General features: G+C 46.6%; 2 protein-coding genes across 2 annotated transcripts in view; one reads left to right on the top strand and one right to left on the bottom strand.

The window, feature by feature from the left end:
• Positions 1 to 8815: 8815 nt before the first annotated feature.
• tnrc6c2 (trinucleotide repeat containing adaptor 6C2) lies at positions 8816 to 60301 on the top strand (the record flags this gene model as incomplete). The annotated part of the gene is made up of 22 exons (XM_079999791.1): positions 8816 to 8990; positions 22582 to 22670; positions 23074 to 23095; positions 32750 to 33133; positions 42250 to 44745; positions 46098 to 46301; positions 48256 to 48422; positions 48986 to 49063; positions 49182 to 49239; positions 49539 to 49681; positions 50181 to 50321; positions 51274 to 51417; positions 52261 to 52380; positions 52853 to 52936; positions 53631 to 53931; positions 54650 to 54814; positions 55566 to 55757; positions 55920 to 56069; positions 56273 to 56581; positions 59120 to 59193; positions 59323 to 59462; positions 59956 to 60301. Exons 2-22 carry the CDS (start codon positions 22620 to 22622, stop codon positions 60299 to 60301), a joined length of 5769 nt encoding a protein of 1922 aa, XP_079855917.1. The 5' UTR covers positions 8816 to 8990; positions 22582 to 22619.
• A 7065-nt stretch (positions 60302 to 67366) lies between these two features.
• cd7al (cd7 antigen-like) overlaps positions 67367 to 67944 on the bottom strand; it is a gene marked incomplete at its 5' end in the record, with an annotated part of 6480 nt that continues 5902 nt past the window's right edge. Inside the window, one exon of the mRNA XM_079999516.1 lies at positions 67367 to 67944. This exon is cut by the window's right edge and continues 692 nt beyond it.

Below are 67944 nucleotides of genomic sequence, written 5' to 3'. Positions count from 1 at the left end.
GGGAGAGGAGAGATAGCGCGACTATAAATGAGTCGAAGGACAGATGAAGGGGATGGCAGGAGAGGCAAACAGAAAGACAGATGGGGGGAGTTTAAATGAGAGAAAGAGAGAGAGGGGGAGAGAGGGAGTCGGGCAGAGGGATGGAGAGAGTTAAAAGCAAGAGAGATGCTGTGTGTTATACAGCGCTCCCCCGCCCCCACCACCCAGCACCACCTCTGTCTTTGAGTTCCCACTATTCCATGCTGACCTTGGGGGTCAGTCAGAGGAAGGCAGCATTAATCAAACTGACGCCCGGGCTGAGGCGGATGATAGCACGCAGCAACCATCACAACAAACACCCCCCCCCCCCCCCCCCCCCCACACACACACACACACACACACACGCACGCACTACAACTTCCACGAGCACCACCCACCACCCGCCCGCCACTCCATCGCCAGCACACCCGTCTACCTGTCCCCTTATTCCCCCATTTTGTTCTCTCTCTCTCTCTCTCTCTCTCTCTCTCTCTCTCTCTCTCTCTCTCTCTGTATCTCGTTCTCTCTTTCTTTCGCCCTATTCTGTTTGCTTTCACTTCATGTGTTATTATTAATTTGCTCTATTTGTTTCTGTATCTGTCTCTCCCCTTTCCCGCCAACATTCATTCCTCCCCATCTCTCTGAGCATGAGCATGTCATTAGCATAGAATCCCTGCGTAGATCTGTGACTCCAAACAGCGAATAAACCTGTCTCCGCCCCGTGTTAATGGACTCCTAAATGCCAGCCCCGGGTGCAGGACGTGCCACCAACGTCGACACGAGACGGGGGAAATACGCGAGATGCCTCCTGGCCGGACTCGGACGTGTCGCCATCGATTTTCTTGCTTTGCTCCATGCGTCGGTGCATATTTTATGGAAATGTTTTTTCAGCGAGGCGGATAGCGACGTTTGTCTGAATGTACAGCGTGCATGTGATGTACTTATGTTGGGTAGGTATGTAGGGGGGGAAATGTCATTCGGTGCCAGATGTCTCGCACCGGCCTATTCACGGAGGTTTACCGTTGCCCTTTTCCTCTAATGTCAAACATAAATGCAAATGCTGCAGGACATCATTATTTACATGGTGGGGCATGGTGCTGACCTATAACTCAGGTCAACTCGGGTCAGACAGCCTGGCCGCAGCCTGGCCGCTGGGTGACCTGTGAGAAGCCTCATATCACAGGGAACTCACATTTTTAACACTTTGTAGTCGTGGCCTTCACCAGCGTTAACATAAACGTCACGTTTTATTTATTTTTGTGAGTAGCTTCTCGGCTGTAGCATACAAGCTACTGCCGAAAAGTGTCGATTCTAAGCTTGCCAAACAATACAACATTCATCTCTCTGAATCAGTGGTATGCAAACTGTGGGCTGCGCTTCCCTAGTGGGCCGCGGAGGAATTGCAAGAGGGGAGCTGCGAGAAAATGAAAGATAAAAAATATAATAATAATTGGACAAGGAGGAATAATATTGGATGGGGAGGGACGGGGTAGGGGAAGGGGTAGTTATTTTCATTAGTTCATTGAAAATAATACAATTTGTTCATATTTTAATTAGTTTTCTTTTTTTTTCTCATTATTGTAATTCATCATTATTATTAAATCATTATTTGTGCACCTTTCTGCATCCATTAGCATGTGGGAGTAGGCAATAAAAACCACACATAAATGTAACCACTCAACCTGGTTTACCAAATATTTTGTTTGTTTGCATATTTGTACTTTTTGGGAGGGGGGACGTCACGTCCTTGAAATCCTAGGGAGGCGAGCTCGGCAACGAGCTTTGCTGCTCTAAATGGATCGGTCGTGGAGATTCAATCATTTAAATTTGATGACGAATTCTTGCGTGCACAATGTGCGTAAAATTTTGTGATGCCGAAAGAAAAAAAATCTGTTATACATTTTGCCTTAACGTTGTCATTTGTTGACATAAAAACAAATTGAAAAAAGCTACCACTCCAATGTTATCAATAGATTTACTATTGTAAATTCTTTACTATAGAGTTTCTTTTTAAATTCATAAAAAATATAAATCTGACATGATCTAAAAAATTGTTTCATGAATCAAGTCAAGAGTGAATGTCTAGCCAAACGGCAAAAAAAAAGACCCAACACTCCAGAGGGTTAAAAAAATTCTCATTGCCACCTTTTTAAAGGGGTTCTGACCAGGTCCTTGCAGTGCTTGAAGTGCTTGATTTTTGTCCTCAGAAATGAAAGCACTGGGATACCTTGAAAATATCCCCTTTTGTGCTTGAAAAGGTCTTGGGGGAAAAGCACAATCATTGAAAACCTGCGATATTGTATTTTATCAAATCATAACCATATTTACTTTGACAACATAGATTAATCCAAGGAAATGTAAATGTAATCCCGCATGTTTGGAAATAGACACTTATAATAGTAGATGACAATGAGATTAATAACCGAAATAGCATATATATAATAGATATACAAATATAAATAATAGACAGGGATACTAAGATTGTATTATATTTGAATTCAAAGATTTTAAGATTTATAACTAATGTATTATGTTTGTTCTGCACAAAGAAAATTGTGCTTGAAAGTCCTTGAATTTAATTTTATAATGACAAAATAATAACCCAGTTATTAACATGTTGAATTTCTAGTTTAACCATGCGAGTTGGCATATATTTCCTGGCTGTTTGGGGGACTAAACAGCTCTGTCCGGTGGGATACCCCACCCCCCTCCATGCCTGACCCCACCCTTACCATACAAGTCCTCCTCCCGGCAGCCGGTGAAAAATAAAGTCAACAAGCAAGTGTGTACAATTCAATGTTCTGTGTCTGTGTGTATCACTCAGTTGAGACCGGTCGATGCTCCAGGGTCTGCGCTGATGTATCTGTCGTGTGCGTGTGTGTGTGTGTGTGTGTGTATGCGTGTGTACGCGCCCCGCTCCCGTGTTAATCTGCGACCGCTCCGCTGTGTTGATGATAGTATTGATCTGCTGAAGATCATGTGAAGGTCAGGGTGTGTTGTCTCTGTTTGGACGGCCTCTGTATTAATACACTGTCCGTCCCCCTCCGTCCACTTCATCTCTAAAGGACACGTCAGCCAGAGACCGCAACACAGGGAACAAACAACCATCAGGGAAGGGTTTGGTTCACGTGGAAGGACGGTGCAGAAAACGCTAATCCTGAATTACATTTTTTTTTTTTCCCACGTCCCTCCGCGCGGGTCATTCTAATCATTTCCGAATGATGAAACAGAAACTAGGCTTGTTAGCGCTTAATTATTCATTTGAAGCCATAAAGGCAATCAATTAAGCTTAAGTGTGCAATAAATCTGATTAACCAGTCAGTTCCCAAAACACCATCAAATCCATGCAGGTCTTATACCCTGGTAATGAGTTTGCAATGAGGGAGAAGGGGATGGGGCGAAATCCGGGCGGGGTGGCGTAGGGGGGGCTTACGTGCAAATGTACACAAACACATGCACTCGCGCACACATACGCAAACACAAAGACTGGTTCGTAAGCGACTATTGTGCCGGGTGCATTTTTTTTCCCGGGTGATAATTTGACGTGTTAGGTATCGGGAATGATAGATAAGCAGGGCTGAATGTATGCCAATGTTAAGGTCTGCGGCTTGCAACAAAATAAAGCAAGGTCATCAGGAAAATCCCGCCGTGTAATTAATAGAAGAATACATTACATAGAAAAAGCCGTGACGCACTTTGGGAAGGCTCATTAACTCAGAAAAACAGAAATGTTTTAAATGTCTGTGTGTTGACAATGAGAGTTGCTGATATGCAGCCCTGCGCATCAATTGGCCCGAATCTGCTCCCCGAATCTGTTCTCTGCCACCGCTATTTGTATCATTCCTCATTATTCTCTGACACGCTCGCTCTCCCCTGCATCCCTCCCACCCTCCCTCCCTCTCTCCCTCCCTCCCTCCCTCCCTCCCTCCCTCCCTCCATCTTTCACTCTCCCGCTCTCTCGCTGGCCTTTACCTGCTCGGTCGTCTCGGGGGAAATTACCACAGCGTGGAAATGCTGTCCTGCTGCACCGCAGAGTTCCTGTCTGCTCCGCCGCCGCCCATACAGCACACACACACACGCGCGCGCGCACGCACGCACGCACGCACGCACGCACACACACACTGGGTGCATATGCAAACACTACATATATACATATATGAATTCACTCACACAAAAACGTTCACACACACAAACAAAGTCCTGACTGCATCGGCTCACCCCAGCTCTGTCCCTTTACCGCCTGCCTCATACCATGTTTCTTTTTATTACTTCCCTTATACAGAATAATGTCCTCGGCACAGTACACGTGTTGCAATTTTTGTTGCCGTGGTCGGAGGTGCAGCATGCAACGTCGCAAATACACAAATATCCATAATGCGTCCATGCAAATCCACGCCTGCACCTTCCTTCACGGCGCCCCTGTCGTTGTGTGAGTGCGTACGGTGCCCGGACCTCCGCCGCTCGTCCTTGTGGCTGGACCAGAGCGTGCGGCGGCTCTGCATTGAACGGGTTATTACCGGTGTCTGTCTGGTCCACACAGCGCTAATGAGCGCTAATGGAAGGCTTCCATCTTTACACAGACTGTTCAGGTTACACCGCAACACCTCTCTACCTCTCTCTCTCTCTCTCTCTCTCTCTCTCGTCTCTTGTTGTTAGCGCGCAGGGGACCTTGGCTGCGCTGTCACCGCAAAGCTGTCCTTGCTCCCGCCACCCCCACCCCCTCAATCCCCGAGCGGTAGCCTGATAAACGTTGTGAGTTTATTTTTTCGTCCAGAGACTGGGCGGGGTCAGCGACTGAGTCCTTGTGATTTCACCCTCTCGCTTCAGCCTAAACCGATCGCCGAGCGGATGACGCTGCTCTCAAGCGACGCCGCTGTTGTCGTGACGTGTGTTCACCGCAACGCGACAGCCAGACGAGATGCTCCTAACTACCAATGTCGCTCAATGTCGACCATCATTTCGTCTTAAAATACCCGCGTTATCAAAGGGGAAAGTGTAGGATTTTATTTCGCAAACAAATTTATCCGACTTTGAGACGTCAAAATAATTGTCGGACAACATCTAGACCCTGGTAATCATCCTGAATTTCCCTCTTGTTTCACTTCAAAAGCTTTCAATGCAGAAAGTTGTTGCGATTTGAGAGACGATATCAATGGATTTTATTTAATTATTTGCAAAAACAGCTTCCATAACACAATCCAAGATTTTTTCGCTCCCTCATCACATTTTCAAGCCCTGCCCACAAGAACGCTGATCGGCGCGATGCAAACTACCGAGGCCACCGACGCCGGACCCTGAATCGCAGACAGATGTAGAACAGTGGGCGGGGCTGGCCATTCGGGGGCTGGAACCAGGCAACACTAGCGGTGTTATTTCCCAAGATTCTAACCCTTTACCTGCTGTGAGGAGGTTTTATTTATTTCGGTGTCGGGCTCCCTCTTCCCTGTCAGAATTAGCAGGATGACGGTACTTTTGCACATGCCTTTGGAAATGTCACTTTGAGCAGCCGTGGCAGCCGTGGCAGCCATGGCAGCGGCCCTGCCGTCTGCACTCTGATCACTCACATGCATTAAGTCCGGACTGTGGTCGACCGATTGCGTATTCATAATCAATACCGAAATCCCCCCCCTTCGCCCTACCCCACACCGATTCCTTCCACGTACCATTCCTCATTATGCCTCGGACAGAAACCTCTTCTTCCGGAGCCGGCAGCTGTCTGGGAGCGTGGCTTTAAAACCGAGATCTGCTTTTCTAATTTTTTGTTCATTATTTGGCTGACTGGCTGGCTGCTGTTGAGAATTATTTCTATCTCTCTATCTGTCTGTCTGTCTGTCTGTCTATCTGTCTATCAATCTATCTATCTACGTACCTATCTATTGAATACTGTGCACATGTAACAATGTGAACATTGGGGATGTGTGTGTGTGTGTGTGTGTGTGTGTGTGCGTGCGTGCGTGCGTGCGTGCGTGCTTGTCTGGTGGTCTCCAGCGGTGGGTTTGGAAATTAAAGCCTTGCGCGCCGCACGATCAGACCGGAATTGAAACAAAAGGGAAAGAGGGGATCCTCTGAAGAAGACAAAAAAGACAGACAATAAAGGAGAGGGAGGGAGAGGCCGGGGAAGGATGAAGGAGGAGAAGCACATTGTCAGAGGGAGCGAGCGAGCGTGGCGTCTCCCACACCTCTGGGCGGGTTGCTATCAGAATGTCAGGCGGACCTTTCCCATTGGCTCCCCCTCTGTCAGCAGTCTGCCTAAATGTGAAAGCAATTAGGGAAATTGGCCGAGTCAAAGAAGCATCCGCCAGACACCTAAAAGAATAGTGCTGATGAGTTGAGGAGTCGCACGCCCGCACGCCCGCACGCACGCACGCACACACACACACACACACACACACAATCACAGAGTATTTTCCTTCCCCTCATTTACATACATACGCCCCCCCCCCCAACCTCCTCGGCCCTCTTCCCTTTGTTCTCAGAGCTGTCGTTTCATCTTATAGGTGTCAGACGTGCTTTTCGGCACACGGATTTCCATCTCTCTTCCTTCTCTGGTGACATATCGGCGATTAGAGCGACGGATGAGAGGGCTGTATATTTGTGAATCATCGCCGCCCGCGGTTGTGGGTTTTTTTTATGCATTTTTACATTGGCATAGATATTGATTATGAGTTTGGTATTTTTCGGCCACCTCCGATGCGGTTTTAGCCGATCGCCCTCAACCCCGGACTGTTATCGGCTCTAAACTACATTTCCCTTCGAGCATCTCCCAGTGCTCCCATCTCCTCCGCTCACCTCTCTTAACCCCGACTATGGAACATCTGCTTTCTCCGTTCAGTAGGACCGTGCAGTTTTAATAGCTCTGGGCATATTGCCTTGAAAAGGAGGCGGGGGGGTCTCTTTTCCTAGGGCCCCTGGCTTTCTCATTAGCAGTCTCTCCCTGTGATGTACGAGAGCCTGCAGCTCCACTGTGAGGGCTCTCGCTGGTCAGCCTTCCCCTTTGTGGACCACAGCCTTAACCTGTTCCCACAGCAATGAGTGTGTGTGTGTGTGTGTGTGTGTGTGTGTGTGTGCGTGTGCGTGTCTGTGCGCGGGCGTGTACGTATCGGTAATTTCCATGAGAATGGGGCCGGGAGAGAATGGACGGGGGCCGCATTCCCTTCCTCTGAGCCGGCTGAAGACGCGGTTCAGGGGTCAGCGAGGCGACCGCATCCATCACTCGCTGAATAGCCTGGAATTAACACCCCGGGTTTGTGAACATCATGTGATCACAAGATTCTTCCGGAAAAGGTTATCTCGGGTAAAAATAACCTGCCACATTCCCTTAAGACTTCAGTCTGGATGGGTTTTCTGAAATGAATTTTATGATGCGATCCTTCCAAATAGAGGTATTAAATCACACCTTATTTATAGGACTGTATCACTGTGCAGGCACTGTGCTGTTCCGGGTGTCACGTTAGGTTGCTTCATACCATCGGAACTTTTCATAAATCCGACTGCTGCAAACAAATGGACAGAAAACAGTTTGACGAGGAGAGTGAAGCCTCCGAAAGATCTGCTTAAAATCAGCGAGGGCTATTAGCTCCCTGCCTCAGCAATTACGTTGGACATGTGATTTGCCTGCCCGTCACTTCTGGAGACGCAAGACCCGTGAACGATCCGTTCGTAGCGAACGAATATTTTTATTTGACTCAGGAGTCTGGAGTCACACAGGCAAAATAGTGGGCAAGCGAGTGAGTCGTTGAATCCGAAACTGAAAACAGTTAGTGAGGACTAAATGAAAGCCAGAGGCATTTGGCATGATTCATATTGAATGCGACGGACTTACCCTTTCACATATTTTTGTCGTTGACACTCTGTCGCCTCTGCGAACGTAAATCACTTTGAGAGAACTCGGCGAAAAGATCTTCTGCCGTCCACGGTTGGCAATCAACAATTTCGACAAAATCAAATGAGATACTAATTTTTTATTTTCTTCTTTTCTTTGGTGGGGGGGGGGGGGGGGGGGGGGGGGTCCGTGTCCCAACGGGTCGAACCATCTCTTCGAACGAATCTTTTTTTTTCCTTCTTCTTCTTTCCACTTACTGTCTCGCCTCGACCGAATCTGAAAAAAAGAGTCAAACCTTTCATCGCTAAAGTTCTCCGTGTGAGGGCGGGGCTTTGGGGGAGGGGGGGGGGGGGCGGCGCTCTGGGATTCTATTGGTGGGCCGGCTGTCACGTGGGCCAGCTGAACACCCATTGGTCCGTTTCGCGAGCCGCTCGGTCTCCCCCGGAGGAGAGAGAGGCGGTGTTGTCAGTTTGAACAAAATGGCTGCGAGGTCGCTGTCAAACACAGCTCACTGAGCCGCCCGCAATGACCGTCCGCTCCTGCGTTTGGAATTTTCGAGAATGTAATTTCCCCCGGATTGTTTTTTGCAACGCGCGTTATTCGCGGTAGCCGGCGCGTCGCTGGGATGCGGTTGCTGCCCTGCTAGCGACCCGAACCAACCCGTTTCTTTTGCACTTTAAAACTAGTCGGCCAGCTGGCTGACGCAGTCTGCGACTCACTGAAAAAAAAAAATAACAACAACAACAACTATCTTTTAATTTCTGTCATTTGTAAAAAAACAACAAAAAAAACAACCAACTTGCTACGGTTGATGACTTCACGCCAACTAGCTGGCTGACATCATTTTTAGCTGCTTTTTCGAATCAATTATTCCAGTACGTTTTTCTTTTTGTTAGCGGTGCTTCGTTTTCCCTATAATATCGTGTGTTGGTCTAAATCGTCAAGTCATTGCTGTGTCTGCATCTGGCTGTCCAAGCCAACGTTTACCTCGGTATTTGGTCGCCCGTTCGGGTGATCTGCCTCCGCACTAAAAAAAAAAAAAAGACTGATCGTGGTCCATCTCTACGGGTACTGTGAGGAGAAGATGCTTTTCTGCGGGGTTCTCTGCCATACGACCCCGCGTTGAAAGCTGCCAAAGCTGTTGTTCCAGGTGAGTTCGGATTTAAATGCAAATACATGTATACGCTGCTTTGTTTTTCACCGTCTGGTAGCCCGCCACTTGCATTGGCAACCCCTCCACACACACACACACACACACATTTTTCCGTGTCTAATTGATCGAGATGATATTTGACTTGACCCAAAAAATTCCAGTGAATCCCACATCGAAGGTATATGCAGTACAGTAACACAGTAACGTGTCTGATGGACTGCAGAGTATTTACTGGATCTTTTAGTCGATTAATTAATTCACCCACTGTAAATATTCGATTTTTCAATATTTGTTTATTTATCATTGCCATTTGCACACACCTCTTTGGATATTTTGCTTCCCCGTTGCGCGCGTTGTAAATACTGTCTATTACAGATCTGCACGCATGTGAACATTTTTGCCCAAATTGTGATTTGCTTTTCATTTTGATTTGCTTCATGCCCCGTGCCAACTGATAGTCACTGACAACCGGAACTGAATTGAATTCGATTTCATCCTATGTGCAAGCGCACTTGGCCCTTAAAGCCCGATTCCGATTGGAAACGTGCTGGTCGGCGTTATATCACCGCTGCTCTGTGATTGGTCGAGCCACGCCAGATTGGATCCAGTGTGTGAGTAATGTTATGTCGGGCTCCTCAAGTGACTGAGCTCCAAGGTATTCTGGAGATGTTTTGTTTGTGCTCATTGAACGTCAGTGGACCCGGTGTGATCAGTTAGACTGCGCCATTGTAGTGTTGTTTCCTTAAGGCGATGGTAGATGGAGAGTATCCTTTTGAAGTCTTTCCCTTCAGGTTTCCTCGTGTGGTGATCCGACAAGCAAAACAATCAGGATTGGGCAAGATATCGTCTGGGATTTTGGTTGTTGTAATATCGCGAGATAAATGTTGTCTTGGAGGCGGCGTTACAGTATAGGAACTTCATGGACTGTTCTAGCTGCTGTGATAATTGCCTGCTTGGTCATAATATCCTCATTACTCAGGATTGTTTGTCAGATATTTCTCGGCAAAGCACCAATTGTCATCCCCCAAAATATGATCAAATTATTGTTCGTGTCGAGGGTTCGGACCAAAAATATTGTGGTACTTTTTGCAACATCACCGAGCCCAAGAGACAATTTCTTTGCCACATGAATGCATTGTTATCAGGCGTTCAGCTAAAACCCCACTGCACATATCCTGAGAAATTGTAGCTGCATCCACGCCCCCCCACCCCGTATTCTGCGATACAGCCGAGGGGTTGCGATTTGACTGTCGCCTTTGGTTGTAACAGCCCCCTGTCTCCCTTGCCGTATCCTGTCCCCAGGCGCTGGAGTATGGCTTTTAATATCCCAGCAGCGTCTTAATTGAAGAACATAATTTTTCCGTTCACTTTCTTCCCCTCCCTGACATCTCTGTCATCGTCTTATCTCCATCGTCACACACCATGGAGGCAATGAAATTTAAAAAAAAAAAATGCTCCCTGGGAAGTGTGTGTGTGTGTGTGTGTGTGTGTGTGTGTCTGTGTCTGTGTCTGTGTCTGTGTGTGTGTGTGTGTGTGTGTGTGTGTGTGTGTGTGTGTGTGTGTGTGTGTGTGTGTGTGTGTGTGTGTGTGTGTGTGTGTGTGTGGTGTTAGTAGGAGTGTGACTACTACAAAAAATAAGCCACTGTGCAATGGTGTGGAGTGTTTGTTCATATGGAAGCGTCTACAAGGTATAGGTTTTCCTTTTGCTGAATTTACTGGTCACTCCACAGCAGAAAATGCTTAGCAGGCTTTCTGCAGGACAGAGTGACCATTAATGTCAAGCCCAAGGCCCCAGCAGTTGGTTAATGTTCTGCAGTTGTTAATCAGGTCTGGGGCTGCCCCTTGCGCCCCCTAGAAGTCCAGCTGACACACACACACACACACACAGCCTGGTTCTTAGCCAGGGCCATGGTCCAGACCTCAACACACCCATCTTTTCAGCAGGCGAGGTGGGGTGGGGAGGGGGGGGGGGGGGGGGTGGTGGTGGTGTGTGTGTGTGTGTGTGTGTGTGTGTGTGTGTGTGTGTGTGTGTGTGTGTGTGTGTGTGTGTGTGTGTGTGTGTGTGTGTGTGTGTGTGTGTGTGTGTGTGTGTGTGTGTGTGTGTGTGTCTAAGTGAAAAGGGAGATGGTGGATGAGGGTGCCGGCTTTTTCTTGAGTGCCATACGGTCTGCTTTGCCCTTCCCAGACACGGTGCGTTCAGCACCATAGCTACTGGTACCCAAGCAAGTGATTGGATTGGGGGCATAACGGCAAAGTTTGTGTATGATGTATAGGCATTGGGCAACATTTGGGGTCTTGGAGGGGGGGGGGGGGGGTTATAAAGACGTCAGCTTTTCAGCCCATCTTTTTTGATCCTCCTTCCAAATGTTTTAGCCCGGGGGTTAGTATGGAGCCTTACTGCTGCAGAATGTTTGAACTGGATTGTCTTAAATCGTCTGCTAGGACAAGAGGCTAAGACTTGAAATGACATCTTTATTAGCCAATTTTCATTCCACCGCAAGCAAACATATTCTCATGAAACAACATCAATTCTTTTGTCCTAACAAAATGACCCACAAGCACAAGACCCGCAAAGACCTTTTTCACTTTCCCTCCAGACCTAGGGATAAGAAAACAAGGCTGCAGGCTGTTGGCAGTGTGGTGTTTGTTTTCATCATAATGTAATGTAGTTTGCTGCCGTAGCCTGGCAGACATTGGCAAACCTGCATTGCACTAAATAGGAACAACATGGTTGTCCGCGTGAAGGGGAACCTGGAGCTGTCTGACCCTAAACGGACAAAAGCTGAGCACCAACCTAATCCTCAGGTTCCTGTTATTAGCCTTCTTTCCACTGCAGGTTGAACTAGTGACGCACAAGGCCTCACACCCACTCTTCCCGGTACAGCCTATGTTTCAGCTTGTGTTACCACCAAAGCAGAAATTCTTCATGGGGCTGTGTGGTGATATTATTATCTCTGTAAGGGCTATCGTAGTGTAATGAAATTAAGATGTCTGAGTTTGATTTGGACAAACTAGTGACAATGATAGTCTGATATTATACCTGACCTCATACCTTGCCCTAGCCATTATATTGCCATGAACCTCAGCTAGATTCTTTAACTGTTTAAATTATTCCAATTATAATGATACAGATACCATGATGTATGTCAGAATAATACAGCCATCTTGATATGTCCATATTGTGTGAAAGGTTCCCTATAGTTAAGCATAAGAAATGATTCCATATCAGCTAGTTCTAGTTGAGCATCTTTCCATTCTCTATAATAATTTACCTTCTTACCTCAAGGAAAGGCTTTACTTCCAAATAAACTAACCGTTTTTTTGTTTTTTTCATTTTTACTATAACAACTTTTATTATTGTTTTTTTGTTTTTTGTTTTGTTTTGTTTTTAAGTCGCGTGTCCCACACATTTCGAGTTGACTCAGGCTGCGGTGACTCCCACTGAGGTTGTGCTTGGGAAAAGTGGCTTGTGCCATCTATCATGTTTCCCAGTCATTGACCTTTGCCCCGGCCCGGCCACGCGACTTACTAAGCTGTGATTACGAGGCTTTTAAAACAACTGGCACAGTTCTGAAAGATAACACGCTTAATACGTCTGCAGGGTGCTGCTACCCCAGCACAGGGTGTGTGTTTGTGCGTGCATGTGGCTGGGTGGCTGGGTGCTTGTGCGTGCATGGGGGGGTGTTGACAGTGAAATCAACTGGACTCAACAAGAGGCTGTCTGCCAGACCATTACCCTCTCTCTTCTCCTCTCTATAGAGGGCCATGTCTAAGCTAAGCCAGGGTGGGGAGGCTGAATGCTTGTTAGACAGCTGCTGTCTGGTGTGGTCCTAAGTGTATTGTACTTAACAAATTGGTGTTTGTACTAGTGCTGGGTATTTGTACTTAATACCCTTTTAAGGTATTGACCAAAATAACTCAATACCAAGTAGTATCGAAAATTCTCCAGTCAAACGATACCTGCATTCGATCCTTTTTGTAACCAGATCTAGAAACAAAATGACTATTCGTATGGTTTTGCTCGCAGCCAATCGCCGCAAAAGTTTTTCGATTTAATGGGATGTGTGATAGGCTCACTAACGCAGCTTCAACAGTCTGTTAAAGGATAGGTTCAAAATGTTTCAATATCAATAGTGAAAGAGCTTTTCCTCGCTGTAATCATTCCTCCTGTACTTATTTGTTTAAAATTACACTGCCCCAATACGCCATTGTACAGTTTTCCACTGTAATTGAATTAATATTTAAATGATTTCAACACTTAAAAAATGTATTTGTGTAAAAATCATTTGGATGGGGAGGAGTGGTGGCATCTTATGCAACTGAATGCTTCCATTCACATGATGGGTATAGTAGAAGTAAAAAGGTATTGAATGAAGGACTCTATTGGTATCGGTATCACTTTAAGGGTACTGGTATTGTTACTGTTATTGTATTTTTTTTTTTTTTTTAACAATACCCAGCCTAAGTGCGTCGATGTGTGTAATAGACGTGTGTTCCTCTATTAGCAGTTGGACAGCCAGGACGCAAGTGGAACGATCACCCAAAAAGCAAACAGAATAAATTCAGAAAACAGAATATTCCCTTATACTTCCAAGTGCTCAGCAGGACTCTTGACACTCGGGTTTTTTCTCTGTGTGTTGTTTGCGTTTGTAAGAAGGTTCTATAAGTCAAGGAGACAATTGAATACCATGTATCTCCTTCTAGTGGTATATCAATGTCATGAAAGTAAGCTATTGTGATATATTTTAGTTCTATAAATTAATGATGACCCAACGTATGACAATCTTCTCGCAACACAAGGTTTAGAGGTTTCATTTGGGAGAAAAATCAAAAATGTCCAATATTCTGATATATGCAAGAAAAACAAAAATGCTTCATGTTCCATGTTGCACATTGGTCCTGGTATGGTCCGATAGTTCTATCTGGTGTTTTGTGTGCAGCTGTGTGGATGCCCAACACCCCCCCACTCCCCTCTCGATCCAGGGGAGGGCTGGAGAAGAAAAGAGGGGCGGGAAGGAGGAGTGTGGTTGGGGAGGGAGGGGGTGGGGGGTCAGCTCTACAGGGGCCCTAGCAGGGTTAACTCCGTCCAGGGTGGGAGCTCGGAGGTGGGGAGGCGGAGCGAGGTGCTGCCTGTAAGCGTTGGCGGTGGTCCAGGGGAATGTCCAGCACTCCGAGGCCCCTCCATTATGTGTCGCCTAATTGGAGAGGCATGGAGGGAGAGGGAGGGAGGGAGAGAGAGGGCGAGCGAGCGAGGGAGATCTGCTTTATGTAATGGCCCCTTCCCTTGCAGCACCAAAAAAATGGACAAAGGTTTACTTTATAGAAGGAATACCTCAAAGAATGGCCGACCTGCGAGATAAATCAGGCGGAAAGGTTTGCCGAATTGCACCGCAGAATCCCGCCGTGCACTATAAGGTGGGATTCTATCATCAACTGTAATTGTTCTTGATGTATTTTGTGCCGTTACGTAACACAAAACAAGCGGCGGCGATGCTCGCTAAGCCCTTGGTTAGAGCTCTGTAAACAGTGTTTGCCCGCCCCACCTAGTCCTACATCCAGGCCAAGGCTTATACTAGTAAGCACTCCACTTTCTCCACTCGTCGGGTCGGACTCTATTATCATGTGGATGTAACGTGAAGTGAAGTCAGAAGTGTTTATTTTTACTGTGTTTGCTGTGCAGAGTCTTCAGGAGCGCTTTTCAGAGCCCACTGAGATTCGTGTTAGGCATGCTCCAGGACGCTGCTGCTGTCACACTCTTTCTCTCTCTCTCTCTCTCTCTCTTTTATTTTTATTAAATTATATTTTTTGCTTGTTTTGTTTCTGGATTATTGTAGCACAAAAATAGCTGGGCTGTCATTTCACAGCATAGTTGGCTTGACTGGTAGGAAAATGCTTATTAACTTGGGATCAAATAACTTGTCTTGCCGAAATGACGACTGGTCAGTATTTCCTAAACTGGGTAAAATGAATTTAAATGCTGGTGTCTGGACATGGCGGTGAAGGGGCCTTGTTCCAGGTTTTCAAATGTTCAAACCCAGCAAAATATTTGCAACACCCCTTCACCGGCCTCAAACAAGGCTTGCTTAAGGTTTCACCAAATTTCTGACCCCCTCCAAAAATTAAGTGATCCTTTTTTCTCCCTGTTGTCTTTATTTCAACGCTCCTCTGTATTGAGAAGGTATTGAACAGAGAGGCGGACGATCTCTCTGTCTGTCTGTCCGCTTCACCAAGTCTGCTCACTCTCACTCTTCCTCACGCCAGAGCTTCCTCAGTTCCCTCGACTAGTACTAGTTTTTTCCTCTTTAAAGGGCCTAATGTTGTTTTTGCCTCGTCCTGTGTGTGTGTGTGTGTGTGTGTGTGTGTGTGTGTGTGTGTGTGTGTGTGTGTGTGTGTGTGTGTGTGTGTGTGTGTGTGTGTGTGTGTGTGTGTGTGTGTGTGTGTGTGTGTGTGTGAAGGTGATCAATGTCAGAGTAACCTTGAAGGGATGTAACCTCACAACGGGTCTGTTTCCCTCGCCCGTGTGCTTGCGTGCACGCACTTTGCTGCTGTCAGGTCTGTTTAGTTTGGCGTTGCTGCTTTTGATAGTTTGAAGGGCAGCAGCAGTCAAAGGCAGAAAGACTACTCAGGTCTATTGGCTGTGTGTGTGTGTGTGTGTGTGTGGCCTTGAATCTCCCTTTTCTTTTTTTTTTTTTTTTATCAGCCTCTGTTAAACCAGTCTCTTCATCGATCCATCAGTGAATGAGCAAGCGTAAATAAATTTTTTCGGTCCACTTAAAATGATTACCCTGGATCTAGATGTGACCTGTGTGGCCTCCTGCTTGACGAAACCAAAGAAGTTTAGCCTTGTCCAAAGGCCTCTTAGATTTTAATTTTCTCCTTTCTTTATATGAGTGATATCGATGAGATGGTTCACTAAAAAACGACATATATGCATTGAATGCTTAGGAGTGTGTGTGTGTGTGTGTGTGTGTGTGTGTGTGTGTGTGTGTGTGTGTGTGTGTGTGTGTGTGTGTGTGTGTGTGTGTGTGTGTGTGTGTGTGTGTGTGTGTGTGTGTGTGTGTGTGTGTTGTATTACAAATTTTCCTGGTGAAAGTTACAGGAGGATATAAAATATAAACACAATAATCATTGCTAAGTTATCATCATTGACGGTCTTCCATGCTATGTTCAAACTTCTAGAGAAACTTTTCAGTTGCTTCACTTGAGCTTTGCACACGGCACACGAGGGGGATGGACAGTCCATTAAACACATGGGGGATTTCTTCTGTGTGTCTTTTTATTATTATTATTATTATTATTATTATTATTATTTGTAGTTAATTAATTATTTGATCGTACCGTCACAGCCATAGCCAAGACTAACACTACAGTAGCTAACACTTTATTCATCCCTGGGGGGAATTCAGATTTTACAGCAGCAGAGGTTGACAGAACAATGCAAGTTAAGACAAAAGATAACAATGAAGTAAGATGTATTTATGTATTTACATATCTTTAAACAGATTTACAGCACTTGTCAGCGCAATGTGGACAGGTGGCGGTATGCTGAAGTTAAGTGTGTATTCTGTTACATTAACCTAAATATAAATGTGTATACCCTATCCTAAATGCATGTATTTAATATACTTATAATAAGAATTGGACCGATGCCACATTTTTCGGTCCGATGACGAGGCAGATTTTGGAGAGTCAGATTACCGATGTTTTGACTGATATTTTGTCAACTTTTGTCCAAATGTTCCAATCAATTTGAAAAACCTATATTTCATTAAAGTTTCTATATTTGAGAACATTTCCCTTATAAGCAAACAAATAAATAAAAATAACACAAAAAATGTAAAATATTATATGAAATTCTGAAAGTATTTTTTATTTTTTTCCGAGTTACAGTAAATGCATTATCACTTCGGAAACTAATAACTAACTCAGAGTTTCCCGTCACTTCCTGCTGTCTCTCGACCCGATACCGACTTGGAGCACTTTCTAATCCGCCTGAACCGGAGAGCCCTGTCCGCGTCTTCTTACGTGATGCCACTAGTTAAAGCACGAGTGGTATCGCGGACAGCATGGTTCTCTCGGACGGATAACAAAAAATACTAAAATGGGTCGCCAAATATACTTTGGCTGCCGTTAGTATACCTTAACTGCCCACCCAAGTAAAGTCTATGTGGGAAGCACTGTTAAATATACATATATTAGGTAGTTTTATGAGCGGTTTTAATGACTACCAGGGTGAGGGAGGATAATTACTAGAGGCCATTCATTATATTAGTGTTTACTCCATAAGAATTTGGACTTCTTGTCTGAGGTTTACCACACAGCCCTGGAGACATAATACAAACACGCCGTAAAAAATGCGGAGCGCACGCAATCAGGCGCACACAGACACACACCAGCACAAAGCAGCCCCCTAAACAGGCACGCAGACCACGAGACAGTTCCCTAAATTCAATAAGCCTCGGCTCGCTGGCTGGCAGAGTGCGGGCCTGCTTGGCCTTGCGGATTGTGTTGTTTTTCCCTATTTAATGAGCTGCCAACAAGCTCAAGTTTCATATCAACTTGGCAGAGGAAGCCGGCAAAACACTAAGAGCTAATTTTCTGGTGGGGAAACTTCAAAGCCGGTTATTTTTAGCCCCCCGCTATCATTGACGCTCTCTCGCTTGCTCTCCCCATCTCTCTCTCTCTCTCTCTCTCTCTCTCTCTCTCTCTCTCTCTCTCTCTCTCTCTCTCTCTCTCTGACTTCTATGCCCTATCTTGCACACCTCTTATTTTCCCCATCCATCCACCCACTGGGCGTCCGGATTCCTGGATGTGCAGTAATTCCCGATGAGGTGGCGCCGCCCAAAGACAGAGACTTGGCGATTCCCTCTGACTGACGACCATGACTTTGGACGCCAACACACTCTCGCACTCGCTTTTCGTCGCCCTCTTCCTCTGCGATCTTGCACGGTGTGTGTTGTGGGAGCGGCGGGCCATCGAAACACGTGAAGCCTCTCTCTCTCTCTCTCTCTCTCTCTCTCTCTCTCTCTCTCTCTCTGTCTTGGGTTTCAATTGCGCTGCCTCTTGTCACCGAAACCGGCCAATAAAGCCACCTTAACGCTAATTGTCCATAAGTGTTATCGTGCGGCCATGAAATTACGACTATGATGACAACGGAAATCAATTTCCCCTCAGTTTCAGCTCTAGTATCACCGCAAATTTAATGGAAATGAATGATGATCCGGCTGATCACGTCAAAGGGAGTTTTATCAGAGAACTAGTTTCGTTGTTGAGTGACGAACGGCAAAGTGTGCCATTCTGAATTTCTTTTTCTTTAACATTTTTGGGGAAGTTTATTTTATTATTTTGTAGGGAGAGACAGGAAATGGGGGTAGAGATAGGGAGAGACACAGCAAATGACCAGGACACCCCCCATTCTAAATTTCTATATGTATATTGTTTTAATTGTCCCTGTCCTGATAATGATGCCTCCATATCTCCAATATTCCTCCATTGCTCCTGGCTATAATTTGTCATGTTTCTCTCTCTCCGCCTCATCACGCTCTGTTGCACCCCCACCCCCTTTCATCCCCAGGTACTAGCTATCGAGATGCACAGGTTTTTCCACACACACTACACCTCCACTCCTCCCACCCCACCTCCCCCCAAACCCTCCCTCGCTCCCTATCTCCTTGTCTGCCAGCCTGGATAGTGCCGCACTTTGGTTGGTTTCCCTTCTTGTTTTTCTCCTGTAACTCCTCTTCTCTCCAGTGAGGATTTCCCCCCCCCCACCCCCCCCCCCCCCCCCCACCGTGTGCCCCGGCTGCCTCTCCGGTTGCTGTCGTTCTTAATTGGTGTTGCGCTGCCTTTGCTTTCATCCTCCTCTTTTCTTTTTTTCCTCCCTCTATTCCCGCCCCGTCTCTCCTCCTCCTCCTTCTACCCCTTTCTCGCTATCCCTGGCGGAAGATGACAGGCATCAGACTGCGTCCACATCAAACTGCTGTGTGTGTGTGTGTGTGTGTGTGTGTGTGTGTGTGTGTGTGTGTGTGTGTGTGTGTGTGTGTGTGTGTGTGTGTGTGTGTGTGTGTGTGTGTGTGTGTGTGTGTGTGTGTGTGTGTGTGTGTGTGTGTGTGTGTGTGTTGTCCCAGCCTCTCTCTCTCCGTTGCTGTAAAATAATCTGTGATTCTTCCTCTGGTGTGGCTCAGCAGGGAGCTGAGCCACACCAGAGGATTCAGAAAGAGCGCCGTCCTCCTGCACCATGTGTTCGATATCACAGAGAGAGAGAGACTCGGGCCATTGTTAATGTTATCACCAGGCTGCTGCTGCTGCTATTAACAGAAGTGTTAGTGTTCACCATAAATACAGATATTGGTATCGGTCTAAAAATGATATCTGTACTTCGCTGGGAAAGTAATGGATCAGATCATGTGGTGAACAATGTTTTTTGTTTTTTGTTTTTTTGTGCATTTCAAGTTAATTCAGTCCATTCCTATTTACTTATGTTGTTTGGGGGAATGGTGTGGGGGTGCCCCCAAATGTAATTCCTTCTAGTTGTCTATTTTGTTAATGTTGGCCTTGGCCTTCACCAGTCCCAGCACTGTATTTGAATTGCACTGTCTTTTGCAAATTATTGAGAATTATAGCTTTTTATGCCATGGGGCCTCTATGTAGGGTACGAGTCTATTACTAGCCTAAAAAAACAGGATTACTTACCTGGTGGAGGTATCACATTGGCTTCTGAGTGGGACACTTGTTGCAAGTAGTTGGAGAGCCAGGAAACATTTGAGAAAGATCTTGTGTGAATCATAATGGGACACACACACACCAGCCTTTAACCAGTCATTTTGAAGAATTTTCCTCTCGTAATGCTAAAAAACTAAACTGATTTTTAGACTAGAACTAAAACATAAATTATTAGAATGTTTATGACCAAATACCTTGAAATGGTGGTTTTATTTCTGTCTGTCTATCTAGAGCAAAAGCCTGTTGAATAAATAGGATGGTGGTGGTGCAACTGGGGTTGAAAAACTGTATATATTTTTTCCATTTTCCTCAGTGTGCTCTTGACCCTTTCTCTTCTCGCTTGCTACCATGCCCCAGCCCAAACCCCTCAATCCCTATATTCAGCGAACCCTGTCCTCCCCCCCCACTCCTCCTCTTCCTCTGCCCTTCTTGGTTTGGAACCCATCCAAAGAAGTTGTGGGTGGGTTGGTTGGATTAGCGGCGGCGGTGTGAAATGTGAGCATAGGTTGAGGCAGTGAGAGGTATGAGCTGACGGTCTTGTTAACACCGCACAGGAGACCTAAGGAGCGAGGAAGTGACTGTGCGCCGCTTCATGGGCACATCTCCGAGAGAAGAGAACCACCACGGACAGGTCCACATCCAGCCTACACATCCATAGTACTCCTGCCTTTTCTGTTGTAAGAAACACCCCCCCTCAGACAGACAAAATGAGCTCCAATTTGTTTCCGGAGGGCTGCTCTCTCTAGTTGCTGAGGAGGCATTATGACATTATGAATAATAGGATTCCTTGTGTGTACGTGGGAGAGAGAGAGAGAGAGAGAGAGAGGGAGGGAGAAATAAATAAGAAGTTGAGAGGAACCTTGAGCGATGACTGCTGTCTTTCATTATAAGCGCAGAAATGGCCGCCGGTCTGGCGTACCTCCTCGGGTCCAGTTGCCGTTGATAGGAACTGCTCCACGTCATGCTAACTCTCTGCCTCCTTCCCTCCTTCCTTCCTTTTTTTTTTTATTTTTTTTTTCCTCTTCTTCTCTCTCCTGAGCCTTCCTCTCAGTCTCCTGCTCCCACTGTTCTCTCACTGTGAGAAAAGAGAAACAAACACACTTTCAGTCGCTCCCCCCGCCGCAAAGGCTTTGCCCGGCTATCATTCATCCTCGGCTCGGCCGGCCATGGTGTCTGTTTCATTGACAGCTCCCTCCCCCTACCGATGGGCACCTCAGTGGGGGGGCGGGCTTTTCATTAATCTCCTGTTATGAGTGTGGGGATTCATTCATGTATTCAGATTACATTCAGGTCCAGGCCTTCCAATCCCCTATGGACGCTGCCTGCTAGTCGTCTGCCTGTTCGGATATCTGTCTGTCTCTAATTATGTCCCTCCGTCTACCTGTATCTCTGCCATCCCGTCTCTATTGTTAGTTAATAACAGGCGTGCAGCGATGACACTTGTCACTACCGAAAGGTTCTCATACTGCTGGATACGTGTTTTAAATGGTACAGTAAAGTGTTTGGGCTGTGACCAATTTGAGGGCCATCAGTTAGAATCCCTTGCCTATGATCCATTTTTCTCCAACATAGACAACCAGCACACACATCTAACATGCTTCCATGCATCAAAACATCTGAAAATGAAGTTGCTTTTCATAGTTGGGATCATCACCATGGTATTTTCTTCCTGGTATTATTTTTAGCAGCATTCTTTCTATCTAACCCATCCCTCTGATTCGTGTGCGTGTGCGTGTGCGTGTGCGTGTGCGTGTGTGTGTGTGTGTGTGTGTGTGCGCGCGACAAGAACGTGCATGTGCCTCACTCAACGTGCTCCGAGCTATGGCCACGTCCTTCCAGTGGAGGACGGGGCACAAAGGCTTATTGTGCAAGGCAGCCCTGTGTGTGTGTGCGTGCATGCCTGTGTGTTGTCCTTTACAAAATGGCTAGCAGGGACCGTTGGTTTAGGTTGATATGGAGATGATTGACTGGCTTTGAGTGAACCTTAGAGAAAGACTTAATTGATTTGATATGACATACTACTGTACTATTGATCTGTATCATTTACAATTGCACACACACACACACACACACACACACACACACACACACACACACACGTACAGTCTCTCTGGCCCTGCTCATGCCTCTAATAGTTTCCAGGAGCTGTCACTGTAGCCGAGCCAAAGGAAATAGAGGCAGAAACAAAGCACTTAGTTTCCCTGGCGCTGAGGTCGGCTAGTGAGCGGCTCTGGGCCTCCAACGAGGCCCCAGGCCCCCTGCCCACTGGAAACAGATTTTGGGAAATGGCCTCCACTCCTGCGCTTGTCCGCCTGGCTGTCTTTGCTTTACATTATACACCCCCCCTCCTTCATTTTTTTCATTTTCCTTGGGTTTTCTTCTCACCCGGCTCTCTTTCCAACCTCTTTTCGCCAGTCTGCGCTCTGGCCGCTCGCCTCCCTCCCTTGTGCACGTTCCTCCTGCCTCCCATTCTGAGTTTCATCTTCTGTCTGCCTTGTGCTCCTGCTGTTCCTTCTAATGTTTTGGAACGACTGAAGTTGGAAGTCCAGGTTCGATTACGAAGGGCAGATTGTGAATGGAGAAGTTTGGAGTTTTTTTTTGTTTTTTTTCCCCCTGAAACTTGGTGTGCATATTGGCTCAGATTTGTCCATTGATGACCAACAGATGGTGTGTGTGGGTGTGTGTTGCAGTGCGTGGGTGTGCGGGTGTGTGTTGCAGTGCACGTGTGTCACGGAAAATCTGCTTGGATGTCACGCACATGCGATGGGCGAAAAAGTGATGAGAATCTACCGGCTTTCCTCATTCCAGTTCCCTAAAATCATTCTTCTTTTCTTTTCTTTCCTTTTCTTCCTCTGTGTGTCCGCAGCTGAGAGAATCTAGCGACAGAAGAAAGAGAACCATTTGATGGAAGAAAAGAGAAAGGAAAAGACAAAGAAGGACGCCGCTCAGAAAAAGGTGAGACTGAGTAATCACACACATAGTGTGTGTGTGTGTGTGTGTGTGTGTGTGTGTGTGTGTGTGTGTGTGTGTGTGTGTGTTTGGACCAGACAGTTGACTGTAAGTGTTCATTAGTTCCATTTCTTGCTCGTTCATACCTCATTTAATTAATTCTAACAGCTTTGGCTGTGCACTGCACTGCCTGTGTGTTGTGATTTTTACTGTTTGATACCGGCTTCCATTCGACACACTCCAGATACAGTGAGAATGGGATGTCGTCAGTCTGGGCACTATCGCTACTCCCATTTCCTGTGAATTAAACAATTGCTTAACTCTGTTCATTAGAATTGCATGATACACACATTTTAACTGTAACACGCAGAGTATATTCTTATCATCTCTATCTCTCTTGCTCTCTCAGGCTGCTGATCAGAAAACCAAAGGTGAGTTTGAATTTATGCAATATTCAATACAATGGATACAGCTCTAAAGACATGCACACACCTCCAGTTGACAAACATAATATCTACTGCACACAAAGGTGTGCGCGTTCATTCCCAAATGTACTACACACACACATACACACGCACGCACGCACGCACGCACGCACGCACACACACGCACGGCAGAAGCAGTCCACTGGAGGCTAATTCAGAGTGACACACAATGCAGAGAGCCAGCAGTACCAGGCAGCGGAGCGTGAGGACAGCCAGACAGCTACTGCATTCAGCACTAGCGTGGATGGGTGAGGATGTAGGCGTGAGGGGTGGGGGGCGGAATAAAGGGAGGACATCGAGTTCAAATGTTGGAGTGTTGCTGGAGCAGGGCAGGGAAACCCGGGTAACGGTGGTGTATTAAAAAAGCACTAGAAGGCTTTTTTTTTTTTTTTTTTAAGTATTTTTTTGTGTTTTCAATAGCAAAAACACAGTTTGTGCGTGTGGTGGTTGTCTTCGGTGTTTAGTGTGTGACCATCCCAGGTGTGAACATCAGGGCATCAAAAGAAGTTGTTTTGCCTTGAGCCCTGCCATGGTTATTCTCCTTCACATATGTCACTGCCCTGTCTGTGAGCTTGGCCAGCTAGCCCGGTTCCTAGACTTGTTGGGGCCTGAAGACGATGACATAGCCAACAGAAGTACAGACTTTTAAGTCCAGTGTTGGGATTTTGTATGATTTTCAATTCATTTAAAATGATTTCATATTTTATTTACTTGGCTTTTTCGAGAGTGGGGAAAATTCCGTTAGTTCAAGGTGTTTTGATAGGATTGATTGATTGAAGAGTCACTTCCGACAAACCTGTTCTCAAGTGATTAACACCAAAACCAGGAACGCATGACAGTTACTAGTGAGCACAAATGTGATTTTTTTTTTTTTTTTTTTTTTTTTTTTCTTTCCAGTGTCACTTTAGAATGTCCTTTGAGACTGGTGCTTTGAGTCTATTGTTCAAGCTGAGTGCAGCAGGTCGGTTATGAGCGTCGCTGGTGTTCCAAGGGACCGCGGGGTCCAGAGCGGTATGCCCCACATGTCAGGCCGCATAAAAACACGTCATCCGAACACAGTTAATGTCAAGCATACATGGTTTGTGACATCTTGTCTATTTATAGACGCCTTGGCATGCTTGATGAAAGTCAAGGCGTAGTTGTCGGGAAAGGTCCATTAATGACCAATCCCCTGTTGATGTTGAAAATGTATGTGGAGGCGAAGTTGCTTGACCCGGGGAAGGCCTCATGAGCCGGACAAAATGAAGAAGAAAGTAACAAAGCGAGGAGCACTTGAGACGCTATTGCTGGGCAGGACTAATGACACGGCAATTATATCATATGTTCACTGCGAGAGAGGGACATAAAGAGCTAGAGCAACAAGAGACTGTGTGTGTCTGTGTTTGTGTGTCTGTGTGTCCGTGTGTGTGTCTGCAGAGTGAGATTAAGAAAGAAGGTGAAAAGGAGACTAGTTTGTAGTCAAATCATTTAGCCGACCATCCAGACTTCTGTGCGTTTGCCTATAACCTCCCATGTGCTGTCGAGGCAGGCAGAGACTGGAATGAACTGAGTTTTCATCCGTGACACTAAATAATAGAGGTGTGTGTGTGTGTGGAGAGAGCAAATCAGTATGCAGCTGTGATTTGTGTCTTTCCATCCATATGAGTGAATTCTGCCTCCCTTATACACTCACACACACACACACACACAAATCAACCCCCCTCCCCCACCGACGCAGGCCGCCTCGGTCCCGGGCATTTCAATTTGTTTGCGGTAATCGATCTGCGCCCGGCACGTTCATATGTATGAAAATGAGATAAAGCACTGGCGCGGTGGAATTAACTTCTCTGCCCCCCATTAGGCCGGTAGCTTCAGAGAACCAGGAGCCCAGCAAGCTCCACCATACACACACACACACACACACACACACACACACACACACACACACACACACGTGCAGCCCTGGGTCTTGGTGGAAGGGCCTGCAGCCTCCCCATCCCTGGTCTCCATTAGTGCAGAGGGCAGAGAGGGACTGATTATTCCCAGCACCAGCTTTCCATCTCTGGCTTCACTACTGTCACAGTCAGCCCAACCATTGGGCGGGCACACACACAGACATACACACAAACCTATATTTATTAACCTCAGCAATAATTCAGCCCACGGAACAGCACCACTGAAACACATACGCCTAAAGAATGCTCACATGGTATGACAAGCACGCACCCGCTTACTTTGAAAAATGTCCGTCTAGTGTAAACACATGTTCTTAGATGAGCACAAATGCATAATGCATGTACGCACACATGCTGTCATGTTAACCCCCAAATGCGCGCGCGCGCACACACACACACACACACACACACACACACACACACACACACACACACACACACACACAGAGAGCTCCCCCACCAGGGACACACAGCCTCTCAATCCATTCTGTGTGAGTGAAGAAACTGCTTAGATCATGGAAAACAGCCAAGGCAATAATAACTTTGCCATGACTGCTGTCTACACACACACACACACACACACACACACACACACACACACACACACACACACACACACACACACACACACACACACGTATGCATTCTCACAAAGAGAGTGGGGGGGAAACAAGATTCAGATAGTTATGAGCGAGCACGCCCTGAGCCAGGATTGACACAAATGAAATTCATGAAGGGGGGGCAGGGGGTGCGGGGGTAGAAAGCCTTGGTAACACCACACCGATCGCCTGTCACATTCCCACACCGTGGCAATCAGAATATCAGCACGGTGCCACCATCTCTACTGCCCACACACTTTCCGCAGAGGCCACCGAATGAAATGTACGTCCATCTCTCCTCCTACGGTTTTCTACATGCTTAGCTGCCGGTTTTCATTTATTATGCCTACGTTCTGTTCCCCTTCGCTCTGTGCGCGATGATAAGGTCGGTGCGCTGAAGGTGGAGGCGGAGGGCGGCGTTGTGTCCACACAGGAGGTGACGTTGGCCTTAATGCTGTTAATTGTTTATCTCAAAAGCGGCCGTATTGCGCACATAAACACGGGCCGTCGTAAAAGTGGGCATTGTATTAATTTAGCAATTTCACATGTTATTAATTGTGTCAACACTTTGGAAAAGGGAATTTCATGAATTGCAACCTAATTAGGAGCTAATTTACTTTGAGCGCATGGCCACTTTTCTCTTCTGTTAACCACATTTATAAATACTCAGTGAATTAACAGTGAATGGACGCCAAATTATGTCTGTTGGATTTATGACCACAGAGCGTAATTGTTTTTCAACCCCCACCCCAACTGGCTGCCAGCTCTGCTTGCATAGCGAGTCATGGGGGAGGGAGGGAGAGAGAGAGAGAGAGAGAGGGGGAGCAAGAAGCGAGCGAGGTAGATAGGGTGGCGAACGAGAAGGTAAACAAGATGGCTCCCCAACAACTGCATGAAATGATACGTTTCTCTGTGTGTGTGTGTTCCCGTTGTGTGATCAATCCAACACTGCTGACGTGAGTGACTATTTAGAGCCTCCTCTTTCTTTACCTTCTTACCCCCAACCCCCTACACACACACACACACACACACACACACACATACATCCATCTTCTCCTGATCCTCCCCCATTGTTGGGTAGCCTCACATCAAATTCTGACTAGATTAATTGGATGCAGTCCAACAAATATGAATGGAGGTTTATTCTGGGCTCTGTATGCAAGGTGTTCGCATTGGGCACATTTTTTTTTAAGGTGCAGAGACTGCTGGCTATGCCTGCACAGGGAGAGCTTCTCCATCTTCCTACACAGATAGGACTCAAGCTTTAAATGTGTGGATTTATAAGATGTACAAACATTGTCCTACCTCCTATGGAATTCTCCTAATGTTTGGGACATTTTCACCCATGTATTCAGACAACCTCTGCGATTGAAACCTGAAGTACTGACCCTGTTACCCTGGGTGTCAGCACATTAGTGCACACAGTTTCCAGTGTGTCCCCAGACGATGAGAGGCGGTGTGCACTAATGTGCTGACACCCAGGGTGAAAGACGGCACATTTCAGAACATCGTCTCGGGCTTGACAAGTGTTTGGAAAACATATCCTTAGGCAGTTGTTGCCCTCAGGCAGAGACCTGGGATGGAGGCATAGTGGGAAAACCATTCAATGCTATTATATGTTAGCATTTCTTGAATACTGAGAACATACTGTATGTCAGCTGTATAATATTTATAGCTAATGTTAGGGTTATGCAATAGCCATATTGTTAAGAAAACATGTTTTTTCCCAAAATGATTCAGCCCTAAATGCCCTAAACCCAATCCTGATTTGCAGAATCCTGCTTTGCCTACCATCCAATCAGTCCTACTCATTTCCCACTAGCCCCTAATTTCCCCCCCAAAGTGTATCTTCACCTTTAGGTGTGGAGACGCAAAGTGCCTCCTCAGGGGAACCTTGTCATAATCCTGACAGATGCGAGGGGTTCAGCTGATATTAACTGGGAGACTCATTAGTGTGTGTGTGTGTGTGTGTGTGTGTGTGTGTGTGTGTGTGTGTGTGTGTGTGTGTGTGTGTGTGTGTGTGTGTGTGTGTGTGTGTGTGTGTGTGTGTGTGTGTGTGTGTGTGTGTGTGTGTGTGTGTACGTACGTTTTCATGAGAAAACCCAGGGTCGCAGGGGGCAAACTGAGGTGCATTAGGCAACTGTCATGTCGCCATAGTAACAGCCTGCCATGGGAAGTGTGTGTGTACTACTACTGACAGATGGCACCTTAAAAGGCACACCCACTTGACCTTCCGTGAGCTAACACATAATCACATATAACGTACACACATTTCCCTGTGACACTCCAAGCGGCCTTTACCTACTATAGTACGATAGTAAAATATATGGTATTCTATAATCGAATACTTTAATCTCGAAAAACTCGGTGGAATGTAGAAAAATCTGGCAATAGTTCAAATAATTATACAATGCAGTAGTAACGCTCTAATAAGGGATTTTCTTCTTGTGGTAGATTTAAGAAGATTTTAGAACTTATTTTATCACAGAGTCAGTCTAGTGAAACATCACTTAAACCCCCTTGTTTATTTCTACCACCCGACCTCCTTGTAGGCGTGAACCTCGAGCTTAAATGAGGAAACGCATGTTTCCTGTGGTAATGAAACGACTACAACAGTCTTTTTTTTTTTTTTTTTTATTTCCCTCGAAAGGCTTAGGTTATATAAAAGCGATGCACGGCCATGTAAAATAGTTTTATAGGCCCCGGCTCACATCCCGAATTTGTCCCGCCGGGCTTTTTCAGAGGGTTAATAATAAAAGGAGGCATGTGTGAGACGTGCAGCCCCCCAAGCGTGAGGTCATTCCCTCCCCCACCATAAGCAGCGCTGCATATTAACACGCTCCCGCAGACAATAGACGGAGGGAATGTGGGAACCTGCTCTCCCTGGCACTGGGCCACCCGGCAGCCAATCACAGCGTGCCTCACCACAACAGGCCCCGCCCATTATCCCCATCCTGTGCGCCTCTTTTTCTCTTTCTTTTTTCTTTCGCCCTTGCGCTCTCATCGTCTCTCAGTGTCTGTGTGTCTGTCTCTCTCTCTTTCTCTCTCTCCATCTCTCGCTCTCTCTCCCTCCATATTCTGCATCCCGCAGCTCTCTGTGGTTTGGTTGCGTTCAGCATGTTCCCCCTCGGACTCTGGAGCTTCTTCATTCCTTTCTTCTCCCACCTCACTTTCCAAACCTAGGTGGTCTCCACCCCATCCCCGCCCTCCCCTCAATTACTTAATTATTTTTTCTTCTCGTCACTTTTCCGTGGCCCCTCTTTCACCCCGTTATGGGCTCAGGGGTGGCGTTTGCAGTGTCGAACGCAGCCTTCCAGGTCGAGAGGGCTCTTCTCTCTAGCCATCAGATGTGCCGGTGAAGTGAAAGACAAGACCCCCCCCCCCCCAAACACACACACACACACACACACACACACACACACACACACACACACACACGCACACACTCAAGATCACTGCGGGGAAATTGGAGGAGATGATTAACATGGGGGATACACTGGAAGAGACCTATATTCTAGGCCTATCCTTGGCCTTTGGAGAGGTCTGGGTGGTCGTAATAACAGCAGTTTACTTTCCCACTCGACGGGGAGGGGGAAAAAAGCCCCTAATTCAAACATTTGTTTCTATTACAGGAAATACGAGCTGTTTATTAATCTTCCTTTTTTCAGGGCTTATCAGGTAAAAAGAAAAAATCCACCAGGCGGTCAGGAAATAAGAAGAGAGATAACTGCTGCATTAGAGTCTAATAAAGTGGGGAAAACCCTGCAATACTCGGGCAGAGCTCCTAGGCAACCAATTGAGATCCCAGGCAATAAATCTTCTACCTGCTACTAATTTACTTTCCCTCGGAACTGGAGGAAAAACGGAATTCTCTTAACTGACTCATTGCATCTTTCATAGATTCGCTCTCTCTCCTCCCTCTTAGGGATTACCCCTCTTCTTTTCTCTGCTTCTCTCTCTCTCTCTCTTTCTTTAAATCCTCCCTCAAAGCGCTTTAACACCTATTATGGATTAAGAGAAGACCCCCCCTCCCTTAAAAAACAAGACACTATTTCACTAAATGTGTTTATGTTTGTTCAGGGCAAAGGTATGGGTGTGGGTCTTTCTCTCACACACACACGTACACACAGTCACACTAACTTTTAGGCTACATCATTCTCATTGTCATGTCTCTGTCTGTTTATCTCTACTGCTACACCTGATTTAGCTACAGATCAAATCATGGATGGCTGCATACGTCCCAGCAAAACAATCATAAGTGGACAACGGAGTTGATCAGCTTGTCCCTGTAATTGTTTATGTAATTGCAATGTTTTTTAACAGCACACTTGAACCTTTCTACACGATACACCGATAGAAAGGGAGTGTCGTCTTTAATTTAGGTTTAGTATCAAAAAGATTGTAAAGTAATCAAACTTTGTTATCAAGGTGTGCATATGTCTGGGATGCATGCAACCACTTCCTCAACTTGCCGTGATTTGAGTTTGGTAGCTTCGATTGCGCTCTATGGTCACGTCAACATGAGCTTGGAATGGCCCTAAAGCTATGTTGAACTTTTGTATTCCATTTGACTGCTCCTTACCAAATGCCCCACACACACACACACACACGCACGCACGCGCGCACGTGCGCTGTTTGGAGAAATACATTTTTCCACACTCCCATTCACTTCTCTTGTAGCCTGGGAACCGGACAAATCTGCAGATCATGTTTCATTTGCCCGGCAGCATACGTCTGGCCACCCTCCCATTCAAACAGATGCTCCAGCCGACCTTGCCAGGGTCGGGCCAATCACAACCGTTTATCTAATATGGAGCGGATTTGATACAATGGTGATGCAGATGATGATATGGTTCCAAACACAACTCAGTTTGGAACCATAGCAAAGTTTCGAGTCGAATCATTGGGAGCCATTGAATAGTTTCCTGCGATGGCTGCATAATTACCCTGAGAGACGGGATCCTCTTTGGCATTCAGAAGGTAATGTAATGTAAATAGGAAGCTCAAATTGCCACATTTGCATAGGACGTTTTGACCTGCATCCATATTTTATCAAGAAGTATGTCTGTGCGACTCGCTGTGCGATCGATGTGGAGGTAAGAAACTGATAGTCAAATCTTTTTATCTTGTTTTAGGACCTGCATTTCATTTGAGGATGCTTGAGGATAGTGTCCGGATGGAGTCAAAAGATCAACGATGGGTTGATCACGAAAAGAATGACGAGATGGAGCGAGTGGAAGGAAAGAGAGGAAGCTGACTGGGAGAAAGCGAGCTGAGACGGGGGTCTGGTTGGATGGAAGCAAGGAGGGAGGGAGAGGAGGAGAGGGGGCAGGGTGCTGTGTAACCAGTGTCCCGCGCTGTGATTGGTCGAGGCAGTGTCAGCGAGGCTGAGCTGAATTTAATCAGGGACGTGCGTCACCAGCTGCAGCTCCAAGCCATCAACAAAGCTGTGTGTTTTGTCTGTCAAAGGTAACATGTTATTTGTATGGTTATTTTTGTAGGATTGTGCATCTTTATAAGATGGGACATACAGGGAGGGAAGATTGTCTTTGTGAGAAATAAACCCCTATTTGAGTGGGGTGCACAACAAAGTGCTGTGCTTTTGTCTTTGGCGCTGACTGCGTGCATTGCGCAAAAGTGCCTTTTTTTTTTTTTGTGTGTGTCTGTGTGTGTTTGTGCAGGTACCACCATCTGGATTAGCGCTCTGTTAGCTGAATAGGCCTCTGTGTTTACAGCAGCGCTGCTGGATGAGATTTTGGCAGCACCGCAAATACCTCCAAGCTATGATTTGACTTACTCAAATCCGTGTGTGTGTGTGTGTGTGTGTGTGTGTGTACTGATATATTTAGGCTTGTGTGCACATAAGAGACAGTTTGTGCCCATGTGCTGTGCATGCACGCCTGTTTCCAGTCCTTCAAGACAGAATTGTCTGCAATGGACCTTCATTGTCTCGCCAATTACACTGAAGTTTTAATTGAATCGGCAAGGAGAGTGCAATGCTGTGTTTTGCCCCCCCATACACACACACACATTTCTCATCCCTTCTCGCTCGCGCTCTCTCTCTCTCTCTCATTTGTCTGCCTTTACTTGCATTGGCAGACTCAGCTGTAAGCAGTGTCAGCAGCCAGTGGCCCACCTACCCAGGGACTTTAAGAACAATATCATCAACTATTCATGTGTTTATATACAGAGCAAAAAAAATGCAATTTGCTGCAACTCTTTGGGGTTATCAGCTGTTGAAAATGCAGTTTATTTACTGCAGGGAGAGCGAGCGTGCACACGCACTCCACATGCATCCTTTCTGGAAATGCACACCGCTGGGCCCATGTATTCTTCATCTTCTCTGTATTTGCTGTATTTGTCTTTATAGATGTAAGGTGATTGTTTTGCAGAGAGGCTAGGCTAGCCCTGCTAATCTGTCAGGTTATATGGATAATAGGAGCTCTAAGGCAAGCGGTGCATTTGACGGCTGGCTGATCACTGGAACCGCAGGAGACGGGTCAGGTAAAGGCCAAGTGCGGGGAAAGAGTGCATGTGTTTCCGTGTTGCACTCATGCGTGCATGTGTAGTCGGCAGGGAAACGGTGCCCTTTTTGTGCTGTCTAGGTAGCATATGTTGACCCCCGGGCTAGAGGGCGGGGGGCAATAAAACATGGTTAAAAATAAGAAATAAAATAAATCCAGAAACAGGAGAATCCATTACACTTCATGACCTACATGCTATTCTGCACTCCCTGGAAGAATGCCACTTCAAACCCTCTGTGTACTCCTCCACAATAAATACTACATGCATATTTTTGCTATTCCCTTCTTGAGCATAAAACATTTTTTCTGTTAAGCATAAACCTCCAACTCAGTTGAATCGACTTGAATCTTACTGTGGCCACGTCCTTTTAACGGAAACATAGGTGTGGATTTTAGTTAGTTTGCTCGTCACTGTTATGATGTGGCAGTCATGAAAAGTGAGTTTCTTTTATCGACCATTGTCAGCAAGGTTAGGGACTAAAAAGGACCTTCTGATGCGCCAATGCTGACATTAATACTGTGCTGTTGCTTCCCTCCCTACAGTGCCAGAGCCTGCTCCCACTAAGCCCAGTCCCGGCCCACCCCACCACTACCACCTCCACCCTGCCAGCCCCACTCTGTCCCTCCCTACCTCTTCCACCTCCTCTTGCGCTTCTTCCGGCAATGGCAAGCGCGCCCCCGCCACTGGCCAGCTGTCCAATCCAACCCCCCCTCAACAACAACAACATCCGCAGCAGCACCAGTGCCCGTCGTCCTCTGCCAGCGCCCGCTACCCGCCCAGAGAGGTGCCTCCACGTTTCCGCCAGCAGGAGCACAAGCAGCTGCTGAAGAGAGGCCAGCCGCTCCCGGCGGGAACCCTCGGAGTCCTCACCCTCTCACCCTCCACAGCAGGGGGCAACTCTCCAATCTCTGCCAAGCGCCAACCAGGTGGGTGCTGACATTCACCTGTCTTTCACTTAAAACCATCCAAATTTAGTTAGCCATCCCTCATCCGGCCAGATATTATTATCTGCACTTTCCTGATCTCAGCCTCACATTTTTCCAAAGGGCTTTACTCCTGTGTTTTGTGTTTGAATGGAATTCAAAGCGCATACAGATGTAACGGCGACATGCGCCATGCGTCCACTTGCATGAGCATCTGTTTATCTCTTGTTTCTCACATCTCTTTCTCTCATCCATTCCTGATTTACCCCCCCCCCCACATTCTATCTCTCCTCTGCTCTCTGCTGCCTTTCATTACTGGTTCACATGTTTACTTTGAGCGCAACAGCCACTGCGTAAACACAGCAGCTGCGGTGTAAGCCTGGCTAACTAACTAGCTAGCATCTGCCTTGGGCAGCGCATTACACAGCCAAATGGTCCTTGTCTTTGTACTCTGCCTAGTCGTTGTCCCTGTACCCTGGCCTGCGCCGCGATTCACGGCGCGTGTCGGAAACCAAACAGCCCTCTTCCTGCGGTTCCTCTGTCGGCCCGGCACGTCAATATTCTGCTTCATTTAACAAAGCATGTATGCATTTATGTCATCTCATTTACTTTCTTCTTTTTCTCATGTAACCCTTCAAAACGTTATCAAATCAACATTTCAAATGTGGAGATGTTGATCATCAAGATTGTAGATTTCAACATGTCCATCTTGTGTCTTGGTTTGGCTGGTTTCTGCATGACTGCCCCAAATCCCTCGTCTAACCCTAACCCCAGTAATGCTCCCGTTGAGCCGTCTAATTCCGGCTTTCAATCACTAAATGCACCGGACAATATGTCAACACTTTGCGTGTCTCCTTTAAGAGCCCATGCTTTGGTGTATTAACCTCTCATGTCCTACAGTGACCTTATTTTTGTGAGTGGTTGTCTACCTCACCTTTGTTGGTCCCAAGGGTCTCTCTGGACAACACTGCCCACAGCAAATTAGCCCCAGGCTGGGTGTATGCCCACACACTACCACCCCGTCCACCTCTCTGCCTCTGCTCTCAGGGGCTCCCCCATCCAAACCCGGTTCCCTCCCTGTCTGGCCACTTAATAGCCCTAGGCTGCCGGCCCTTTTGTTATAATGGCGCTGACATCAATAATTCATGGTGTGCACGATTTAGTCTCAATAATTGCCATTCAGTTGAGGATATGTCTTTCATCTGGTCAATTCCTACGCAACTTGTGTCACAGAGTGCAAGAAAATGTATTTAAGTTGACCTTGTTCACTTAGTTTGAATGTGATGCAACTGTCTTTGGCAGTTTTAACTTCCGCTTCGCACTTTGTTCTAAAACCTTGTTGCTGCAAAGTGCTTCATCCAAGAAGGATGGACCAAGCTGCTGATTAACAACAAATTCAATCCAGTAAGCTTGAATGAAGCACTCCATGTAGATTAAACAAAAGTGTCAAAGAGACCACATGTATAAAATGTATACAGTTGAAAGAAAATGCAATAAAGACAAAGTGTTGTTACCCGACATTTAGCTTTGAGCGTTGGGTCTGACATTTTTTAAGGACAACTCTTTGACCCCCTGAGTGAGTTTACTGCGGCACCCGTGGATTTGTGATGACACAAACACTTCCCACTTTCTCTCTTTGAGGCCACTTTCATTTGTGTGTGCGGCCTTGCGCGCGCGCGCACACACACACACACACACACACACACACACACACACACACACACACACACTGATTGCGGCGGTCAGAACACACTGGGCTGACCTAGTTGTGTCCTTTTAGATCTGTGTCTGCCCTGCAGCCCAGCTGGCTCAGACTTCATCAGGAAAACACACACACAAGGACATACTTCTCATAATTCGACTTGAGTCTGTATGTAAACACATGTCTATGCACACATACTGTATTTGCACATGCATACGTACGTACGTACATACATACATTCATACATAAACAATTAGTGGTTGCCTTGCTCTCCACTGCACATAAACATCTCAGCTAAATGTCTATTCTATGATGAGCATCAATCTAAGTTAATGTTATTATGTTTATATTTTGGAGATGGACATAATTCCAGCAGACTACAAACACACAGCTACGGGTCTTTAAGTCTTTAAGGCAAATCCTTCCCCCAACCTACACACACACACACACATACACACACACGGAGCACTTCACCAAGTGTTCTCAAGTGTGTTCACACCATTCCCATGTGACCGCTGATCTCTCAGTGCCTTATAATTGCCTCAAACTCCAGACCCAGACAGAGGCCCCCCTGTCCTATCCACCAACACACACACACACACACACACACACACACACACACACACACACACACACCTCCTTTCCACCCCTTGCCCAGACTATCCAGCTGACTGGGACCATTGAGTGGTCTGCAGCAGCCAGTCAGTCAGCCGGCATGCCAGCAGCCGTAGCAAGCTGGCCCATCAGTAGCAGGTGCTGTAGTGGCTGTGGGTTGGTGGAGGAGGTTGGTGGGGGGCCTCTTTAAGAGATGCAGATTGTGGGAACTGCAGTCCAACAGATGTTTGCTGCTCACCCAGACAGAGTGTTTCGTCATAAGGCACTGGGGAGAGGGCGTTAACACAAGGGGGGCCCACTCATTTGGCCTCAATTCATTTGCAGGTAAGGGGGGTGGAGCAAGAGATGTGTTTTACAGCTAGATCATTACGGGTTTTTATGATGATTGAAACATAATTGCAACTTTTATAAGTGAGACGCTAATGTTATGCTCAAACTAACTACGCCGCCTGACATCAAATTAGCTGCGACCATTTGCCACTTCAAAAGTGACATTCCAAACATAGTTTAATTTAGCAAATTCATTGTTTCCAGTGCCAGATATTCATATTTTGAAAGTGGCAATTTCACTGATATATATCATAGACCTGCTTTTGGTCTATGATATAAAATTATATCACTCCATTTTCTTCTTTCTGCCCTTGTTAACCTCAGACCTTGTGCTATGAATCTGACTGAAACCCAGTGGAGAAAGGGCTACGGCAGGCTCAAAAATACTAACTTACTTTGGGGCTGGCAGAACATGTATTGTCTGTGAAAGTGATTTACTTCAGGGCAGCAGCTGTGATGGTAACTACGCCGTGGCACATAAAAAAACCCCCAAAAAATAGACTTTCCGTCCATCATGCATTGCAACAGCTGGGCTTGTAGTACAATGTATCGGTGCAAAAGCAAGCAGCCAATTAAAATGGGTGACTGTGCCTTTCAAAATGTCTTCAAAGCGTCATTTTAAAGGCCCAGGCCTGTTCTCTTCCCAGTCTTGTCTTTTGGCCTTCGCTGAAACGCTGTCCTGTGAAGCTGTGATCTCAGCACAGCCTCAGATCCGGCTTATTTGTATTGTTCTAAACCTCAGATCATCACAACGGCAATGTGCCCTATAATGACAGAAGGGAGACATTCTTGGAAACAAGTAAATGTTGTCCCACGAGCTCCGGGTGAGACGAGCGCGTAAGCAGACACACACACACACACACACACACACACACACACACACAGTAAGCACTGTAAGCCAACCCCCTTGTGGCTTCATTAGCTCCTATTTTGCCAGGGAAACTAGAGAAGCCACCAGTCTTTTTTTCCCCCTTCTATTCTCTCTCTCTTTCCTCTGCGGAGGAAAACAGACATGAAGGATGAGGTTTTAAATCTCTCCCCGTGACCGTTTCTCCACTTTCTTTCTTTCGCTCTCTCTGTACTTTCAGTAACAACAAAATAACACAAGTACCCGACGTCTTTGATCGCGACGGCCACGCGGAAGTCTCCCCTGAAGAGGGATGGAGAGAATCTGTCAGGGGACAAAAGTGGAAATGAAACGTTGAATCTGGGGCCATGTCAAACCCGGGAGTTTGGCGTCGGCTAATGTCTCGCCGCTGGATAGTGGAGTAAGGGCGCCGGGGGATGGTTTAGAGCGTCTCGCCAAGCAGAGACGATTCACCCACCAAAGGAAAGCGAAAGAGGGACGCCATTTTTTAGCGCACCACACTCCGTCGCTCCCTCTGCACATTATCCCTCCTCTCTCTGGTCATCAGCCTGCTTCCTTATTCTTCACCAGTGCTGTGGTGTAGCAAATTCTTGGCTCACTGCCCATCTCCATAATGCCAGCTAGTCTCATTATCAGCAGCTCATCTCGTGCCTATTTCTGCCTCAGCTCAGGCTGGCTGGCATCACACGGCTTCCCTTGCTTTGGTTGTTGTCGTCGTCAGTGTTAGATGTCGCCTTTTATAGGATAAGCCGCGCTGCTCCGTCTCTTTTTAGTTATTATTCAGCTTCGGTCTAGGTAACAGACGAGGCTTCCTGGCAATCCAGAGAAGGCTGTTTATGTTTTCCTTACCGCGTTTGCGAAAGCACAATCGGGAGGCTACCCTCGTAATTGCGACCAGAATAGGAGAGGTCCTGCATTACGGAGGCTGAAAATAATGGCTCCCTTCTTCTTTGCTTTTCATGTTCTGTTTGCTGCACAGCCGCCGCCCCCCCCCCCCCCATACACCTACACCATCCCCCAGATATCACTTCTTTGTGTGTGTGTGTGTGTGTGTGTGTGTGTGTGTGTGTGTGTGTGTGTGTGTGTGTGTGTGTGTGTGTGTGTGTGTGTGTGTGTGTGTGTGTGTGTGTGTGTGTGTGTGTGTGTGTGTGTGTGTGTGTGTGTTGGAGGGGACAAGTGACACATGTTGAGGTGAAAGAACAGAGCTTTGTCTTTTGTTTTATCTGTTTTGCATCAACTTGCATGCTCACACAATATACGCATTGTATTCGCATTTACATGTATGTGTCTATGTACTCACATGCATGCATACACGTCTGCATGCATGCATGCATCACAGGAACATGAAGCTACATTTGGGTATACATGTGCATATGCACACAGTGGGCAATTGCATGTTGCACGGTCCCACGTTCTACGTCCCAGACGTCACGTGCACTCTGAGCTAACGTGCACGGCCAAGCCAGCCAGCAGCAGGGCCTTGGCAGAGTGTAGGCTTTCTGTGGTGGGGTGGTGTAGCTGCATCTGTAGCTGATCTCTTTAAGCCCCTCTCAGGATGGAGCTTGTGGTCCCCTCTTGAGGTATTTTTCCACACACACACACACACACACACACACACACACACACTCTTCCCCACCGACTGCTGTCTCTCTCTTTTTGTTTGTGTTCAGTTTCTCCCTGTAGAGGAGGCCGCTTTCCAGAGTATGATTAATTTATCATGCAGCCTATTGTACACTTCAGGGAAAAAAAACAAACAAAAACAAAAAAAATAAATAGAGTGAAAGTGGGAGTTGGGGGGGAGGTGAGAGCCTCGGAGCTTCTTGGCAGCAATTCACAGCTGATAAAATGGCGCCCCTCGTCAGCTAGCATCGACAGAGGAAGAGAGGGGGAATCTGAATCGCTGCGTTGTCACATCTTGATGCTGCAGTTGTTTGAATCTGGGCTTTTTGAGGTCACCCTCTTCTCTTCCGACAGGGTGGCAGAAGGGCATGCGCCTGAACAATAGACCTGAAATGTTGCCAGACCACGAGCACAAACATTTACATTCGAGCCCACGGACACATGCAGACACGTGGCTTTGACGCCAAACTCGTACTCAGTGCAGTGAGTCTTGGCATTTTCTCTTATCATTAGCATTTGCAGTGTTGTAGTCGTAAGGCGATTGCATTAAATCATTGTGGCTGACTTAGCTGTTAGATGATGCCGTTGACCTTTCAGTGTCACTCACAGAATAAATTAAGCTCTATGTATTCTTCTGGGTAAGGGACTAAAACAAAACTATTTGCCATGGATGAAGCCCCTTGGTCCTCAGCAGCCGTAACAAGGTGAGAAGCTGATTAATCTGTGTTTCAAGAACGCCATTAAGATTCTTCTTCAAAGTGAGGAACTGGACTTCGCCCTTAAGTATTCATTACTGTCTCACCTAACTTGAGAAAGATTTCTCTCACATTGACTGCCCCGTCTGATGTTGGCTGGTAATGCTGTAGTATGCAGGATTCTGTGTCGGATGTCGTTTTGTTCTTTCAACCTGATGTGTACAAAAACCGAATGTCCAACACAAAGTCCAACTCCCTCTAATTGTGTTCGATAATCTTAACGGTTAAGCGGTTGCTGAATGGAGTAAGATATAGTCTTCAAGCATCAGAAATAATGTTTTTCCAAGTCTTTGGCTCATTATGGGAAACATATCTAATCATAGTTAAATCAGACCTGGTAAAGCTATAATGCCAGATGCTTGTCGAGTTCATAAATGTCTTCTTTCACGATAGAGTTTCAAGGAGTTTTCAGTCTCTACTTGATTGTATAGGGAACTTGTGAACAGATTCAACTTAAGAATGGATTGAGCGTTCAGTTTTACCTGCCAACATAAGAACATGGTCGAAAAACGTCACATTCAAGTAATATCAGATATTTGAAGTTTAATTGACTTCCAAACTTTTCCCTGCTTGTTGTAGTGTGTCTTTTTCACTTTACCGCCTTAGGTGGGGGGGGGGGGGGGGTGTGTGTGTGTGTGTGTGTGTGTGTGTGTGTGTGTGTGTGTGTGTGTGTGTGTGTGTGTGTGTGTGTGTGTGTGTGTGTGTGTGTGTGTGTGTGTGTGTGTGTGTGTGTGTGTGTGTGTGTGTGTGTGACTACGACGACTTAATGCAATAAAGCCGCCTGGGGATGAGAGATAAGTGCGCTGTGGACAAAATAGCTACAGAGGACCAGACTGGGCTATGCTGTGCAGTATCTTAAAGCCAGTGTACGCGCTTGTGTCAGGGTGAGCGTGCCTGCCTGAGCACCTCAAACAAATAGGCTTTCCCTTCTTATAATGGGATTGTTTTGACCACCGGGGTCTTTATCTCGTGATGGATAACTTCGAGCAATTATGTAAATCACTGCAACGATCTGATGGAAACTAATAGCGGCTTAATAGAAGGTAAGGAAGCTAAATTGCCAAAGCAGGCTAATATTTAACCAACGCACACCACAGGCCGAGTAATTAAAGGTTATTGATTCACACAGATACTGGAGCTGCTGGGGAGGTTAGACTGAAACGTCTGAAGGGGTTGTTTTTTTTTGTTTGTTTTTCAAGAAGGACAATGTCCTGTGGAACATAGCTTGCGGTTTCCTATTAGACACCATGTGTTGATTGGCATGTGGACATGAACCTTATCTCATGGACTGAGATGGATAAGCACGGAGAGATATTGTGGTGGACACTCTATCACTATCAAAGCACTGAGACTTCTGGAAAATGAAATTCTGGAAAATAATCGCATACAGATAGCATCTAATTTCCGTGTACAATTACCCGCGGAGCTCCTTAGCTTCTCCCTGAGTTAGTGGATGAATTTTGTTCTCCCATTCGCCTGTGTGGGTCCTGGGAACGGTGTGTAGCGTGGGTGATAAACCCTCATTGGTTTTCTGGTCCATTGCATGAGCCAGGCCTTGTGGGCAGAGTGTTTGCATGCTGAATCGATATACTCTCTTCTCGAACCCCCACTAGCATTAATAAGAACATTGATTAGCTGCCACCCACTGATTGATTACCCCCTTATAGCATCCGATCAGTCTATTATTAGTTCCCTCATTGATTGGCTGGTTGTGCGGGTAATGAGATTGCTTGTGTGCGATACCTCATCGTGTGGGGAATTGTTAAAGCTTGTATTTAGTATCTTTCGGTTAAGGATTTTTAAGTTCAGTGTTTTCACAAGGGCCAGTTTGCAGGCACTGCATCAAGTGTATGCATTTTGCCTATGAGCTCCATTTTGAATTAGTCCAGTTTAACTAACCTGAGCTGATAATGTGAACGGGAATGGAAAAGAAATCCCACCAAAAGTTTTGTTGGGGGGTTTTCAGACGTTTGTGTGGCGGTAGATTTATAGGCATTGTCTGTAGATAAAAGACAAAAGGGAAACGAAGTCCTGAGTTTTCTGCTGCCTTACGATTGCCAATTCTTGGCAGTGTCAAAGCAACGGCGCACACACAATTATAAGTATGCAGGTGGCTAGACCCTTTTGAGCACACACGCAGAGATACGGTCCATTGCCCCTCCTGCACTGAGTGAGGAATAGGCTTGTGCTTCCATGGTGTGGTGCGGTCAGAGGAGGAGCGGGCCCATCGAAGCGCAAGGAGTGATGGATGAGGAGCCGTTCCTGTTTCATTCCAATAAATGAGCAACGTTCCACTTGGTCTTCCCTTCACAGCCTCAGTCAGGGGGGTGGGTGGGTGGCGGGGCACAATGGAGACGGATGGGCCTCTCACTATGGGCCATAGAGTAGAGAAAGCGAGAGATGGGGGGGGGGGGTGGCATGAGGAAAGAAGCATTAGCAAAGGGTGGAAGGGTAGAGAGGGAAAAATGAAGGGGAGGAGAAAGGAATACCCGCAAAGTAAGAAAGGAGGACATGAAGGGGAGAGAGAGGGGAGAAAATGGGTGAGGAGGAGAAGAAGTGCAATACAGGGTAAAAAAATATTTGGTGAGAGGAATAAGAAGGGGGTGACATCAGCTGTAGATGGATGGAAAGAAGGACAGACAGCTGAGGAGGAGGAATAAAATTATAAAGGGCCTTGTGGAGGAAAGACTGAGAGGTGTTTGTTGGGGGTGGGGGCGTTGTAGGCTATGGACGAGAGAAAGCAAAAGCTGTAGAAAAACAGTTAAATCAAGAGTGAGGAAGAGAGGAGAAATGGGATGGATAAGGAAAATAGAGGGGAGGGTGAGGCTTCACCTCCCCCTGTTTCCATCTGGCTGCCTGCGCCGACGCGAGGATATATGGATGTGTCATAGCTGATATGACATGTGGCACGCTCGGCTGTGCATTCTGATTATGTGTGAGATTGGGGAGAGCGCAATAGTGTGACCATCACTTCCTGCCAAGGGTTGATCGCCAGCAGTAACCAACCAAGGAGATGGAATTGGTCCTGGGACCTAAAGGGGAGTGTAATACACCATGTTCCTTAGTCTAACCTAATGTCCTTCTTTTTTCTTCCCTCCACCCTCCCATCTCTCTTTTGTTCCCTCTCTTCACTCTGTTTCCCCTAATGGCTGTCCCCACCCTCCCCATACTCCTTTCTTTGTCATTCTCTTTACTCGCCCCGTCTTTCTCCCTTGAATCCCCTCTCCAGACTTGTCTCTCCAGGGTGCTCCTGGTGTCCAGCATGAGACGCCCCATTGGGGAGCTTCTTTTCCAAACGACTCCTCTTCTGGAACCAGCAGCTGGGACAAAGTGACTACTGACAGCAGCAACGCAGACACCTGGCCCTCAATAAACCGCCCTGCAGCATCAGGATGCCCACGAGGCTCGGCTAATTCCATCCTAGATACCACCGCTGTAACTACCGTCAGTAGTAGTAATAATAATAATAATAGCAGTGGTATGAGTATGGCCACAGGGGCCACAGGCCAGCAGGCCCACTACTCCTCCCTCAAAGTGAATGCCAACATGATGACAGGGCCCGGGGCACCCAACGCCATAGCAAGCAACCGAGGCTGGGGTTCTGAGGGCAAACAGGATATTATGAATGGTGGTCGAACAGGGGCGCCTAACAGCTGGGGCTCTCCCAACTTTAACTTGAACCTGAACCCTAACGCCAACCCATCAGCCTGGCCCGTTCTGGGCCACGAGGGCAATGGCATGGGACCCAATGGGTTGTCCAATTCTTCTTCCCTCCCACCGGGTATGAACGGCAATGGAAACATGTCAAACGGAGCCCTTGGAGGAGGGGACTCTGGGAAGGGAGGGTGGGGAGGCATGATGAACCAAGACAAGAATGACCAGCAGCGCACTTCCATCACGAATGTGTCTTTCAGTATGGAACCTGCTAAACTCAACACTGACGGACCAAACCACACTAAACAGAAGCAGCAGCAAGCCCCAGAGCCCATGAGCCCCATCCATGGGCTGCCCGGCTGGGGCGGCCAGTCACCCACCGAGTCCTCCCAGCTCAACGGTGACCTAACAGGCAGCTCTGTGTGGGGAAGTGGGGACCCCAAAGCAGCTGACTCTTCTAAGGACTCAGGCTGGGACTCCAACCCCACTGGAGGCCACTCAGCCTGGGGCCGCCAAGGCAGCGGCGGGGGGAGCAGCGGAAGTGGCGGCTGGGGTGAATGGGGGAAAGCGTCCGGTGGCGGTGACGGCTCCAAAGGCTGGGATTCAGGCGACGCCGGCAGCTCTGGGTCAGGGCACGAGCAGCAGCAGCAGCTCAGCTCCTGGGGACAGCAGCCCGGAACGGCCCCAGCCAGCGAGGGCAGTGGGGACAGCAGTGAGGGCCTTTCCCACCGCAGAGACAGGTCCTCCAGCGTCGATGATCCTCCCATACTACCCCGCCAAGACTTGGACCCCAGGGTTTTGTCTAACACGGGCTGGGGGCAGACACCTGTCCGACAGCACACTGTCTGGGAAATGGAGGAGGTGAGTTCTGACGGAGGGAAGAGCGACAGTGGCTCAGACACCTGGGGGGGCTCCTGCTCCAGTGGGGGAACCTCCAGCACCAATGGCGGCACCGTCCACGCCAACATGGGCAGTGTCCAGAGGCCTGGCTCTGGAGGGATGAGTGACAGCTCTGGTGGATCGTCCTCTGGCTGGGGAGCCCCTCCATCACAGCCTGTGCAGCCTGGATCAGGATGGCGGGAGCCTCAGCAGACGGTAACCAAAGCCCCGAACAGCAACAGCGGTTGGGGGGAGCCCATGCCTGCCAACGGACCCAAGAGTGGGGGCCCACAATCCTGGGGATCTGAGGAGAAGTCACCCAGCTGGGAAGAAGGCCCCTCTAAGAGCCAGGCAACTAACTGGGGAGAGGCCCCCAAGAGCTCCCATGGCTGGGGAAATAGCAGCGGAGGCTCCAATGGCTCCAGCACAGGGGACTGGGGAGAGCCGGAGGTAAAAAAGAATGGCACCTCCAGCAGCTTGTGGGAAGGAGAAGGTGGGAATGGAGGTGGAGGAGGAGGAGGTGGTGGATGGAAGGATAATTCAAGAGGAGGAACTGGATCCGGAGGCTGGGGCAAACCTACCCCAGCTTTGAGCGGCAACGGCTGGGGGGAGACCCCGCGTGCCAATGGCTCAGCACAGGGCGGCTGGGGCTCCGGCTCCTCCAGGCCCCAGGAAAGCAGTACTAACAGCACAGGCAGTGGAGGGGGCGGCAGCATGGGGTCCTGGGGTGGTCCTGGTTCTGTGAAGCAAAGCAGCTCTGGCTGGGCAGGCAGTAATGCCAGTAAGCAGGACCAGGGAATGGAACCCACAGGCTGGGAAGAGCCCTCTCCTCCCTCCATCCGCAGGAAAATGGAGATCGATGACGGCACATCCACCTGGGGCGACCCTAACGCCTATAATAAGACTGTCAACATGTGGGACCGCAACAACCCCGGCGGTAACCAGGGTAACGGCAGCCCACCACCAAACAAGAACGGTGGGATGACGATGCCCAACAACATTAACAATACTCACCCTGTTGGCCCCGGCAACAACAATCACCACCACCCTGCCCATCACATGCACCATCACCCAAACCACGGCCAGCCCCCGGTTAACCCACAGCACCACGGCAACAACAACGGATCACCCAACACACCCACCCCACTCCAAAGTGGGGGACACCAGGGTAGACCCCCCCTTGCCAACCCAGGTAAGAGATCAGAGCATGAGCTGGGAGTGACGTACTAGAGGAGTGTTGTCTACTGACAACCTAACGTTGCATTCCTTACAAGGTGTCTGTTTATTTAGTATTTACTACTATTATTTCATTACCTTGAAAACTCTGTTTTTGTTAGTGTGCTTCCCTACATACCTAATGTGAGACAGAGAAATTAATGCAAAGGCGCTAAACACAAGTCACTACTGAGTCCTTTGTCATTGAAAGGCATCAGGATTATGCCCCAGTCCCAATATCAAAAAGAATGAGGGGGGGGGGGGGGGGCAAGCGCTGATTTTGTTTTATTTTCTGCTAGACAATAGATAGACTAGCTTTTAAAACATCACACACGATGTTTTAAAAGCTATGTCTCCAAGTAAAGCTCTTTGATGCATGGATTATTCCATTAGAGCATCTTCTACGATCATTATTAAGCAGAAGTATCATGAGGGGTTCTTTTAATGGTCCTGCATGCATAATAAAGACCCTATATCGCAGGCATGAGAGGCCAGTTCAAACAAGACACTCTACAGACAAAGGCTATACATATAGACATGGCAGAGCCTTAAAGCTCGACACTGCATGCCGCTCTCATTATGCGTTGATGGTTCTGAATGAGAACACTACCCCCTGCAGGTCAGACTATGCACTGCACGTTCTAGAGTGCCTGTCTTTCAGCTCCCGAGACACACACACACACACACACACACACAAAGCCGCACTGCGCAGCAGCCAAGAAAAAGGGAGAAATTTGAGATGCAGTAAGAGGTTGCTGGGTTCAGCGGGATGGAGTGAGAGAGAAAAAAGCAAAGCGAGATTGATAAGTGAGGAGATGAGAGAGCGAGAGAGGAAGGGAGAGAGCACAAGGGGGCTGGAAGCAAGCCAGCAGTTAAACTGGCATGCACCGGCTGGCACGAGTTATTGCTTTCATCCCCCTCCTACACACACACACACACACACACACACACACACACACACACACACACACACACACACACACACACACACACACACACACACAGAGTGCCTGGCGGGCCAGACTGTGCCTGTGGAGGGTCTGTTGCTGTCAAAGGAGGAAGCAGCAATGAAAGGCCTCTATATATAGACAACATGGCACTGCTTCAGCTGACTGGTCGACTGATGAGCATGTTACTGCAGCTCATCACCGAGGAGCATGTTTTAGGAAAGGATAAATATCTGGATAAACCTTAATTGTCTATCTATACGGCTTCAATATAAGAATTACATATTTTTATTTACTTTCACCATTATTAAATTGATGTTACAGATTTGTCCTCCTCCTTCAACCATGGCTATTCTTATTATTTACACCTGCTCTCCGTCAGGTTGGGGAGAGCTGCCCAGTGTTCAGCCCAAGTCTGAGCCCGCCTGGGGGGAGCCCGCCGCCCCGTCATCAGCCGTGGACAATGGCACGTCCGCCTGGGGGAAGCCCACCACTGGCATGGGAGCGTGGGGAGACGGGGGCCACGAACCATCCGGACCCTATGGCAGGCCCAATGGGCCTGCGAGCTCTGCACCCTGCAAGCCAGGTAACGCCTACAAATGTAAGAGGCTCATGCATTGACCGTTGATTCTGTTCTATCTTCGCCTTGCCGATAGAGGTTAACTCGACATTTGCCAGGGAGGGAGTGATTACAACATGCTGTCATGGAAATATAGCCATCATCTTCTTGTCGCAATCTCACGCGGTGCCTCCGTCTGGAATCAAACTCACTAAAAGTCTATTTATTGTTACGTTGAATCTGATCTACATATCAATGGTGTCAGCAATATCTACTAAATTGTCAATGCATTCTTTTGGCTGTCTTAGCAAATGTCTTCCTCAAAGTGATTATAGTCCTAATCCTACTTCAACCAGACCGCCTGTTTTCTGTCCAATGCTCTTGAACCTCAATTTTGCATCCAGCTAGTTCCATGCTACCAAGCTACAGTACCTATCAATGGGTTTTTATGCTAGTACCACACCCAGTATGTGTGTATGCGCGCGCACAAAATACATTCAGTTAAGTGAACAAGAACAGGATGTTTCTTCCGAACAGTTTCCATTTGTGCTGATTCTGAAATCTTTTGTTAGTTCTGCTGGAGCTGTTCCCGGGACTAAAGCAATTCCACGCTTCAGTTGGTGCTGGTTATTTGTGCTGTCGCTCTGAAATGTTGTTATGGAGAGGGAACGCATGAAAAAAAAAAAAAAGAACGGTGTGTGACGAATACCAACACTGACCCCAAGTGGTCAGTTTGAGAATAACACACACCCTCCCACTTGCCGTTGTGCTTAACCCTGTACTGTGTCATTTCTTCAGCTCATTCATTTGAATATAAACACAACGTCCCGTCACAAAGTTACATAATGCACTCACATAACTTCATTCATTAATACCTCGTCCCACCTAGTCTTCCTGAGTCGGGACAATGTTGTTTTGAACATTTGTGGGGGTCCCCCTGGTCTCACCGGGGCTCTGCGTTTGGTTGGGTGCCCGGTGGCTGTGGGGACATCCGTGGCGCATATTCTTGCGGTCGTGGGGGGGTCCCGGGGCGCCACCGCTCTTGTCCCTGGGTTGGGCGGGTCGATGGTCGACGGGTCGGCACGCCACTGGGGTTGCCCGGGGTGGGGTGGTTGGGCTTGTGTGTCTTTCTGCGTTCCGTGCCGGGGCTGGTTAGACATTTTGTCTGGTCCTGTGACCCGGGGGCCTGAACCTGGTCGGGTGTGCCCGGCGCGGGACTCCCTAAATGCTCTCCTTCGGTGGGGGGCGGATTTGCCAACATACATACAGGCAGTCTCATCACAGGCACACACACGCCACCAACACCTGCTTTGAACACAACCAAACACCCTCCTGGTTGCATCCCTCTACTTTTACTGCCATAACTATGACGGGAAGAGGCCACGTGCCCAATTGCTCTCCCAGTTTTACTGGACTTAATTAACTTAATTAATTTAACTCTGTTGTCGTCCAATGCTTGTTTTTTCATCTACATGTTGTTTAGTTCTATGTTTATTTGTCTCACCCATGGTGATTTTCCCCCTCTTGGAGTAGTGATTAGTTGTTAATAGACCCAAACCTAGTCAAATAGTTCACCAAAGAGGGGGATTGGTGGCGGTTCAGTAGGTCAAAAAACTGTGCTCTTGTCATCCCACAGGTCGTCCACAGGACAGCAGCAGTTTTGATGATTTAAGAATGAATAAATAGTTGCATTTCACGTTTAGAAGTTGAACTCCACTTGCAGACTAACTCTGTCCTATATGCAATAGCATACAAATCGTGCAGCTTTAAGCAATTTAACAGTGCTTGAGGTACTCACAAACCTTTGAATAGCTGAAGTAATGTCACCGTTTGTCTGTGGTAGGCTTTACGGTTTGTTTCGTTGTTTTTATGGTTTATATATCAAGTATCAAGTATATTTTCACTCACTTATCTCACTAATTCTACTAAGTTCACTAATCCTTTACACCCATGTCCTTATCTCCCCGTCTCGCTCTCTCAGGCCCCAAACCTATGCAAGATGGCTGGGGAGGCTCCGGGGAAGAAATGGGCATGTCCACCAACCAATGGGACGCCGAGGATGGCGACATGTGGAACAGCCCCACCTCGCAGGAGAGCAGCTCCTCCTGCAACTCCTGGGGCAACGGCCTCAAGAAAGTCCTGAGCAAGGTGAGATTTCTAGCCTCAAATACTGGATAGAAGATTTCTACAGACTTTAGGGTTCCCACTCTCTTCCAGAAATTCATTTTCCAGGACATTTCTAGAACACATGCATTGATATTCAAGCCCTTGTCCACTCACATGGGTCTTTATTTTATTTAACTTATTTTGTATTCCACTGTCCTGTACCTTAAGTTTCTGACCTCGGAAAGTTGCAGTGACGCTCTGGCCAGACTAATCGGCCCAAACGCATGAGGGGAAGAAAGTTAATTATTTTTTATAAATAAATATTATATACAAATAAGTATTGTATAGATATTCGTTCTAAAATATTTTGTTGCACAATGATAAATTTTTTCCAGGGCAGCTTTTTTTTTTTTTATCCAGGACAATTTTTCCATATTCCATAACTTTTCCATGTCTGGAAAAATACATTAGAAAGTTCCAGGTTTGCCAGGATGTGTGGGAACCCTGTTAACTTGTAATATCCTCATGGGAAAAATCACATCCATATAGCAGGTGACGTCACTCAAATACATTTAAACGTGATTATCGTTGTGTGTTATCTTTAGGGGAAGATGGGCAACAAGCCAGACGAAGCCTGGATCATGAACCGTTTGATCAAACAGCTCACCGACATGGGCTTCCCGGTGAGAGACGCAGCTCTCCTTCTAGATTGAAGAACTTTGAATTGAATCGCCAATGTCAATAGTTTATTATTATTATTATTATTATTATTATTCATGTCTTTATATGCACGTGTTACAGAGAGATCCTGCTGAGGAAGCTCTGAAGAGCAACAATATGAACCTGGACCAGGCCATGAGTAAGTCTCTCCTACTGTGTGTTTGAGACGCTTGGTAAGCCTCGGCATCGATTTACAGCCGCACTTTTACTTTTTCATTAGTGACAGTGCGGCTCTTCTGCAACAAAAGGCAACAGGGCTCGTGGGCAAGGCAGTCTACCCCAATTTCATTGTATTTTCAAAGCAAACATCATACGTATTTGTTGTGTCCATCCTGGGTATTGATTAAATGATTCATCTAGTTAAAGTGGGCCTTGGTGATACAAATACACACACACAGACACACACGGTTCATCTACTGTATCTGTGTCGTCTCCCAGGCGCCCTGCTGGAGAAGAAGACTGAGCTGGACAAGCGGGGCATGGGCATGTCTGACTACAGCAACGGCATGAGCAAACCCATGGTTTGCCGGCCGCCCGCCCTCTCCAAAGACCCCTCTGATCGCCACCCCTTCCTTGACAAGGTACCAGTTGCCCCAACGCCCCCCTGCTGGTACAAAATGAACCCTCTCCGAGCTCTCAGTAGGACCGGGAAGCATGTTAAAATGTCCTAAATCTGAGTATGTAAATGGAGGACCTTTTTGAAGTCAATCTTGAACAAAGTGGAGTTGGAGGCAGCTGCCCACCGAATGGGGAATTTCAAGTGCAATTCCTGGACATATCCACCCAACACAGATAGTCTTATGTATTTCCACTTTAATATTCTACCACAGAAATAACCACATGTCACTTTAAATGTAAAAAGTTTCAGAAATCTCATGTCTAACTTACTGAAAATGGCAGATGCACTTGAATTCAAAGCAGTGGGAGACATAGTGGGAGGAAACCCACACAGCTTAATTGGCGGTTGTCATGTAAATCCATAGGGGCTGACTCAGTCTAAATGTCAGCGGAAAGTCTCTATCCGTCGCTATTATTGCCCACAATTCACTCTGTCATTAATTTCTCCCTCCCTCTCACCAGGACGGCGTTCTGTCTGACGACGCCCCCCCATCACCGTTTCTGCCTTCCCCCGGCCTGAAGCTCCCCCTGGCCAACAGCAGCCTGCCCGGGCTGGGACAGGGCAGCCCGGGGCTGGCCATGCAAAACTTGAACAACAGACAGGTATGTCACACACTATGCATTGTGGACGAACTTATGATCAGTGAGGAAATTTAAATGATAGATAAATAGATGGATAGATACTTCATTCATCCCTGAAGGGAAATTGCAATGTCCCAGCAGCTCAGATAAATAAACAATAGGCAGTAATACTTACTAATTCTGACAAAAATATTTATGATAACATATTTTATTTATAGTATAAAACTGAAAAACGTAATTGTCTCGGAGAAAATGTGAAATATACGATAAACCTCACAGTTAATTGTACACAATACCATATGTCAGGATAATGGAAAATAAACCAGAAATTATTATAATAACAAAATAATTTAAGTTATTTGTGAATTTCACAATGTTTGCTTGTAAACTCAAAAATCCGACATTAAAGACTCCAGCTGAGGGTCTTCATTTTGGCCGTGTGGAATCAGCCTAAAACTCTAGTTTTTAACTAGGCCTGACTAGACGCTGAATGGAAACCAAGCCGTCTTTCGTCAGTCATCGTTTTCTTGACCAATTCTGACCTAATCGCGGTAATCGCCGCTAAACCCAACATCCCTCTCTCACTCATTCAGCACTTAATACTTGGGGGGAAGCCTTCTAGAGGGCTTAAAAATAATGTACGCCAATGCCATTCAGAAAGTCTTCACTGTCAATACTTTTGTCAGTGCTTGAGAGGTCAGAGAAGTGTGTTATTTGGTGAACTAGAAAGGTGGATGTGGCTCTAGGCTCCTTGCAAGTACATATTTTTGTGGGTTTTCTCTTTTTTTAAAGAGAGATTTTGCCGATTTCTCTCTCTCTCTCTCTCTGTCTGTGTGTGTGTGTGTGTGTGTGTGTGTGTGTGTGTGTGTGTGTGTGTGTGTGTGTGTGTGTGTGTGTGTGTGTGTGTGTGTGTGTGTGTGTGTGTGTGTGTGTGTGTGTGTGTGTGTGTGTGTGTGTGTGTGTGTGTGTGTAGATGCCCAGTGGAATGTTTAGCAGCAGTGGAGCAGCACAAGCCAGGGCCTTGCAGCAGCAGCAGTCTCCTCAGCCACCAGTGCCGTCTCTCAGCTCCTCCCAGCCTAGTCCACGCGCTCAAGTGCCTCAGTTTCTCTCCCCTCAGGTAGGCAAACAAATATTCAACAGAATTGGAAAAACTGAGACTTATTTAGAGTGTGAGTATTGTTGTACACAATTGACTGCCTTCATGTAGGTTGACACATAGTTAATTGTAATGTCTAATTCAGTTTTTTAACATTCAGCTCTCTTCAGGCATCGGTGTAATCAAATTACTGAGGCCTTCTCTAAATGTACACACACACACAAATCCCCCGGCCAGATATAAATATATACTGTATATTGTTCACACACACTTCAAAATTTGAGCATGCAAGGAACATGAGCATGATGCATGCATGAATGCAGTCAAGGCATCCTGTGTCTTTATTTTCCACACCTTCTCATGCAGCTGAGAGTCACACCTCTCAACCCCCCACCCCTCTGACTGAGAACTGTCATAAATGTCTTATGGTGGGCATACTGTTTCATCCGAGGGTGCTGCTTTATTTATTTTTTTTGTCAAAGTTCATCCACATTGACAGTTTGCTGACCGCAAACAGCTTTGCCGGTTTGACATATTCACCGTGGCTGCCTATCACTTCTTGTCTGTGGCCGATCAGAGCATCCTTGCTGGGAAAGGCGGACCCCGCCACCAACAATGGAAACAGAGATTGCTCATCCATAATGCAAACACGATGAATGGCAGTTTCTTATGCACTGCCAGCTAAAATGCATATGGTCTAAATATTAAAAACATTATCATTATTTTTACTAAATGATTTTGGCGTATTACCACTTAAATCACAAGATCACGCTATCTTATGCCACTGAAAGCCGATAAGTTAAATCCTCAGCTTTTCATTGTGGATTGCCTTGTCATAGTCTCTCTCCCTCCCTCTCTCCACAGGTCCAAGCACAGCTCTTGCAGTTTGCAGCAAAAAACATTGGTCTGAACCCCGCACTTTTAACCTCGCCAATAAACCCTCAACAAATGACCCTGTTGTACCAACTTCAGCAACTGCAGATGGTGAGTCCGTGGGCCCCAGTCAGACTTCACTACGCTGTGTGTCTAAAAAATAAACTAAGTCTGCGCTCAAGCACAATTCACGGCAAATACGTAGTTTTTCTGCTTTTTAAAATGTTTTTAATTTAGGTTTTTGCTCCACTGCATTGATCCCAGTACTATTTATTTTACTGAAAGGGTTTTTCATGCAAGTGATTCAGTGGATTCGCAGGCGAAAACAGTAAATCGTAAATTATTAGACATCCAAAACTGGACCATCAGTACCTTTCACATAAACAGGTCAATGGGTTTAGGATGGAACGTGCCTTTGTAATGAAATATAAGGTCATGGGGTCGAAAATGTACTTTGACAGTTGATGCTCTAGTCCATTTAATATCAAAATGCTTCAATAGTACTGCTAGAGTAAACTTTTCAATGGAGGAAGTCCTACGATTTGCAGCCTCTTCAATTCTCTATGCATGTGTTTTGTTCCAGGCGTACCAGCGTTTACAGATCCAGCAGCAGATGATGCAGGCACAGCGAAACATTTCCGGTCCCATCAGGCAACAAGAGCAGCAAGTCAGTCCCCACACACACACACACACACACACACACACACACACACACACACACACACACACAGACACAGACACACATAGACAAACTGAAACAGCCACAGTGACAGATACGTAAGCAACACCCTTGGTATAGAGTATAAAGAGTATAAAAGTTAAAAGGTAGTATAAAAAATAAACAATTACTTGCCTAACAGAAAAGTCTTTCAGGGGAAGTGAGTAAGCATTTATGGTTCTTCTGTGGCCACGTTAGCCTCGTGCCCAAGGAGCTTTCTTCCCCATTCTCCTAAAATCTTGTTTTTATGAGTGACTCTGCAAACATCAGTTTCCTTTTCTGTAGTCATCTGCTCGTCCACGTTCGTGTTCATCATTCTTGTTTTCTATTGCATCCATCCGCCGATCCTCCTGTTTCCACTGCCTCTGTTTTTATCTCCTGCTCCTCTTTCCATCTCCCCTGCATCGTTCTCTGCTCGCCCCCGCTGCCCCTATCTCTCCCTCTCTCACTTCCTCCCTTTCCCAGTCTTTAGCTTTGCGAGGTTGGCAAAAACTGCTTGGGGTACAATGTTTGCCACGGAGATTATTCCGTAAATAGGATAAATTGTTTTTGTTTGTTTTTTCAGCATGGTTAGGTTAAAAGTCACCTTATTCTCAGTTACACACACACACTAATCCCCCCCCCCCCCCCCCCCACCCCGCAGGTCGCACGTACAATCACCAACATGCAGCAGCAGATCCAGCAGCACCAGCGTCAGCTCTACCAGGCTCTGCTGATGAAGCAGCAGCAGCCTCCCGCTCACACCTCCTCCTCTTCCTCATCCTCGTCCTCCTCCTCTGCCGGCCTGCACCCGCCCGGCGGCCACCATGGAGCTCCAGGCGGTCCCCACGGTAAATCAGTCCTGGACCCCTTCCCGGGGCCGCACCAGAACCAGGGCCTCTCGGACACACTGCACACCAAAGAGCCGCCGCCCTCGTCCGGCGCCTACAGCACCTACTCTCTCTGTAAGTCCTAATGTTCGTGTTTCGGAGTGTTTTGTCTTTCAAGGAAAACTTGAAAAAAAATTTGGATGGAAAGAATAAAAAATAAACCCAACATTTACAATAATACAGGCAAAAAAATCAACTCACAACTCACAACTGCATAACAATAAGTTCCGATATTGTATCGAGGTGTGGAAGTCTCTCTTGGCCTTTTTAGGCAAACCACAGTGTCGTATGCTGCATTTTAATTAAAGTTCCAGTTCCAGTTCCCTGCCAAACTATTTAAATATCATTTAATATTCAAATTTTGACATTCTTTTGGATATTGTCATTTTCAGACCTTAAATTTAACCCACAGCTATTCCTTACGGAAGTGTTATTCAAACTGTGGGGCACGGCCTGCTAATGGGTCATGGAGGATTTGCGCGAAAATGGAAGATGTAAAAAATATATATATTTTAAGCAATAATTTGACGTGACAGTTTCAATTTCATGAAATGTTTATTTAAAGTTTCTAAATCTAATAGTGTAATAGTTTATTAATTGAAAAATAATATACAAAATATACAATTTGTTATATTTTAATGTATTTTCATTATTAGTTTTTTTATGTGTCATTAGTTTTTGCCCTTGTTTTCTATAAACTACGTTAGTTTGCATATGACACATTTTTATAACCATCTTTCCCTGGCACACAACAAAATTTGAGTTTGAAAGCGCTTGTGTGTTTGCCGTGCAGCCGGACTGAATCCAAACATGAATGTAAACTGCATGGAGGTGGGCGGCCTCTCGCTGAAGGAGCCCCACCAACCCCAGTCTCGTCTGTCCCAGTGGACGCACCCTAACTCCATAGACAACCTCTCTGCCAACTCCACACACATGGAGAACAACCTCAATAAGCACGGTAAGCTGGATAACCACACCGCACGCTATAGAGATGATGCAAAAGTCAATTTCAATTTCTATTTAAGTACACTTAAGAAGTGTACTTAAATAGAAATTGAACAACTTGTACTAGTCCTCAAATGTTTATAGACAAAAAGGGTTAAACTTTTAGGTGTGAGGCGTCCTTCAGTAAGGAGATCATTAAGGGCACCAAGACTGGCACATCAACATCAGGTCAACAAATGAATGTTGAGAAAATGGGAGGTCATGATTTTTTTTGAAGTATTTTTGATATTTGAGGATGTTTACTGTCAAGTACTTATTTCGACTTGCGCACGAGAATATCGAGAACATACAACTACCACTGCTCTCTATGTTTATGTTCGCTGTGTTTCCCTCACATTTCCCCGCTGAAATAAATTGTCTAAAACAAGCCCTAGATCTTTCCGTCCTGTATTGTGTTGCTTTCTACATTTTAGCAAACAACAAACTCGTAAATTGACACATGCATTTTTTTCTACCACCCCTTGAGATCTCACCAGATCATTGTGGGGACGTCTCTCTGCAACAAATTCATTCTGCAAGCTCTGACTAACAAGCCAACGCAGCCGTAGCCACAGACAAAAAAGGTGTCTTTAACTAGGCTTTATCACTCTAAGAAGCATGGGCTTGTAAAGAGTGAAGTCTGTTCCCACAGCGGACAGTGCTGATCATGTAGGGGAAAAAAATAAACACTAAAGAAAAAGTCTGTCCTCCCCCCCGTGTCACAGGTGCCATTTCTGCTGCCTCTTCCCTTGGCCCCCCTGGGAAGCCCCCCCAGCTTGAGGACTCGTACAGCCCCTACAATCTGATGTCCAGGTCCGAGTCCCCCACCAGCCCACTGGTGCCCCCAGACAGCTGGGGCCAGGGCAAGAGTCCCAACGAGAAGATCTCCAACGGGACCAACATCAACTGGCCCCCGGGTAAGGGTGGAAATGGGAAAAAATAATAATAATAAAAATGTCCATGTGAGAAACTGTTCTCGGTACTAAAAAAAAACGCGTAAATAAGCATCCTTGTTGGATTTAGGATTCCATCTTGGCTTCTTTTACGCGTTCTCGCTCTCACTTCCTTTGCCTCCCCAGAGTTCTGCCCCGGTGTGCCATGGAAGGGCCTGCAGAACATCGACCCTGAGAACGACCCCAACATGACCCCCGGCAGCGTCCCCAGTGGGCCGACCATCAACACCAACATCCACGACGTCAACAGATACCTGCTGCGCGACCGGAGTGGAGGTACAGGCCAATAGAAAACATATTCTGCCTCTCGCTTCCGTGCTTATACCATGGTCACGTCAATGACGCTGACACCCGTGTCTTCACATGCTTCTCCTGCGCTGGCACCGTGGGCACCATAGCCTCCCCCTGTCTCTCACACCTCAGGGTGTGAGAGAGCTCTGTTTGATTGTATTATACAATCTTAAGCCCTGAAACCACAGATCTCAATCTAGTTCCTTCTGAAACCAGCGATGCGTCGATGCACCTCCTTAACCCTCCTCCTCCTCCATTTCTCTCCCCCTTTCCACGCAAAGGCAAACTGTCCGACATGAAGTCCACCTGGTCCCCTGGTCCCATCTCCCACAGCCAGGCATCTCTCTCCCACGAGCTGTGGAAGGTTCCCCAGGGGCCCCGCAGCACCACGACCCCGTCCCGGCCCCCGCCCGGCCTCACCAACAACAAGTCCTCCACCACCTGGGGGAGCAACTCCCTGGGCCTGGCGCAAGGCTGGAGCAGCTCCTACTCCTCAGGTCGGTATCTCTAGATATTATTAGGGATCCAGCTCCAGCTAGGACCCCTAATAATTATCTTTAGAAATTAGTGAAATACTGTCGTAATTTATTAGTTTCAGGAGCGGACTGTTTTGTGACATCATCGTCCAAATTTATATAAATCCAAGCTTCGTCTCTCAAAAAGTCAATTCTCTCTTGTGAGTACATCTAGAGAGATATCTTGAGCCGGGGCTGCGTTTAAAGGAAACTCTGAAAACTGTAACTCGGGCTGCAATTCACAAACACCGGAAACTGTAATGGTTCAAAGAAGACGTTTTGGCACCGCAGGAAGTTCTAAGAACCATTGGAGGAGCCAACCTTTTCTTTCGTGTCCGCACTGCGTCATCCAGGAACGATCGTAATTCTTGTCCCGGAACACTGTACTTCAGAGATAAAACTGAACTCAAGAAGAGCAACGTGCAGTGACGCAAGTGCACGTTGATTGGTCCAGACGCAAGTCCACACAAACTGTAGGAGTCGAAAACAGTCAAAAACATATTGTGTGTGACACTTTTGTGTCCTCACACGTGGGGTTCGCTTGGAACTCCAGAGCAACGGGTACGAATCATGTTTGTTTTATTTTCACCCAATAGTTAAAAAAGTTGATGAAATGTCTCTGAGGGACATGCAGTGTTCAGTCCGTTTGGAAACCGCACGAGGGATTTCTTTCCACAGAGACACCGTAAGGCAGGACTCTGTGGACTACAGGTAGCCACGTTCTTTTTAAAAAAAAAATTTATTTAATAAAAAAAAATATATATATATTTTTTTTTTTTGCATATAGTCATAACACGCAACACCTGTGTCACAGTGACTCAGAAAACTCGTGTCACAGAGTCATTACGTCAGCTGATGCTGCATTCAAGGGAAACTCAGAAAATTGTAATTCGTTTTAGTAGTAATTCTGATGTAAAGACGAGCGGCAGCACGAACTGGTGATACGTTCCATGGGAACTGGAAAATTTGGAATTGATGTCGATAAGAAGTGATGGTGTGTTTTTCCGGAACTCGGAAAACTGTAATTCGGATCTAACACGACTAAGCTGAGCTCTGTATTGTGGACTGCTGACTGTGTATTGCTGCCTGCAGCTATATTGCTAAGATAATACTATTGGTCCCGGATATAGCTAGATGGATAAAAACTTTGTTCATCCCCAGGGGGAAATTGCATTGTCCCAGCTGCTCACATAAATAAACAATAGGCAGCAATAATATAAACAGTAGAATAAAAGCATAAAATAGTGTCTATCTGGGGATAACGTTAAATATACAATCCGCTAATAGCAGAGTTCTTATCAGGTGCTTGAAGTGTGTGAACTTTGTCCTCAGAAATGTAAGTACTGGAAAACCTTGAAAAAAGCCCCTTTTGTGATGGGGTGTCTTTGAAAAAAACATGATCATTGACAAACAGTGCTACTCCCCCTGGTTTTGTTATGCAAATTGTAACGTAATAAAACATTTCCAGAATCAATTTTCTGACATAGATTCTGCCAGAGAAATGTAAATTGAATCCAGTTTGGTATAAATGGAAAAGACACTTCTATTAGTATACGACAATGAGATTTATAATAGATATAATGGAAAATGAGATTATATTTTAATTAATAAAGATCACATTGAAAATGGATTATATTTGTTTTGTGTGAAGTCCTTGAAAATGGAAGAAATAGCGCTATAAAAGAAGTACTTGAAAGTGCTTGAGTTTCATTTTGTAATGCCAGACTGAGCCCTGAGTGAACCTCAGATAACTGTACATAACAAAATATGGCAGGATAATGCGAATGTTTGAACATTTCAAGCAATATAGACCTGAAAAATGTTGGAAGCAGGAAAAATGGGCAAGCTTTAGGATCTGAGCGACTTAGACAAGCGACAGACTGTGATGGCTGTGATGGCTGTGATGGCTGTGATGGCGACGGATGTGATGTGGTCAGAGGTCTTATGGAGTCCATCCTTCAACGGGTCAGAGCTGTTTTGGCGGCTGTGTGTGTGTGTGTGTGTGTGTGTGTGTGTGTGTGTGTGTGTGTGTGTGTGTGTGTGTGTGTGTGTGTGTGTGTGTGTGTGTGTGTGTGTGTGTGTGTGTGTGTGTGTGTTCAGCCAGTTATCTATTATAATTGCTCAGTTATGAATTTTGTTTAAATAATAAATCTCCCATCTCAGAGCACTGAACTGTGTCAGGCGTGGTGTTTCGTTCACAACTTCGACCTCAATCTGGGGTGAAATCCGCGCAGTGCGGGCACGCCCTGTCGAGCTTTAGTTTTCCTTTCAAATTGACATTTTGAGGTTTGCCGCCGCCACCAAAAAAAACTAAAGTCAAAGATACAGTGCAGGCAATGTTTTTGTCGCACCTAAAGGAGTCTCAGTCAGAGGAGCTTGAGTTCACTTATAAGAAATATAGAACGATCATGCAGATAAGAACCAAGACTCTGTAATATACAATAGTGTAATATACATGGAATGTGGCGTTTATACAGTGTTGTACTCTGGTTTGACTCTGTCTCCTTGCTCCTGTCTCAGAGGGCACCACCTGGAGCACCGACAGCTCCAACAGGACCAGCAGCTGGCTGGTGCTGAGGAATCTCACCCCTCAGGTAGGCCCCCCCCCCCTATGTGACAAATAAGAACTTGAATAGAAACCCAGTGGGTATTTACAGAGCGAGGATCAGATCTTTTACTCTTATGTTCCTTCATTCGCTGACGTGTGTGCGTGCACTTTCCAGATTGACGGCTCGACTCTGCGGACCCTGTGCATGCAGCACGGCCCCCTGATCACATTCCACCTCAACCTGACCCAGGGCAACGCCGTGGTGCGCTACAGCTCCAAGGACGAGGCCGCCAAGGCCCAGAAGTCCCTTCACATGTAAACTTTGCCATTATTTCATTTACAAGATATTGCGCCAGTAGAATGTAGAATAGCAATAATTAGTGTAAATATGTAATATAATAGGAGAGATGAGAGTTACATTGGGGGAAGGACGCTGAGGATGGAGCTGCCAGGCAAGAGGAAAAGAGGAAGGCCGAAGAGTAGGTTTATGGATGTGGTGAGGGAGGACATGCAGGCGGTTGGTGTAGGGGAGGAAGATGCGCAGAACAGAAGGTGTCGGAGGCAGATGATCCGCTGTGGTGACCCCTAACGGGAGCAGCCGAGAGGGAGAAGAAGAAGAGAATAAGGCTGTTTTGATCCTAGATTCACGGTTATCTCCCTCGCCATAGTATAAACGGGTGTGGACGTTTGAACTAAATCCTATCTAACAGTAAAGATTTCATCATTTGAGACTGTGGTACCAGATATAAATGGCATGAATATAATTTAGACTTGGGCCTAATTTGTTTGTTTCTCCCTCCTGTCCAAGGTGCGTGCTGGGAAACACCACCATCTTGGCCGAGTTCGCCGGCGAAGAAGAGGTGAACCGCTTCTTTGCACAAGGCCAGTCGCTCGGGGCAAGCACCACTAGCTGGCAGGCCAACCCGGGAAGCAATCAGTCCCGGATGGGCGGGACCACACAGTCCCACCCCATTGGCCAGTGGAGCAGCGGCGGAGGGTCCAAGGCCGGTGGAGGGGACCTGCTGTGGGGTGGCGTCCCCCAGTACGCCAGCCTGTGGGGGCCGCCAGGCGGGGAGGACGCCCGCGTGATCGGAAGCCCCACTCCCATCAACACCCTGCTGCCTGGAGACCTGCTGAGCGGGGAGTCCATGTAGGACCGCTCCGCCCTACACCAAACAAGCCCCCCCTACCCACCCCCACCAATACGTCTCACTGCTGGAGCCCCCTGGTGGACGGAAGAGAGGGGAAACAAAAGAAAACAGTTTGTAGAATTTCAATATGAACAGGAGCAAAACCCAAGCAAATCATGTGGCGATAATCAGTATCAACTCAAGCTGTTCTGAACTGTGAACGGTGAATCAGAAGACTGGGGTCCTGACTGCAGACTCCACTTCCTGTTTCACCTCCTACTTGTCTGTTTTCATTTGTAATTGTTTTTTTGGGTTTCCCCCCCCCCGCCCTTCGTTGATTTTGTTTACATTTTTGATCTCGAAAGAGAAAAGACAAACAATTGAAGCTGAACTGAAGACACGACGCAAAGAAACCTAAGTGTTACCTGTTTTCCTTTTGCTTCGGTTGATCCCATACTTATACCTGACATTCTTTGTGGAGTGTTTTTTTAGAAGCAATCAAAGCTGCCATTTGAAACTTTCCTTTTCCCCCTTAACCCCTCCAAAAAAAAAAATTAAGACAAAAACAACACCCCCCCCCCCAACCACTCCTAAAACTGAAGACTGAAAAATGACCATTCCCAGCTTGTCCATGGCCAATGATGTGGTTCAAAGACCTTTCATTTTTGTCGTCGTCGTTGTTGTTTTTAAACGTTGGCGTTACGTTCTCAGCACTAATATTAGCCTTAAGTGCTCTCTGGCCCAGGTCCTTCCCAAGCCAACCCTGTTTTTAGTTTGTCTCTGAAACTGAAGAAGTAGCCGAATACTTGCACAGTTCCACGCTCTGAGCCAGCGAGTGGCGCTTGGGCGACGACGGGTGACCGGCGGCGTTTCCCGGGCGACAGAAATGGACTGCCCTTGCCAGCCGCCTCCCCCCCCCCCCCCCCCCCCGGCCAATCACCAGTTTGAACTCTTTTCATCACTCGTGTTCTCAAAGGGGGGGGGGGGGGGGGGGCGTCCACACTGCTGTTGTTGGGGTTTTTTAATTTTTGTGTTATTTGTAACTCGTAGGCCTATATCCAAGCGCATTCTCGATATCTATCGCAACATATAAGCTGAGAGGAGTGTATTCGCCGACCTAGCGGAGCGTTAGAATGTGAATGGGAGTGTGTCTGTGTGTGTGGGTGTGTGTGTGTGTGTGTGTGGGAGTGAGTGTGTGTGTGTGTGTGTGTGCGCACGCCTGGCAGTCGCCTAATCATCGACGCTGCCGCTTGGAGCGACGTCCACAGCTGAAGAAGCGGTCGCCTACAGGTGCTTCGACCGTTTGGCCGCTCCCCTCCCCGGGGGACGGGGGGGGGTTTCCCGGAGGGAACGCCCGCAGAGGGTCCCCCCCCCCCCCCCCCCTTTTTTTTTTTTTTTTTTTTTTTTTTTTTCCTCACCTCGGATGTGACGACGACATTGTGCAATACACACCGCAGACTCCTCTTCCTACTGGTCCGTCCGTCCGCTGGTCTCACGCTGTCGTCGTTGATGTTGACTTTCGACCGAAACCTTACAACCCTCCCCCCCCCCCCCCAGCCCCACTCAACCAAATCCCTTGACCCTGTCGGGCCAACTTTGCAAAAGAGGAAGCAGCGGCCGCCCCGACAGCCCTTTGGAGCCCGGCGATCGAGCCCGAACCTGCTAAGTACATTTAAAATGCACACCTCCTCTCCGCGTGCTACACACACCCCGACCCCGGCAGTGGGAGCGGACAGTTCTGGGTATCTGGCACAATACCAAATAAAACATTTTGGGGTGGGGGGGGAGGGGGGTGTTCTCCTAATGCAGTAGATCTATTTGAGTGTTCCTTGCACTTGGTACTGTACAAACAGAAGAGACTGAGACTTTTATACGTTCAAAAGGGTTTTATCATAGCACTTACGAAGAAGAGCAAATCGCTTCAACTGCAATCCAATAAATCCAAGAGAAAATAAAAGAGCAGCAGCGGAGGAGGAGGCGGAGGAGGGCCAAAAAAAAAAAAAAAAAAAAAAACGTGGACAAAAACAAGACAAAAGATTTAAAAATCCTCCGCCGCTCCCTTAATGTACTGTATCTGTTCCTGGACGCACGTCCAGCGGTAGCAAGACAAAGGGAATCAAAGTGAAACTGAAATGTACTCTTTCTGGGGGAAGTAGTGAAAAGAACAGATTGACTATTTTTTGTTTTTCGTCTATGAACTATACAAAGTGAATATAATATCACTGTTACTCCAGATGTTTTAAGCCTTGTTCCGCCCGGACACGCTGGACCTGCGACCGGGGGGGGGGTCTACCGAGTGCCCCACGCACACACACACACACACACACTCGCTCACTCACTCATCTATTGTGTGCCCCCCCCCCCCCCACCCCTTGACACAAAGATCACTTTAGCTGGAAGATGAAATATCTCTGGAATATTTGCCAGTGTTTTTATTTTTTCGCCGTTATCGTTTTTTGATTTTGTGGAAGTTCTTTTGTTTTTGTTTTTTGTTTTTTTTCTTAAATCTCGCTTTTTTTTTTTGTTTTTGTTCTTGTCTACATGCAGTGGTCTCCAAGGCCACCGCCCCCCCCCCCGTGTCCTCACGCAGGAAGACTCTTGTTCTGCGGTGCCTCCGTACTGTACGTGCAAAAACCAGGATCAATACAACAGACCGCCATTGATTGTCTATTGTTTTTGTTTGTTTTTGAACTGCTCACGCTTTGTGTCGGACAGTGTTCTGCAGAACCTCCAGGTGTTGTCTCCAAGACGTGTTAACACAAAGCACGGGGGTCTCGGCGTCGACACGGAAGGGAGAGGGCTGTATCTGTTTCTTCCAAGCTGCTCCACCCGGTTTCCAGGGTGTCCCCACCCCCATGGCTGCCCTCCGCCGAGCTGCTGCTACGCAAATTAAAATAAAAACACCACCCGACCAGCCTCGGTGGCTCGGTAGCCCCCCCCCCCCCCCCCCCTCCGGCTCTGTTTCTATGCAAAACACTAGAGCCTGAGGAGCGCGCCACTCCTCCAGCAGTTTAGAGCAGTTTCTTCTCCTCTCCTAGCGTCAGATCGTCGGGAGGAAGGGAGGAAGGAAGGGAGGAAGGGAGGGAGGAAGGAGGCCTTTCTCTCCATCGCTCTCTGTTTATCCCTCGTTCCGTCAGCTTTGATCTCAGGGTCGGGGGAGTCGATGGCGGCGATGAGCGGACGCAGTCTCTCGTCCGTTCTACTGTGAGAGCCTTCGTGCACTGACCTCACGCCTGATGAGCAGGGGAGGGGTTAGTAATGAACCCTAACCACACACCACACACACACACACACACACACACACACACACACAACCCCGCGCGCGCACACACACACGATGGCCTCTGCTCGTAACGTTACAGTTTAGAACGAGCGACGCCATCGCAACGTGCCAATCAGCCGCGTCCACACTCCGATTGTGGGAGGAAGAGCTGTTCTCTGTCCTTCCTCCGGAGGTTCCTTTCAGAGAACTTTCACATGCTGGGGTTGTTTTTTGTTTTTTTGTTGTTTTTTTTGGGAGGGGGGTGGAAAGAATGAGCAGTAATGCCCCCCCCCCCCCCAATTATAAAAAAAAAAACACTTGGCGCCCGTTTCCTTCTCCCCTCATATCGTTTGGGTGTCGGCGGGAGCTTTGCTACGGTGCACAGTTGACGGTGGGATAATCCCGGGTACTTCTTTTTTTTTTTTTTTTAACCAAAAATGAGATAATTGCATTTAACATAATTTTTATGAAGTTTGACAATAAAAAATAAAAAAAAAATCTTAAAAATGACACAAAAACAACCGAAACAAGCGGGGTGGGGGGGGGGGTTGGGGAAAGATCTATACTATGTTTAGAGAGCTCTGCACTTCTAGCTGAAACGTCCTCGCTCGTCCGGTCTCGCCTTTCGCCGTCCAACAGGAACAGGAAGTGGCCGGGCTGGGTCGGCCGGGCTGCCTTGTTTTTGTGGATGCTGTATTTTATCTTTTTACTTATGTCTGTGTCCCCGCTCAAAGCGGGGGCCGCTGGACTGAACCCTACATTTCCACGGACCCGCAGACGGCTCTGGAGGGGGGGGGGGGGTGCTGTCCCCAAATTGCCGCAGCAGGCGCGGGGGGAGTTGAGCGTCTCTTTTCAAAGTCTTTAAAACACGGGAAGAGGAACAAAGAAACAACAAAAGAAAAAGGACTTCAGACAAAACAGCGAAACGGGGAGAGGCTACCTTTTCGGGACGTGTAGTCCTGCAGCACACTAGCAAAAATCACTAATGCCTGTTTCTGTTACTGCCTTGATCCGAGCTCAGACAGACCCGACCCACTGGAGCCGCCCCCGGGCTCCCATGCTGCACCAGCACACACACACACACACACACACACACACACACACACACACACACACACACACACACACACACACACACACACACACACACACACACACACACACACACACACACACACACACACACACACACACACACACACACACACACACACACACACACACACACACACACACACACCTTCAATCTCAACCTCCAAAACGTTTTGGTTTTTTTTGTTTGTTTTTTTTGATTGTTCTTGGGTTGTAAAAACAAAGCGACTGAAAATGAGCAATATGTATTTTCCCCTGCAAATAAGTGATAGGAAGGAAAAAAGTTTTGGGGTTAGGGAGTTAAACAGATACTTGATGTTTTTTTTGTTTTTTTTGTCGTTATCAGAAGATATGTCCTTCCTGTCCGGAGACGTATATGCACGTTGTGGTTTTCGTGTGTGTGTGTGTGTGTGTGTGTGTGTGTGTGTGTGTGTGTGTGTGTGTGTGTGTGTGTGTGTGTGTGTGTGTGTGTGTGTGTGGTGGGTTTTAGGTAGCCTGTCTGAATTCACCCAATTTCTCGCATCCTTTAAGCCCAAGCAGAAGAAGGAGGGGAAAAAAAAAAAAAAAAAAAAAAAAATCTAACATATCAAAACGACAAACAAAAAATATATTGATCACAAATACTTGAATCAACGAGCGCCAATAAAGTAATGTGAAGTATTTAGCAGTAGGAAGTATTTTATTGTTTTGAGTACACTTCCGGGTCAAAATCTCACGTTAAGTAGAATGGAAACTGAACTAACTTTTTTTTTTTTTCCTTTCTATTTTTCTTTGTTTTTGGGAAGTGGGGGGGGGGGGTCAAATGTAAACGTTATCTTTTCTCTGCGCTTGAAAGTCAGACGTCTGTATGAACGTGTGTCCGCGGCACAGAGCCTGCTGGTTTGTTCCACTCTGCGTTGGGTTGTTTTTGTTTGTTTGTTTGTTTTTGTGCTCGTTGACAAACTATTCTGACGGACGTTGTTTATCTTCTAACATTGCACTGAGTGTCTTCAGCCCCTCGCTCAGCTAATCGTAGGTTTAAAGGAAAAAATAAAAACGAGACTAAAGTTCAGAGGGGAGACGGTGACAATTCATGTGTAAATGTTTACTCAAGGACGTAACGGATTATTGTTGTTATTAGTTTGTTTGTTTTCTCATTCTGTGTTTAAAAAAAAAAAAAAAAAAAAAAAGTTTTATCTACCTTATAGTGGCTTTTATTGTGGAGTAATCCAGGACGGGGGATTATCATTGAGCGTTGCACCATTTTGTTCCGATTATACGTAAAAGGGAAGCGCGGGGGGGGGAAATGTAAACAAAAACAAAAAAAGACAAAAAAAACAAACAAAGAACCGTGGCCATAGCTAGCTGTAGAGGGATAGAGATCCTTACCTCTCCTCGACAGAGGTATGGATAACGGGCGGGAAGTGGGAGGTGAGTTGCTTTACGAGACTCATTTCAGAGGTGCCTATCTTTTCTGTTGTTTTGCGAAAAAGCCGCCGTGTCGTTTACAAGCATTTCAATTGTCTGGAGTCCAGCGACATAGGATCTTATAACAGGAATGTTAAAAAAAAAACAAAAAAAAAAAATTGATAACGGGGGGAAAATAAATTCCATCTTCCATCAAATGAATATGGACGTTAAAATAAAAAAGAATACGTGCGAAATGAAGATTTATGCTACTTTCAGAACTCTGGGATTGATCAGTGTTGTGTCGTACTTTGGATTTTATTTTTAATTTTTCTCTGTTAATGTCGACCGACTATCTCTTGTGTATCGATTATTTTTTATTTTTATTTTTTATTTTTTCTACGAAGCGACACAAACTTGTTGCTCACTATCTTGCACACTCACAAAAAGATGTGGATCTTGACTCAGGTAGGCCAGCGATCCAGTACCAACTGTCGTTTCCAAGCGAGAGAAACAAGAGAGAGAACATCAATTCCACACAAGCACTGAAGGATACGAATTTACCAGAAGAAGAATAATAAATAAAGGAGAAAACTACAATAACCGTTGTTTCTTTGAAAAGAAAAAGCTTGTAGCAACTTACATTTACCAAAAAAAAAAAAAAGCAAACGCAAGGATTTAGAATCAACTTTTGAAAGAAAGTGGAGCGCTTTACACGGGAAATCTTAAGTAGAAATTGCTTTACGTCGAAAACAAAAATGATCCGCGGTTTCTGTTCTCAACACGGCGGTTGACAGTAGATGCAAATGAAAAATGAATATTGTACTTTGGACTTTTTTTTTTTTTTTATTATTATTGTTTTTTGGCTTTGTAGAGTTCCATCCTGTAGTCCAGGAGCGTTGTGCATTATGATTTGGTTTATTCGTCTTAAATCATCTCCGTCTGTCCGTGCGCGTTCCTACGACAGACTTTCAGAGGAGTTCGGAGGCAGGTGAAAGGTGGAGAATAAGGCTGTGGTTGTTTTGTTCTTTTGAAGAGGATCATGATCTATGCACAAGTGGGAGGGAGAGAGTCCAAGCCCCGCGACGGCGGGGTTCAGGGTTTCAATGTCGAGTTGAACTTTTAAACGTTTCGTCAGTGTTTTGGGTTGGTTTTTTTTTCCCCCGCTCATTCGTCCCTCATTCTCACAGATGTCCTCTTCACGATGCGTCGCCATGCTGTGCGAACCCTTAACCAATGAGCGCTTATCCTTCTGCTCGAGCACCGTGGGTTGTACCGACGGAGAAAACAAACAAAACAAGAAGGGGGGGGGGGGGGGGGGGGGGGGGGGGGGGGAGGAAGCCCATGATTTCAAGTCTGTTTTGTTTTTTAACAAGCAGGAGGACTGTGGGTGCGACATTGGGGGTACTATGCCTTTGCCTTTTCTTAAAAAAAAAAAACCAACAAAAAAAAACAAACAAACACCTGTAACTGAGATACAAAGTTGTGGCTTTTAATGTTGTTCCTTTCTTCTCCTCATAGAATGTGATTGTTAAGGACATGCACCAGGAATAAGAAGAAGAAAAAAAAAAAAAAGTTTCCATGAATTACAAAGCTTCTTTCGGACTATATTAATAAATTGCAAAAACTTTTCTTGGCTGTTAGCGAAGTGTCGGCTGCAATTTTTTTTGTTCTTTGTGCCTTCCTGTATTTAAATCACATGGATGCAAATGGTCAACACACGCATTATGTTTAATAAAATCAGTGTGATGGGACAAAACTGTTCATACACCACATACAGCAGCTAGGCTAGGCATTTATAGAAAGCATTCTTTGCCAAAATAAACAATACTATTCAAAACAGGCGTACTTACAGCATTTGAAATATGTATTAAGATTATATTATTATTATACTTTCTCATTATAAAAGTACACGTTCAACTGACAG

Source organism: Zeus faber (genome assembly GCF_960531495.2).
Source record: "Zeus faber genome assembly, chromosome: 4".
Classification (NCBI taxonomy): Eukaryota; Metazoa; Chordata; class Actinopteri; order Zeiformes; family Zeidae; genus Zeus; species Zeus faber.
This window is presented reverse-complemented; position numbering and strand designations above follow the sequence as displayed.